This window comes from Silene latifolia, chromosome Y (assembly GCF_048544455.1).
Source record: "Silene latifolia isolate original U9 population chromosome Y, ASM4854445v1, whole genome shotgun sequence".
Classification (NCBI taxonomy): Eukaryota; Viridiplantae; Streptophyta; class Magnoliopsida; order Caryophyllales; family Caryophyllaceae; genus Silene; species Silene latifolia.
In genome coordinates this window covers 262,365,539-262,437,627 of record NC_133538.1, presented here as the reverse complement: position 1 = coordinate 262,437,627, position 72,089 = coordinate 262,365,539, and the positions used below count along the sequence as shown (strand labels likewise).

Here is a 72,089-nt window from a genome sequence, read left to right as displayed (position 1 = left end):
ATGTTGAGGTAAACTAAGTCAACACAACTACTTACCCAACGTAGAAGGGGTCATATTATGCCTACCGACGAAGAAGGGATTCATAGTTGTTTGCCCTTATAAAGACTAATCTCAATTTCCGTTTTAGAGGAAGATCCCATCAACTTAATTTAGATTCATTTTAAGTGAACTAATATCTAGCATGCGAGAATGAATAAGCAAATGTGATGGCTTTATGAAGTATGTGACATATGTATGTCCATGAAAACTAACATACAATCTATATGAGTCAATTTTCATGCATTTTAGTAGTAGGTGGTTTGGTTTTAGGCGAAATATGATGCATAAACTATCATGTGAATGAAAAGCAATATGAATGAAAACGTAAAACAATAAAAGTCCTAGTGTGGCCTATCCTATTAAAATGAACATTAAATACAAGTTTGGAATCCATCCTTGGACTCAAGAAGCTTGTCTTGATATTCCATCTTGATCCATGTAGCGGGAGTGAGCTCCAATCTCCATCTTTAGTCTTCTTTTGAAAAATACAATAAATAAAATTTACATAATAAACCTATTTATTACATTCTAATTTCAAAACCAAAACCTAAAGAAAAAAATAAAGGAGATTCGAGATCTCATAATTACATAAAAATTATGTTTCCTTCATTACGAAAACATAATTAACTAAGGCCACACTAAGTATTACAAATTACAACCGATTGCAAAAAAACGTAAATTAAACCATTCAATCGATTCATTCAACTAAAATAAAATGCATCAACTAAAATAAATTAAACATGCAAGACATAATTCTTTAATTATGTAGATTAATTTTCCAAACCACCTATTTAAAAACAAATTAAGTGACAATTCCTCAATTAATCACATTAATTTCAATCTTAATTCATATTAAACTTGTAATATGAATTTAATCCATCAATATTTTAAACTGCTTAAAAATAATTAGGTATCTCAAAATTGTGAACCGTTTCACAACAATTAATCATACATTGTAAAGGTAATGTATAATTAATATTGGCCAAAACAAACAAAAACAAAATCATTTTTTTTTATATGTCTTGGCTAAACCAAGGAAAAAAAAAAAACAAGCCCCTTTTTTTTTCGGCAAAAACAACAAGAACAAAAAAAAAACAGCCCGTTTCTCATATTGTTCACGGTTTTTATCTGTAAAAAACCGAAACAAGACAAAAAAAAAATTTTTTTTTTTAAACCTGTCCTCTGTGAACAGTAACGTGACGTGAACAGTAACAGGGAAAAAAAATTTTCTTTTCTCGGATGCTTTTCAAATCGGCATAAACAAAAACAGCCGCAAAAAACGTTAATCGGTTTTTCAGGAAAAACCGAAAGGAAAAAAAAAACAGATTTTTTTTTTTAATAATAATACTATTCATCCGTGAACAGTAACGTGACGGAAGGAAAAAAATCCCACGGCTAAAAAAAAATCCAGCCGATTATATATTTTTTTCGCAAACCCTAATTATTGTTTACAAACAATTTTATGAAAATCATCAAAATTAAAATTCGTGGCATATACTCTGGTACCACTTCTGGGATTTATCTGTATGCATCCCTTTAAATTTAAGGATTATAACGAATAATAAAGTGATGATTACGAGTCATAAAACTAAATTGCATAAACAATAGCATAAAGGATTAAGAAACAACCTTCGGTCCTAGCAAAGTCGGCCTAAGAACAATATCGCAATGATATTCGCCAATTAGTTGCACCCAAGACGATATGAGAAATGCCCTTAACTTGTTTCCTAGAATCGATCCACCAAAAAATAACTGATTAATTAGGTTTTTGTGTTTTTTAGATGAGAGAAAAAGAAAATGAGTTAGAATGAAATTCGGTTAGAAAAATCACCACTCATCCCTCTTAAACCGTGCATGAGGTAGATTAGGGTAGATTTTTCTTTCTAATTTATTCGGCCCAAATCCCGAAATAGCAAGGAGTATAATCTCCTTATTTTCGGTTATTCCAAAATGTAAAAATGTGTTAAATATAAATTGTCATCTAGTGAGGATCGAACCCATGACCTCTTGGTTTGAGTACCCTCACTATTACCACTATGACACATTCATCTTGTTAATATTAAATATAACCGATTACATTTAATTACGAATTAACAGATTAATTCGTCCAAGCTAACATTACATACATTTAATTAAATATAACTTATTATATTCAATTTACGAATTGACAATTAATTCGTCTCAACTAATATTATTTAATCTTCATTAAATAATTGTCTCATCAACACATTGACTAACTTTTTAGTCATATAAGGCATCAATGTGATTATATTTCTATAACCACATCTCTCAAACACATCCTATAGGTGTGACCTTTAGGGACCAGTTGATCACCGCCATCTGTATGATAATAACGTCAAACTTTCTAGCAAGCCAACCGTTATTAGGTAATCGTTAATCAAATGATTAAAATACAAAGTATACCCTTGTGAACCTGTAAGAGATTTATAAATGTTATCACACTAATTTGTGGAGGACACAAGCTCCAACAGCTCTGTGGCAGATGGCTAACCGGTGGAGGGCGCTTGGTGGTGACCTGGCTGCGAGGGAGTCTCGGCTTGTGCAGGTGCCTTTTGTTGGTTATTTTTGTGATGTATTTCATGGCTAGTGATACGTGCATTTTATATAGTCTTTTTAGCCTAATTTATGCACGTATTTCTACGCTTTTATCGTAGTTTATGCTACGAAATGCCCCGAATATGCTACTTTGGTTTGTTTTGTCTTATTTGCAGGAATGAACCAGAAAGTAGTGAAATCAAGCCTTTTACCGTCCGTTTAGCATGCATTTGGAGGAAGAGATAATTTGGAGAGGGAATTATAGCTGTCTTGGGATGCGTGAAGCTGTTTCGGGAGTTAAAAGGACAAGTCAAAATCAATCTAACGTGAATAATGAGCTGCTGAAGTCAAGACCCACTTGATCGAGTAGTTTTCCACTTGATCGAGTGGTTTTAGGTTTAATAAATAGTCGCTCGAGCAGTTTTATGGTCGATCGACCAGTACAATAATAGCATTTACTCGATCAAGCACTATTTAGGTTTAATTCGATCAAGCATACTCCATTCTCTTACTGTTTGCTTGATCGAGTGGTTTTTGGCTGAGTTTGCTCGATCGAGTGGTTTTATTCCACTCGATCGAGTGGATTTGTCTACGAGCTGGGCTTTTTAGGTTTAATTCCGTCAATTAGGTTAATAAATCCTATTTTTCTTATAAATAGGAAGTCAGTATGTCATTGTAAACTCTCTCTCCGACTCAGGGGCTTCTCCTCTCTAACTATTCTTGACACTCGCCATCAAGTATTTATGTTTCGTCATTATTTTCCGGATCAATATTTCAGTAATTCATTCCTTCTCTTTACTTTTATTTAATGTTTATTTCTCCTTTATTTCTTGTTCTCCCTTTAATCATGTCTAGCTAATTCCCTTAGTATGTTAGGATTAGGGAAGCCGTGGTAGCGATATGATAGGACCTACTTAATTAGATTAGTCTTGCGATAAGAATTGTATTAGGCAATATAATTGTTATTAGGTTGAATGAATGCATGCAGGAGACCATTTATCTAGTTAACCCCGACCTGGATCGAATGATTGGAAGGGAAGGCTTGCTTAATTACAATAGGTGATACCTAATTAGGGCGGAAGCTAAGTTAGGAGACCCTAGGGCGGTTTAAGGACCAAAAGGTGACGACTATAGCTCTTCTTATCAATAGTTTAATTGACTCAGTTGACCCGTTAGTGTAGCTGCCACGGTAGACCGACTCCTAGCATACTCCATTCTCTTACTGTTAATTTCCCTTATTCATTTCCCTCTCGCTTTAGCCTCTTTAGTTTATTCAAAACATTTCAAACCCCCATTAGTGACATTAGACAGATAAAATGAACAAGTAGATAGTAAACCGCCTCCCTGTGGAGATCGACCCTACTTACCGCTGACTTCTGTTAGTAGTAATCTAGGAATTTATTTTTGGTACGAAACGACAGTATCAAATTTTGGCGCCGTTGCCGGGGAGGCAAATAAATATTTACTTGTTTAATTTTTGTCTGTTCTTAGCCCAGGGGATTTTTCCCTTGAGGTCGTTCTAATCTTTCCTTTAGAGCTGTTTTGATAGGCCTTACAGGTACTACCTAGATAGTTCTAGGTGAAAGATCGTCAAAGGGAAGGCTTGAGTACCTTTGACCCATCACCAATGTCCTATTATATGGAGCAGTCGGTGATTTGCTGCGGGAGATGTGGTTCTGCTGAGCACAATGCAGCTATAATTGCGCTGCCACATCCACCCTATAAATGGCCACCGCAATAAGATCCTCCTGATATACAAGAAGAAGAAGTTGCGGAGCTGAAATCTTTATTGGAGACACTTGCATCTCAAATGCAATATTATGATCGAGTGAGGCAAGATTATGATAGACGCACTTATTCGCGACTTGATAAGCTCGAAACTGACATTGCTCAGTTAGCAGCTGATATGAAAAAAGAAGAGGTTGCGGAACTGAGGTCTTTAATGAAGACATTCGTATCCATGAGGCAAGAGAGTGATAGATGTATGGATGCTCAAATCACTGAGCTGGAGTCTGAAATTGTTCAGTTAGCAGCTGAGTCGAATAATTGGCAACCAGAAGAGGTATACCTTGCTGAGAGCGGTTTTTCCCCTGAGGAAACCGTGTTGGCCAATGCTGAGGATGACTTTTATGACTCGGACGACGAGTTTCTATCACATTTCACTGCCTTACACGAGGATTTCAGCCAGACAGAGGAATCACTCGATCGAGTGACTAATATTAGTCGATCGAGTGGATTCCCAGAAGAAAGTGCTTGATCGAGTGAAATTTCTACTCGATCGAGTGAGACGCAGGAGGAAAGTGGTCGATCGAGTATTAATTCTACTCGATCGAGTAGTCAACCATTGGGAGCATTGATGCGTCATTTGGGTTTGTTTTAGACGACAATTTTGACGATAATAATGGATACGGTGAGTCTCCCCTATTCAAAGCCGAGCTGGATGCGCTTGAGGCTGAGATTTACGGGATGAAATCCATTGAGGAGGTTAATGAAGAAGCAGCTGAGTCAGTAATTACTCCTAGCACGGAAGAGGTAATAAATTCTTTTATCTATGATTCCGTCATTGAGAGCGACCAACCTGAGGTAGTAAACGACTAATTTACTATTGTTTGTTTTAATAGTATTTTGCCTCATTTAATTCGTGCTTTTTCTTTTACAGCTATACCTCCTCGTATGTGGACGCGTATTTTAACGATTTTTCACCATCCTTATCGTTTTAATCTTCTCAAACTGAAACGGGACCCTAACATATTGACAATTGCTCCCGCACTCCTTTATTTTGTGGATAAATTTAGGAGCTCGCATAGGAAATTTGTTAGACTTAAATGTTTACATATTTTTATTTCCTATTTCTTTATTCCATTGTGGTGCTACTTACATTTCTGTGTAGCACATGCGCAGATGTATGATCTCATGCTGCGCGCTTTGAGCTGTTTTGATTGTGATTAATTAGAGAGCCTCTAAGAAAAGAAGGTCGAGCTGGGACCTGACTGAAGCTAGCGCTACCCGGGAGGCAACCCGGAATTTTTATTTTGCATTTTTATTTCATTTCAGTTGTAATAAATGGTTTTCATACCATATACTATCTCAGTATGCTTGTTTAGTTAGTTTGCGGGCTGTTTTTATTTGCGTTTTGCAGGAACACGCTGAGGATCACTCGATCGAGTACTTTTTGTACTCGATTGAGCACTTTTGCTGCTAAATCCACTCGATCGAGTGATTATTTTACTCGATCGAGCACCTGCAAAGAGAGAACTACTCGATCGACTGCTATTCTTCTCGATCGAGCAGTTTTAGACGCCCAGTTCACTCGACCGACCACTGTTCGACTGCTATCGAGTGTTATTGACTTAGATTAGCTTCCTGAGACGATATTTGGGCTGTTTAGTGACCTCCCATGTTCATGGTCGGTTTGGGGAGGTCCTTTTCTTCGCGCATTTTTGTAAGCTTTCCGTATTTACTCTCTTTCTCTTTTAGTTTGCATTTCCTTTCCATGTTTTGGTACAATGAGGACATTGTACGGTTTGGTTTGGGGACGTTATGCATCCATATTTGCGTCTGCATATTGTTTTTATTTGCATTTCTGTTATCACGTTTAATTTTTGTATGCATTGCTGTTTATTTTTCATATAAAATTTAAAATCTCATAAAAAATTGTTAAAATTAAAAAAATTTCACGTTTATTTTAGCATATAGGTTGAGTCGGAACGGTAGATTCCAGTGATGAAATTTCTCTATAACTTGTCTTTTTGCTTAAGCCTTGCATTAAACTGTTATCTTTTAGCTATGTCTTATTGCATATCCACGAGTTAATGTTAAATTCAGCTGAACATATAGACTCGACCTGAAATTTTGGCAACCTACTTATAATTTCTAAGGATTAGAGCCTTATAAACTGGTGTCATTTGTGACCAGTTTCATGTAGGATTGTGAGTAGTTACTCCTTGCATATCATGTTCATCAATTTGCACGTATATGAAATTCAATTGCTTTTGCCTTCATACATTCGGGTTAGTGGTTGGTGTCACATGCAGGGAGGTGCTTACAATTTCCCTTTCCTTTCATTTTTACCTATAAACTCCACATTAGCCAAATTTGCCTGTTGACCCTTAACTACATCCCAAATTTAGCCTGCCTTGTCAAGCTAGTTTAGTGTATGTTTTTGCGGTATATTTTTTTTCATTGTGCCAAGTTTGGCTTGTATTTGATGATTCAGAGTTGGTAATCTATGAAGAAAAGGAAGTTGACGATGAAAAAGACGTGAAAAAGAAAAGAAAAAAAAAATTGAAAAAAAGGAATTCGAAAAATGAAACAAGAATTTAGAAAAAGAATGTGAAGAAGAGAAACCGAGAAAAAATAGAAAGAAAAAAAAAATCAAAAAAAAAAGAAAGATGTTTGATAATGAGACGGTTTCACTCCTATGTTCTATCTTATATCAATTGAGGAGTAATTATGGTTCGGTTTGGTGAGATTTTATGCCAAATGAAGGGTATGTGCTTAATTTCATAACTGAGTTGGAAATGGATGTTGTCATATGGTTTTGTTTAGGTACTAGCGTGATCACCTATACCTCCACATTCCCATAAATGTTTTGCCTTTTCTTACCCATTGCCTCACTTTACCATATTTTTGTAAGCCCTCACTTGTGACAGACCTTGTTTGGTTGGAATGTATGTTTGGTAGCTAGAATTGTCTATCATATTAGTTGCATGCATGTTTATGTGGGTCGTAGTTTAGGTGAGCGACTATTTTTTTTCTTTCTCTCTTACATATATATGTTCACCCTTTGCTTCATGAGAGAAGAGTGACCCGTGAGAGTCCATTATTAAAGGTCTTGCAAGGTCGACGGTTCAACTATTTTATGAACATCCTATAACTCGTTTGCATTTGACTGCTTTGCTATAAGTGTTAGTTTCTTGCTTTAAATTGGCTTAAGTGGGCATTTGTAGCTAGCTCTGAGTTATCTTTTCCGTTCCATTAGTTTGCATTTAGTTTACTCGAGGACGAGTAAAGGTTTGGTTTGGGGAGATTTGATACGTGCAATTTATATAGTCTTTTTAGCCTAATTTATGCACGTATTTCTACGCTTTTATCGTAGTTTATGCTACGAAATGCCCCGAATATGCTACTTTGGTTTGTTTTGTCTTATTTGCAGAAATGAACCAGAAAGTAGTGAAATCAAGCCTTTTACCGTCCGTTTAGCATGCATTTGGAGGAAGAGATAATTTGGAGCGGGAATTATAGCTGTCTTGGGATGCGTGAAGCTGTTTCGGGAGCTAAAGGACAAGTCAAAATCAATCTAACGTGAATAATGAGCTGCTGAAGTCAAGACACACTTGATCGAGTAGTTTTCCACTCGATCGAGTGGTTTTAGGTTTAATAACTAGTCGCTCGAGCAGTTTTATGGTCGATCGACCAGTTCAATAATAGCATTTACTCGATCGAGCACTATTCTTGGTCGATCGAGCAATTTTTGGCTGAGTTTGCTCGATCGAGTGGTTTTATTCACCTCGATCGAGTGGATTGGTCTACGAGCTGGGCTTTTTAGGTTTAATTCCGTCAATTAGGTTAATAAATCCTATTTTTCTTATAAATAGGAAGTCAGTATGTCATTGTAAACTCTCTCTCTGGACTCCTGGGGCTTCTCCTCTCTAACTATTCTTGATATCTTATATCATTATTTTTTCTTCATTATTTTCCGGATCAATATTTCAGTAATTCATTCCTTCTCTTTACTTTTATTTAATGTTTATTTCTCCTTTATTTCTTGTTCTCCCTTTAATCATGTCTAGCTAATTCCCTTAGTATGTTAGGATTAGGGAAGCCGTGGTAGCGATATGATAGGACCTACTTGATTAGATTAGTCTTGCGATAAGAATTGTATTAGGCAATATAATTGTTATTAGGTTGAATGAATGCATGCAAGAGACCATTTATCTAGTTAACCCCGACCTGGATCGAAAGATTGGAAGGGAAGGCTTGCTTAATTACAATAGGTGATACCTAATTAGGGCGAAAGCTAAGTTAGGAGACCCTAGGGAGGTTTAAGGACCGAAAGGTGACGACCATAGCTCTTCTTATCAATAGTTTAATTGACTCAGTTGACCCGTTAGTGTAGATGCCACGGTAGACCGGCTCCTAGCATACTCCCTTCTCTTACTGTTAATTTCCCTTATTCATTTCCCTCTCGCTTTAGCCTCTTTAGTTTAATCAAAACATTTCAAACCCCCATTAGTGATATTAGACAGATAAAATGAACAAGTAGATAGTAAACCGCCTCCCTGTGGAGATCGACCCTACTTACCGCTGACTTCTGTTAGTAGTAATCTAGGAATTTATTTTTGGTACGAAACGACAGTATCAGCTAGATCTTAGCAATCTTTGTTGTTTTTTGCATAGTACAGCGAATTCGGTGGAGCTTGCTCGAGTCCCTGCTGAGTTGGATGAGGCGAGATCGACGATCCAGGCACAGGAGCTCGGACCCACCGCTCGGCAGTAGGAGTTGAGGCGCCACGAGGTAGAGTTGCGGAGCCGGGATGCTGAGATTGCTTCTCTCAGGGCTCAGTTGGCTGAGGCAGAGGAGCTTCGTGTCACGATGGAGCGGGAGACGCTAGAGAGTTCTCCTGAGACGACGCCAGAGCAGGAAGTGGTGTCTGCTTTGCCCGCGACTCTTAGCGGGACCGAGGCTGGCCCGCCGTGAGGCGTTGAGTAATTTGTAGTTGCTTGCCCCTATTTTGGACTTTGGTTTGTGTTTGTGTGTATTTTGCTTCAGGCGGTCTGTATAGATGTGTTTTTGGTTTGTAGTTTGTATGTGCTTGGCTTTTTTTTCTGTTGTCTTTCGAAGAAGCAAGGTCAACGGCTAATTCCCCATTTGCTTCGGCATTTGCTCCTGCATCATTAGTGTAGAAAACAAGCAACATGTAGCACATATGTATACACGTAAAGAAGCAAAATATTTGTTGAAAACAAAAAAATAACCCTGATGACTCGAAGTTAAAATTGAAATTGCTTGTTTGAAAAAAGAATTTTGAAAATTCCGCGACAAGAAGTCACGCTTTGGAATTGTTTTGAAATTTCGAGAAATTAACTCGTGTTTGAATTAAATCGCATCGAATTTTGCCAAAATTGATTTGCAACTCAAAAATTAAAACTTAAACAGCCATGGATGAATTTCAAAATTATTTTTGGGAGTTTGTTGATTTTGATTTTTGCGAGATCAAGACTCGAATTTGCAAGAGTGTTTTGAGAAAAATTGATGTCATGTATCAATTTTGCAGAAATGCGAATTTTTTTTGGAAATTTTTGCCTGACATAGAAACGATCCGTCGCGGATCGGGGCAACTAGCCCTTCCCTCGTAAAAGTAGAAGAGAAAAACCCGTATGTTTAAAACTGCGTCAGGAAAACCATGTCGGATTTCGTAAGATGTGAATCCAAGGAAATGTGAGTGTTTAAAAACACAAAAAATTCTGGGTAAGCCTAAAGAGGCACGAGCCATAAGTCGAGAAAAGCGAGGTGTCAGAAAGAAGCACAAATTGACAAGGACAAGTTAAGGTGTGGATTTTTGGAAGCAGCCCAAAGACGTGCGAGCTCCTGGGTGATGCAAGGCACCTCCCCCTTTTTCGGGAAAAGGCGCTGATTGTTTTGTATAAATAGGGAGCTTAATGCTTCATTGTTTCATCATCCGAAACACAAAACATCTCTTCGAAAACCTTCTCTGCTTCTTCCATATAATAATTCATGGATACTTTCGAAAAAAGGTTGCGGCATTGGTGTCGGGATTTATTGCCTCCCGAGAAGTATCAACTCCTTGTAATGGGAGTTGGTCAATTGTTGGTGCTTCGTCAAGTCAAGGTGCAATCCTCGTTCCTTGAAGCATGCTCTCGTTTTTGGGGTGCCTGAACACGAAACAGCCTTCAAGGAATTAAAAATTTACCTAGCCACTCCACCATTATTGGCCAAACCAAACAATAGAGAACCCCTGACAGTTCACCTGTCAGTCACTGAAATAGCAGTAAGTGGAGTCCTGGTCAAGGAAATTGAAGGCCAACAACAGCCTGTCTATTATGTAAGTAAAAGACTCCTGAATGCAGAAATAAGGTATGGATTACTTGAAAAATATGTACTTGCATTAATTGTATCCTGCACAAAAATCAGACCTTACTCTGAGAGTCACCCAATAATAGTCCGGACCAATTTACCTATCAAATCCGTCCTGAGAAAACCTGAGTTATCAGGCAGAATGGCAAAATGGTCAGTCCAACTTAGTACTTATGATGTCACCTTTGAACCTAGGACGACAATAAAATCCCAGGCCTTAGCAGACTTTGTGGCTGATTTCAGTCTCAACCTAGAACCGGACTTGATAAAAGAGGTCAATCGACTAGATACCTAAAAATCAGACCAAGATTGGATCCTGCACATTGATGGAGCAGCCAATATGAGAGGAACTAGCCTAAGGTTAGTACTAAAATCCCCACAAGGGGATATAATAGTTCAGGCTGTCTGTTGCGAATTTGAAGAAACAAACAATGAGGCTGAATATGAAGCTCTGATAGCTGGAGTCAAGGTATGTATAGATCTTGGCGTGCAAAATCTCAAGGTAAAAACTGACTCACTTTTAATTTCAAATCATGTCAAATGAACCTATGCTGCAAAGGATTCATAAATGATTTTATATTTTGAATATGTTAAAAACCTTTGCACAAAGATCAGTTCATTTGACATTGATCAAATTCCAAGGGACTTAAACACCCAGGTTGATGCCCTAGCCAGCCTAGGATCAAATTTCAGCCGTGCGGTATTTGACAAGATACCCATTGTTCACCTGCTTGAACCGGCTATTACCAAGCCCGATCAAACATGTCCCATCATTGAGAACACAAACTCCTGAACACATATTGTTTAAAAAGTCTCAGGCTGGACCTTACCTGCGATGCCTGGAACCACACAAGGCCAGACAAGTCATTGAGGAAATACATAATGGATACTATGGAAATCACAAAGGAGGCAGGAACCTGGCAAGCAAAGTTCTGAGGATAGGCCACTTCTGGCCAACCTTAAGGGCCGATTGCCTGGCATACAGCTCGAAATGTGAGGCATGTTAGCATCACTCTCCATTCATTCATCAACCGTCTGAACTACTACATTCCATCTCAGCCCCCTAGCCATTCGCGAAGTGGGGGATGGACATTGTAGGCAAATTACAACAAGCCCCTGGGCAAAAATCTTATATGTTGGCTATGACTGATTACGTTTCCAAGTGGATAGAAGCTAATTCATACAGGAAAGTTAAGGATAAGGACGTCATATCATTTATTAAGAGAAATATCATATGTTGTTATGGCATCCCCTCAGAAATAGTCTGTGACAATGGCACACAATTTGTGGTTAAGAGAACAATGGCCTTTTATGCACAATGGAACATCAACCTGGTGACCTCCACACTAGGCTATCTAAAAGCCAACGGCCAGGCCGAATCCAGCAACAAAGTGGTGATTAACTGCTTGAAAAAGAAACTAAAGCGAAGAAAAGGCAGATGGGGTGAAGAACTCCATCTAGTCTTCTGGGCTGACAGAACTACACCTAAAACATCAACTAGCCATACACCTTATTCCCTAGTCTATGGCTGTGAGGCAATAATTCCAGCAGAACTCCACGTGTTTACCTCCAGATGCAGCCTGAATACTATTGAGGAAAACCAGCCATTGATGTAAGATAGCCTGACCTTGGCTGAAGAGTTAAGAGATGCAGCCAAGATCAGAATAGCATTCTACCAACAGACAGTAGCCAGAAGCTACAACAAAAATGTTCATATCAGAGTATTCAGGGAAGGGGACCTAGTCCTACAAAAAGTCTTTCCAAATACAAAAGACAAGAATGCAGGCAAACTCGCCCCTGCATGGGAAGGTCCTTACCTAATCGATTCAATAGTAGGTTAGGGAGCTTACAAACTTCAGACCCTGGATGGAGAAATGATCCCTAGATCCTGGAATGTCTCTCAGTTAAATCTATTTCATGTATAAGTCCTTTTATTTTTGCCTGAACCAGGTAAGGCTATCAATTCTATCTCTTACCCGGCATGCTTCTATGTGTAACTGTCCTAAATAAAATGATCCATGTTTTTTTCCTATGTGATTTCTTGCTACTTGAAATTGCCTGATATGATCATAACCTGAACTTCCCAATTACTTCTTCAAGTCATTATATTGAATCCTGAAAAATTGTTTTACGCTTTTTTCTACAATTATCTAGCACAATATACTTGCTTGCTTATACAAATATTCAGGATTGAGGGCCACCCCACCCAACCTGAATAGCATCACATAAATGCCTCACAACTTGTGACAAATAGAGATCACTAAAATCTCAACATTTTGTCATATCTAAAATACAGAAAAACCTGAGCTTAGTACAAAAGACAGGTAAGATGGTGAAAAAAATCCGGACTACTTATCATAAGCCCTCTTGACAGGTTGAGGTCCATAAGCCCTCCTGACAGGCAAATTCCCCTCCTTCCTAAAAAGCCCTCTACACAGCCTGAGGGCCACAAGCCTCTAAGCAGGCTGAGGGCCATAAGCCCTCCTGACAAGCGTAATATTAACATGTACAAACTTCAAACCAGGTACATAAGAAGAAATTAAAAAGCTGCTTCAAGTTGCATACTCATTCACAGCACGTGAAGACAAAAAGCAAAGTTGTGTCCAGGGAACATCCCCCCCTGGATGGGCCAAAAACTTATCCTAAGCAAAATTATTAACCTGCCTTAGAGTTAGTGGCATAACAAATTCCTTCATGAGCGGTCTCTTCCTCATCATTATCCTCATCAGCTTCATCTCTGCCAGAATCGCTCTTGTCCTTAGTTAGAGGGGAGTAAACCTTATCATCAGCATGCAGTTTGTGAAGATCAGGGTAGGCAGCATTATGGTTAGACATCTCTTGCTCAGGGTTCCAGTATGGCCTGACTTTAGTAGGCTCCTTCATTGTATCAACCCGACCTTTGCCAAAGAAGTATAGGGCAGCATCCTTATACCTACTTTGCACCGTGTCCCTCTCAACAGCCAGCTCCTCATTTGCTTTTTGAAGATCTTGCATAACCTTGTTTTCAGCTTTAAGCTCATCTTGGACATCAGCAAGCTTTGCCTGGGCGGAATTCACTGCATTCTGAGCAGACCCTAGCTTGGACATTTCAACAACCAATTTTGCTTTGCCTACCTCGTTCTCCTTTTTCAAAGGCTCATTTTCCTCTTTTAGCGCCTCCAAGTCAGTCTTCGGAGCTTCAACAACCTTCTTAAAACACTGCACCTCCCAGTCCAAGACATTATTCTTTGCATTATAAGACTTTAATTCGCAAGCACCCCTCAACATGTCATTCACATTCTACACGAAATTATGAGTAGGTAAGAAAAAGCAGGGCTAAAAATTAATAAACAAAAAAAAAACCAGGAAAAATGAGATATATCCCCTGCAGCATAGTGACCAGGTTAGCAGCATAATCCCTGGAATGATACATAGCAGCCACAGCCTGGGCTGATGATTCCTTAGCTTGGTACCTGGAGTAAGGATCGTCAACCAAGAAAGAATAAGATTGAATCTGATCCTTGGCAAACTGAATGTCACCAAGCCCTGCCCTGACTTCCATAACCTCGCTTTCATCTTCACTAACAGCCCCAACCCTTTCAGGAACCTCTTCTTGCCTTTCCTTTTACTAGCCTGCCTGGATTCATCAGGATCGTCCACATCCTGCGGAGGGGACACCAGTTGAGCCTGATGAGTAGGAACCTGAATCTGAAGAGTATTGTCGCTCCCCGTAGCCTCACTGCTCCGAGAGTTCTCCCTAGTAATTTGGGAAATTCCTGCCTTCACTACCAACATGCTAAAACCAGCAATCCTTGCTGAACCTCTAGTAGCTACACGACGAAATCCTATATCAGCAATACTAACGTATGCTCAAGCATAAAAATCAACACAGGAGAAGGAAACTTACTTCCAGATGTCGAGGCCCCTGAAGCCTTAACACCCTTAGTAGCCTTGTAAGTACTCAGTTTAGCCTTCTTAAAACGAGGCACAGGTTCTTGGCCAAGGGAAGCAGGCCAAGTCCTCTCCTCCTCTAGTAGGGCCATGAAGGCAGCAATATGATCAGCTGACCCTTCAACATCAGGATCACAAGCCCAATCAATCACTAAGGCAAAATACAAGTAAGTTTCTATTAGAAATTTTGTATAAATCATTATGTTCTAAATTATAATCAGGGAAATACTTACCACCCTCCACGGCTGGATAGATGAGATAGTATAGGTCAGGGGTAATAGAGTTAGCCCTGACAAACATATAGGTTGTGGCCCAGCCGTTGTCATAGCCTGAATCAAAATTAGTTATCAAGTGAGTCATCTTCGCCCTGACGCGAAAATTGAAACGCCCAGTAGTATTGCTCTTAAGGTGATAGACATTTTTGAAATCCTCAACAGTGATTGTTGGGCCAAGAATTGTACTGCCTGACCAGACAATAGTCAGGCAAAGAAGCACTAAGTCTAGCCTGAACAAAAGGAAACCAATACAAAGCACACAATACCTGAGCAGGTGCCAGCCAGGAGGAAAAGACAGGTCAGTCCATCTACTAGGCCATGCCAGAAGGAATATTTCACCAGCCGTATAATGGGCACTACCAGAGTCAGGCAACAACTAAAGCACAACTAAAACCAAGAGAAACGGTTCCTACTTTCATGGAAGGCCTATTCAACATATTATACAAATAGTATGGAGCAATTGACTGAGCAAAAAGAACGGCAGGCAGATTATAGAGTCAACCAACTACCTCCGGTAAAATAGGGCACGAGGCCTATTTACTAGGAACGTCCAAAACAACCTTGAAAGAGCCATTATAAGCAAATTATAAATAAAAAGCAGCAGAAGAAGGAAGCATCATCTATTATTCACTCATTCTCACTCTCATTTTATCATTGTAAACTACTTAAGCATAATTGTTAAGCATTTATTCACTACCTCTAGCCTGACATACAAATTCCTTGTCACGAAACCCTAAAATATAGTAACAATCCCTCATGGCTTGGTGCCCGTGGTTTTTTCCCTTATTCCCAAGGTTTTTTAACGTATAAATCTATGCCTCTTACTTTGTTATTCATTCTCTAAGTTATCAGTCGTACGAGTCAGGCTTAATTATTTGAGTTAGATTGCCCTGCAATTAAATCCCTGGCAGAACTTTATCGTCGTGTGAAATCGTGCTAAAACAGTGATCACTAAGTTATGCTTGGCATACAAATGTTCAACATATTGAACTGTTAGGTTCATATACCTATTATTAGACTCCTCTAATAGTGAACTAATTAACTTGTTAATTATTTGTTCTTTAGATCTAGTGCATGCATAACCAAATGAAAGATTTATAAGTAAAACAATGTTCCTTACATTGTTGGTTGGTTCGAAATTAAGGGCACAAGTAAGGTCACCTTCCTTCACTTGTTCTTGAGCTTATAATGATGGATGATCCTCCTAAGACTCCAAGTTTAGAAGCCACTCCAATAAATTGCACCCAAGATGAATCCCAAAAATTCCTACTAATATTAACTAGATATATAGTAGAAATATTACCTTAATAATACTAATATTCTTATATTACTACTTCTAGTAATAGATTTAGTGTATTAGTATTTATTGAGAGCTTTGTTGCATTTGCATGTGAGGAATTACTAGAGAGAAATAAACTAAACTAGCAAAAACAAGAAGTAGTAAAATGCGCAACCAAATGCTCCTTTTATCTAGCCAAAACCGGTGGCTTTTGGACAAAAGAGGAATCTTTTGTCTTTTGTTTTTACTCTTTGTTTAGTTATAGGTAGAGTGTAGGATGTAGGTTTGTAAGATGTGTCATAGATATGTCTCTATCACACTAAGTTACAACAAGTGAACAAGACAAACTAGAGCATCTTTTTCTCTTGTCTTTGGCCGAAATATTGGTCCTTTTATGGACCATTTTTGCCTTTTGTCATTTGTCCCACAAATGCTTATAAGTCATATGTTTAACTATCTTACATATTTAATTATTAATGTAATCATTTAACACTTAAATATTACAATTAATAATATAATATACACTCCACTTTTTGAGTAGTATACTACCATTATATCAATATATAATGGGTTCCATAATTAATAGTTAGTTAAAATTACAACTTCTTGTAACTTTAAATAACTAATTACCTCTACCTCAAAACTTATATTAATACCTCAACTAATTTAGTAATATAACACTTAATTACTAAATTTAATCTTTATTTAATCACATTAAAATAAGACGCAAAATTGCACTCCCATAATTAAGGAATTAATTAATTGGTATCGCATACAATTAATTAAATATCTATTTGGGCCTCATCCTATAGGTGTGACCTAAAGGGATCAACTGACCACCACCGTCACACGACAGTAATGTCAAACTCTAGTTAGCCAATCATTACCGATTAATGACGGTCAGTCGACTGTATAAAGAATCATCCCTCACGTATTCTTAATTTGAGATTTTATTATGATATTTAAATCATGTGATCGCACTATTGTTGAGGACACATTTCCCAACAATCTCCCACTTGTCCTCGACAAGTGTGCGTCACCAATTCTCTTGTCCAATTACAATCTCCCACTCAATGCAAGGTGTCTTGCAGGTCGTACTTACATTTGATCATATCTTGAGTGGTTTTCTCGATCTGGAGATTAACTGTCTTACCGGAATTATCTATCAAAGATACCTTCCGAGCGTGGCCACGCATTTCCAGTTAACTACTCCTCGAGTGGCCTTGAGATTTTAAACAACCCTGACAAGGGGTGGACAATTCCTATCGCCCTATTCCCTTCGTTCAGCCGCAGTCCATCATAACCCAAAATATAGCCAGTTTGACCTCATTTACGAAATCGTAGAGTATAAATCAAAGCTAATCAGAAGTTGTGCCAACTTGGGCGAATAGTCTCTAGTCAAAAGAATTGACTCATAAGAATACTATTGTAGCTCTTGCCACGACCAGGCTTTATGAATTACCAGAACTCTATAAGCGGTCAATGCCCGACAGATTGTCCCATACAGTCTGTCTATGTGATCGACTAGTCATCCCACATGACTCTATGGCACTTGAACTTGCCATCAATCGCATCACGCTCTAGTCACTTGGAGACGTCACCTCATATAAGTAACTAGGGGCGAATATCATGTCAATCCAGTTCACTTTAAGGGTGTTCAATTTGTCTCTACAACCCATTTGGATACGACAAGGTAGCAGGTGAGTTTAATAAAACTCAAACGATAAATGTGATTATCACATATGAACAGTCAATACACTATTACTATTTCATATTTTATAATCTTCAGTGTTGTATAACATTAGTTAAAATGCAATGCAAGCTTGGCAAGTGGATATACCTGATATCCATATATTCCAACCTTTTAATTGCTATTTCCTTCCATTCAATGTCATCTCTTAATGACATCAATGTCATCTCTTAATGACATGAATTTCTCTAAGTATATGTCTAGACTTCATACTAGACCCGAGCTCTTTAACTTGAAAGAAGCTCACACTGTTATCGCATAACTTGTGATAAAGTCATTTGTAGAGGGATTCACCCTTAATCCCTACATTGACCATTTTATCACAACTTACTTAGATTCCTTTTGTAGAATTTGCAATGCGCGAAACTAAAACACATTTCTTAGTTTATTAATCCTTTGTCAATAACATTTGCTTAGGATTTCATCAAATCCTTTTAAGCTTGGAAACTAAAGTTGGTGCAACCCTTCAACACTTTATCTTAGTTTATCATCCAAACATGTGTACAAGTCATCAATTGTACTTTAAGGCTTTCACAAGCCCATCTTATGAATTAACTTATTATTGACTCATCATGCACCTAGCATATGGTACATCACAGCACGTGCGTCTGTTGGCATACATAATCGTTCTAATGGCGGAAACATTAGCAATCGATTTCATGTAATCAACAACTTAATGGGTTCAGTGAACGACTATGATTCCATCATAGTAATTCCACTTTCATCATCATGAATAAGCCATTCAACTTTGTTGATGTTAAACAGATACGATAGAACTTATCTTCATAAGACTCTCAGCTCTATGCCAATTTACTCTCACATAGATTCACAATCTAGAATACTTTGCATCCCTTTCCAAGTCTTCCAATTACTCTTGCCAGAAGAGAGCATTGGTACATAATACTCAATAAGTAATATGTCTTCAATGTATAAGACATGGAAATATAATTTTAGCTCCCACTTAATTTCATGTATATCATGATTCTTCAATCACGTGAATGAAACCATTCACTATAATCACATGAACGAAAAGTAAAATCCTATAATGCTTGCTTAAGATCATCTTGTGATCACTTAAGATAGCTATGCATAATATGTTAGGATTCTTAGATCTTCATCTAAGGTTTTTTGTTTTTAAACATTTCCTTCTCTAAATTCCCATTTTAGAAAAGCGAATTATATTTGCCATTCTTCATTAAAACGAAATGCGGCAATTCCTAACACAATTTATCTTGATCAACATCTTCATGTAAATCTTATGCATTTAAGTACTCAAAAGCTCTATTCATTTTAAGGAGACACTTTCTTTTAAGTAAATCTACTTTCGAGTAACAATTTTCGGATTGTAATGCTTCGGCTCGTATGTAACAAGGTCAAGATATAATCACTTTCACAAAGTAATATTTTTGTACAATAAGACATGTGCGATAAACTCCCACTGAACTATGCTCTCATACTATCTTTATAGATAATAGTTCAATACCAACTCCCACTCTATAATTCTATTACTTTCACAAAGTAACATTTCAACTATAAGAGATGTTTGTGACGATACATTCTACTCCCACTCTATCTCTCAGAAATACATCTAATTTCTTGAGAGATAGCTTTGTGAGGCACAAACATATATATTTAACGGAGTTTAGCTTTCAAAATGCCATCCTAACATGGCTGCTTGATAATATACGAGTCTTATCCATGTCATCTGTTTAATAGACTCTCTATTCTAGGTATCTCATGGTTGACCATCCAATTAGAATAATATGTCCATTTGGTATCGTGAACTCCCTACTTGATGAGTTCAAAAACTCATTACAACTTTAGAATTGATCTTAAATAAATAAGTTGTTACTTTAAGTAACAAAGACATAAGGAGAATCAGATTCATAGCTTATGGACATATAATGATCCCATCATCATAATCGTCTACTTGATCAATTTGAGTTGTTTATCTAATGTTTCTATACGCAAGTAATCAATGATGATGATTTTAGAACAAACAACATAATAAAACAAGTGATTTGGGTTGAAAACCAAATCACCAATATCCAAAATACAACCCGTGTTTAAAGGATACAAACCAATTTCCAAGTCACACAAGGAAATCAAAATAGTTCTAAAAACATGAAATTAATCATAAAATTAAAGACAAACCAAATTAAAAGCCAAGCTTCCATTGATCCATCACCATGGTCGGCTACTCTAGCTTTCCTCGTGATCCTCTAGACTTGCTTCTCCTTGCCTTTGTCCTTGCTAGGAGGGGGCCCTATTTACAATAAAAAGGGTAATCATCACAACTTGTATCACATACTAATTGAGATTGAAACATAAAAGATAGGGATAGTTATATACCTCTGGAATAACCTTTCCACTTTGATGTCGCCAAGATACTTGGAATGTTTCTCTTCCAATGCCCAACACCACAACAATAGTGGCACTCGTCCCCGGAGGGGGCACTGTACTTGGGCTTGGAGGAGCTTGCTTCATAAGTCTTAGCTATGTTCCTGTTGGGAGTTCGCTTCTTTCCCTTTTCCCACTTTTCTTGAAAGTTCCTTTGCTCTTATGATTGACATTGAGCACATCTTTGGTGGTGCTAACACTTAGCCCCATGTCCCTTTTGGCTTGCACAAGCATTTTGTGCAACTCATCAAGAGAAACTTTCTTATCTTGCATATTAAAATTCACCCAGAATTGAACATATGCTTTGATTTTGCTGAGGGAATGAAGAATTCGATCAATTACGAGTTCATTGGGAATTTCCACCTTATGAATTTTCAAGGTCTCAACATGCTCCATCAACTTGAGCACATGTGGGCTCACCTTTTGGCCCTCTTTGATGTTAAGATCAAAGAATGCGGAAGCCGCCTCATATTGAATGACCCTAGGAGTTCGTGAAAACATGTTCACAAGCTTCATGTAGATCTCATGAGCGGTGCTAATCTTTATAGCACTTCGTTGGAGTTCGGCCTCCATAGCAAAGATCAACACATTTTTGATCGCGGCCGACTCTCTTTGGTAAACCTCATAGGTTTGCCTAGCGGCGGGGGTGCACCTAGTAGTAATTTCGTTGGGTGGTGCCTCGGTAAGGTAACGAAGCTTGTCATCACCTTGCGCGGCCAAGCGAAGTTGCGCATCCCAATCGGCGAAATTAGACCCATTCTTTTCTAACTTACATCGATCCATGAAGGATCGGAGCCATGACACATTGGTAAGCGTGGCGGAACTAGTGGATGCGGACGTGATTGGAGTTGCCATTGCGATTGATAAAACAAATTTGACTACAAAATAGGAAATGAAGGAATTAATTTACATCTATCGTTTTAATAATACTCGTAAATTTAACTATAAGTATTGCATTTATATAGTGACCTCCACCCAACTACATAAATGATTCTGAGATCCAAATTCATATTAACTCGGGCACGGTAAGCCGATTCATCCCTTATTAATATAACTCGGTAGATTAACCTTTTAATCGATTCTACTTTTAGAACTCTCGGTCGATAAAAATTACTCTAATTCTCATCTTTAGCCCGGAACACATGCGACTACGGTCAACAATACTTCCGTTGAGCTCAATCCAAATTTCGATGTAATAACATTTTACTACCCCACTTCGCCAACGTAACAAGGTTTGTATTACGGTGAAGCCGGATTAACTCCCTCATGAAATTGGTACTTCATGGGTTTCTACTATTTGGTAAGGCTTTATCTCAATTATTATATGTGAGAGGTCTTGTCAATTTATTATCTATCACGTTTTAAGTGAACTAAAGCGGTGAACTACGATAATTATAATTGACACGGTCGATGACTCGATATGATATGCATGTGTTGTTATGACGATTTGGCAATGCATGCAACATATTAAAAGAAATGCAAAACAATAAATAAATAAAATTCCTAGTATGGCCTTCCTAAAATAGAAAATCAAATAATCTATTACATATTCGGAAACCAACTCCTTTGGTCCCTTGAATCTTCAATTGGCACGCCTTCCAAGACACCGTCTTTGTCGGTTCACCTTTCCGAATGGCACCGTCTTTGAAGAAGCTCCATAATTACAAATAATAATAAAAATACAAAACTATTCCTATTATACATTTGTAAAATGGAAAAACTACTGAAAATAAAATAAAGATGATTTGCGATCACATTAAATTACAACCGAATCAATATTCCCTTTCATTACGGGTAATATCGATTAAAACTAAGGCCATACTAAGATAAAATTACATAATTCAAAATTATATAAATAAAATACATTCAACAATTGAAATATGCAGCATTATAATATGTACCTATCATGCAAAATCATGTGCCAAATCGCCCTATTTAACTTATGTCGTACATATAACCCGATTTCATGGAAATGCGTGATAATAACCTTTTAAAATCACTAATTAACACTTAAATCACATCTAAGCTCAAGTTAATTATACTAACACATTTTAGGACTCAAAAATCAGTCATCACTAAATTTTTGACGATAATTCAACTTGATTTAATTTTATGCTCATTTTTGACCTTAAAATCATTATTTATGTGAAATAAATCCAAATTAAATTATAAAAGTTTCAAAATTTGAATTTTAAATTTTTGAATATTCTGGAATAAATCCATGACACTCATAATGTCAAAAATCATGGTTAAAATTTTCGAATTAATTTTGAGAAAATATAGTTGCTTTTATCGGTTTTATCTCATAAAATACATAAAGTATCCGAAAATTACTCTAATAATTTTTACAACTTTAGATCTGATTAGTGGGATATTAATGCAACTTAAAATAATTTTCTCAAGCCATGCAATACGTTTTAGCTAATTTTTGCTAAAATAGTCACTATTTATGCCATTTTTACTCAAAAATCCATAAATCATGCTAAAGAAGATATTTAAATCTAGAAATTTACATACTCTCTTTAAATCTTTCATATGACATCATATTAAAAGATCATGGCTTAATTCGAAATTTAACTAATTTTAACCATTTTACCTCCTTTAATCCATTTTTATCTCATAAAAAACATAAATAATGCAAAATTTATCAAATTAACTCGTCCTTTTACACACAACTTTTAAAATATGCATCTGAGGTCATATAAAATTTCCAAGGTCAGAAACGAAATTTAACTATTTTTAGCATTTTAATTCCCATTTTAGTCATAAAAATGTAATAAAATGACCAAAAATCTTTAAAATGAGCAATAAATTTCCATGAATCATAAAAATGACCTAAAAACATTTTAGGACCAGAATATATAACATGCATGGTAATTTCGTGGCTTATACTTACAAATCACAAATTTTTAAGTTTTATATGTTAACCTTTTAACTCGGAAAAACAATAACCGATTATGCATGCAACATCCTTATACTCTGATACCACTTGTTAGGTTCATATACCTATTATTAGACTCCTCTAATAGTGAACTAATTAACTTGTTAATTATTTGTTCTTTAGATCTAGTGCATGCATAACCAAATGAAAGATTTATAAGTAGAACAATGTTCCTTACATTGTTGGTTGGTTCGAAATTAAGGGCACAAGTAAGGTCACCTTCCTTCACTTGTTCTTGAGCTTATAATGATGGATGATCCTCCTAAAACTCCAAGTTTAGAAGCCACTCCAATAAATTGCACTCAAGATGAATCCCAAAAATTCCTACTAATATTAACTAGATATATAGTAGAAATATTACCTTAATAATACTAATATTCTTATATTACTACTTCTAGTAATAGATTTAGTGTATTAGTATTTATTGAGAGCTTTGTTGTATTTGCATGTGAGGAATTATTAGAGAGAAATAAACTAAACTAGCAAAAACAAGAAGTAGTAAAATGAGCAACCAAATGCTCCTTTTATCTAGCCAAAACCGGTGGCTTTTGAACAAAAGATTAATCTTTTGTCTTTTGTTTTTACTCTTTGTTTAGTTATAGGTAGAGTGTAGGATGTAGGTTTGTAAGATGTGTCATAGATATGTCTCTATCACACTAAGTTACAACAAGTGAACAAGAAAAACTAGAGCATCTTTTTCTCTTGTCTTTGGCCAAAATATTGGTCCTTTTATGGACCATTTTTGCCTTTTGTCATTTGTCCCACAAATGCTTATAAGTCATATGTTTAACTATATTACATATTTAATTATTAATGTAATCATTTAACACTTAAATATTACAATTAATAATATAGTATACACTCCACTTTTTGAGTAGTATACTACCATTATATCAATATATAATGGGTCCCATAATTACTAGTTAGTTAAAATTACAACTTCTTGTAACTTTAAATAACTAATTACCTCTACCTCAAAACTTATATTAATACCTCAACTAATTTAGTAATATAACACTTAATTACTAAATTTAATCTTTATTTAATCACATTAAAATAAGACGCAAAATTGCATTCCCATAATTAAAGAATTAATTAATTCGTATCGCATACAATTAATTAAATATCTATTTGGGCCTCATCCTATAGGTGTGACCTAAAGGGATCAACTGACCACCACCGTCACACGACAGTAATGTCAAACTCTAGTTAGCCAATCATTACCGATTAATGACGGTCAGTCGACTGTATAAAGAATCATCCCTCAAGTATTCTTATTTTGAGATTTAATTATGATATTTAAATCATGTGATCGCACTATTGTTGAGGACACATTTCCCAACATGAACAATTTTCCAAACCATAGGCATGAGATGGAAAGGAGAAACCTTGATATCTCTCATAATATCGATCATAAATGGAGTAAAAGGAAGCCTACAACATCCCTTGAACGCCCATTCAAAAATTCAAAACCAGACAGGACTGCACCAATTGGCCCTGAGTGGACCACTTTCTGGAACCCAAACCTCAGCCTCACTGGGAAGGAGACCTCTACCCTTCAATTAATGCTCAAAAGAAGGTTTGAGTTGATTGGCCACATGAAATGAAGCAGACAACGGATTCTTAGGGGCAAAGCTGACACCTTTATGCATAAGAGCCAAAATTTCTGCAGGAGGATAAACCTCAATGACTTCATCCTCAGGAATAACATCCGGAATAACAAACTACTATTTCAGGTTGCTCAGCCTCAACGGTTTTTGGTACAACAGTTCTCCTTAATCCACCAGCCATTTTTTTGATTAATTTGAGGTATTTTGAGAAACGAAGTTTAGAAGTCAGAGAAAGAGGGAGAGAAGTATGGAAATTTGAAGAAATGAAAGTATGGAAAGAATAATTGAAGGCTCAAATCAATTTATAAGCAGCAATCAGACTAACGGATAACACAAGTGGATGAGTTCAATCATGACTCTCCTAGGGTTTAATGAACCTACCTCATTTAATGGATAATAACTGTTAGGAAGTTGAATAGAACACAAACTCTAAAAAAACTCTTTTCCAGCAAGTTTCTCATTTTTTGCCTGGCCCGATTTTTTATCTCCTCATTCCTGGCCAGAACCAGCAAAAGTAAGGAGATAAGGGGCAATTGTTGAGCCAAGATTTATCCTGCCTAGTCAGACAAATGTCAGGCGAAAACCATCAGACCAAGCCAGACATGGGCAACCCAGACTCAAATACCTATCCCTGATATTGACACCAACCAGGAGAGAAGAGCAGGTCAGGGATCCGCATCCTGCCCGCCTAGAAGGAATACTTGTCTAGCGTGATCAGATACCGTTTATAGACATCAAGCGACGGTCAGGGTACAATTACACGGTACCTACTTTCATGGAAGAATCATTCTACCAGCCCATAAAAGAGGAAGATGTAGTCAACCAAGCAAGACGTGCGAAGAAGCAGTTGCAAGGTCAATACCCACTTCCGGATTAATAGGGCACAAGTCCTATTAACCAGGATCGGCCATATTGAACGTTGGAGATCATTGAAGCCTACTATAAATAGCAAAAGGAAAGAAGAAATGAGGGCATCATTCAATTACTTACTCATTCTCACTCTATTGTACACATTTTACTCAATTAAGCATACGTACTCTCTTACTACAAATAGCCTGACACACTTATATCCTGCCAACCTATATCAGTTATAATAAAATCCCCCCTGGTTTGGTGCCCGTGGTTTTTCTCTTATTCCGAGGGTTTTCCACGTATAATTATTTGGGTCTTTTTCTATTGTTTACTCTTTACTTATTTATTACACTAGTCAGTCATTATTTACTGAGTTAAATCACCCTGCAAAATACTCCCCTGACAAAACAATACACCTGTGTAAAATCTTGCTAAAACACCAATATTTCGAACGTGGCTAGGAGAAGGGCTCTTGCTGTAACACCCTCATAAACCAAGGTGCCTTACCAAGGACCACCCTAGCATATAACGGTGCTACCATCTCGGTTGCCTAAGGTAAGTATATCAATAGTTACCATCCAAGAACAATTATTAAAGTATAAAGTTAACTTATTACATTGTCTCAAAACTGCAAACCAAAGTATAAAGGATGTAAATTAAAGTACAACAAAACAAAATATCTAAAACTCATGACAGTGGAAGTTAAGACTCTAAGTGATGACAACCCATCCTCGTTCCTGCAGGTAATATGAAATTATCACCTGTCACAATCTGATCACCATCCCCGTATGGATCACCACAGTTTTAGAAAACATAAACGGGGTCAGTTCACTGAATAATCAAGATAACAAAAGCACAAAGACAACTGACACGCCTAAAATGTCGCTACATAAGACGGCCAAATTAACAATTTATAAGCCACACTTGATACTAATTTAAACTAATTCTAAGACAAGTAAAAGTAGTAAGAAGGGGATCGTACCCAAGAGAAGGGGGGTTTGCAATTGGTTTTCAATTATATTATAAGAACAATTGTGAAGTAATCAACAAACAAGCATGTAAATGAAAAAGAAGGAGGGGGGGGGGGGGGGGATTGGTTTGGTTTTCAAAAGTAACAAAAGCAAAACAACATTCCAATAAGAGTGAGTAGCAAGTAATCAATTAGACAAGTTTTAAGATGAAAATTTATCAAGTTTAAGGAAGACTTAACCCAACTCAATAAAGTGAGACACTTTGGTTTATAAAACAACTCAATCAATCCTTTTAACTAATGTTATTGCCCTATTAGTGAGATTAATTCTCCAAATTCCCTTAATTAGAAGCCAATCACAAGGAAATCACACTTAGCAATTGACCCAACTTATTAGTTCCCCTAGTAGAGATCACACACATAAGGTAGATAACAATAAGATGTAGCAATGGAATCTAATAGGTGCAATTACTCACAATGAAATCACAATTAATGAGCAATTACAAATTAATCTCTCAAATGTTAATTAAACCAAGAATAAATCACATTCATTAGTCTAATAACAAGTTGTTGCAACATGGGATTACAAGGAAATAACACTTAATAAACCCAACAACATCAAATTAAGGAACTTGGCAAGATTAATTAACAAGGAAATCACACTTAATTACTATAATGAAACAAGATTTCCTAAATTCAATACAATAAACACAAGAGATTAATAACAATAACACAAATTAAGGAAAGATTAGAGCGTCTTACAACCAAAGATTACACCTTTGAGTTGGATTAAGAAGAGGAGATTAGTTCTCCATAATAGATCTCAAACCCAAATTAGATGATAATTCTTCAATTACAACTTGATTAACAAAATAAAGCATATGATAAAGCATAAGATGATGAATTCCTGATGGTATTCACCTATATATAGTCCTAGGTTAAGGAGGAATTAATGGGCTTAAGTTGGATGAAGCCCGTAATCAAAACGCGTAATACCCAGGTAGGGCGCACGATGCGCCCAATGGCATAGAGAGGGGCGCACGGTGCGTCCAGTGTGCTGGATTTCCGCTTTAACTTTTTCCTATGCTTCTTCTCTTGGATGGTTCTTTCCTTGTTCTCTTGTAGCTTGCTTCCATGCTTCACTTGTGACTTAGAACCACCCCTAGCTTCCTCTAAAACATGATCAAACCTCCATAACAAGTCTACACTGGGAATTGGTTAACAAAGATATAAGTCGAGCAAAACCGCTTCCTAGTGTCGCTTATTATGCATAAAACACGGTAAATAGATGGTAAATATATAAGCTTATCAACCACGCCACACTTGAGCCTTTGCTCGTCCCGAGCAAACTATCAACAACTCAATCATCAATGAAAAGACTCACACGAAAAGCATGGGGAAGCTCACATGGATACGCCCTCTTCTCTCGCACCTCTACCTTCTTATATCACCCTCATCATTTCACTTCATGGCCACTAGTACATCCCAACATTTTCCTCAATAAGACAAGTGACCCAAATCCTCCATAAAGAGTCGCTCCTCTCTCACGCGCCCTCCTTATACCTTCCCTCTTCTAATAATGTTCCTAAATCCACCAATACCATCTTCACAATTCACTCACAACTCATCACCATCTCCTTATTACTCCCCCTTATCACTACACTTGGTTCAAAACAAGGTTACCATATTCATCTAAGCATCTTCTAACTCAACAAGTAGGCAACCTCAATTCCTCCTCATCACAACAATTCAAAACAACAAGTGATCACACAACTCATCACCCACAACAATGCATAAGCCAAGCCTAAGAAATCGCACTCCAAACAACAACTATGCCGAGCACTAGTATCAAAGTAAGCTTCCACACCCCCCTCCTAGTCTTGGCAAACCACTAGCCTACCCTTCCGGCCTTCCTTACACTTACACTTATGTCACCAACACATGTAGGAAATAGTAAAACTATGTGACAAAACTTTAGAGTTCCAATCATTTTTCATTTTGCCTAAACCGCCCGCCCTTGCGGGTTTTCGGTTTAGCATTTTCCTCACTCTATCTCACGTGGCTCACACTCATTTTTTCATTTTTCCCGGAGTGTCCTTTTGGGTTTTCACTCCGACCTCGGCCACTTTCCCATTTTTGCCTAGGATGCCCTTTCGGGTTTTCATCCTAGTCGGGTTGTTCTTTTTCTTTTCTTTCTTTTCTCTTTTTTTTTTCCTTTTTCCATTCTTTTTTTCGTTTTTTTTTTCAAAATGAAATACAATGCATGATGTGAAATGAAATATATTACAATATGTTACAATTTCCCAACTCGTGCCCACCCCACACATTGTCCTCAAAGTGGAAGTGAGCACACAATCATATCTCACGAATGTGAACTTGAGGCACCCCCACTCCCCGGGTGCCCTCCTTCTCTTCTTCCTTGTCTTCGGGATGAGAACCGTGCTATGGTGGCATTATTCGCATCCACGCAAGCTTGATCATAGCCATGATAAATGTTATGAAAGCCTTGAATGTGAAAATTGTTTAGAGCCACCAACATGTCATAGTTAGCATTTTGGACAAAGCGTTGCTCTTCCATATCCTCTTCATAATATTGGTGGCGTTCCTCTTGAATATTCCACCTGTCATTGGCCTCCTCCCTCAGTTGGTTGACATTTTGATGAATGGTGTTCAATTGAGAATCAACCCGCATTCTCCATTGGTGAAAATTGAAAGGCATTTCCGGTTGAAAGGAAAAAAATTGAGGTGGTAGGTGTTGTTGTTGATCTTGTTGTACATCGGGCATTGGTTGGTTAAAGGAAGGGCCACCAACATGGGGAAGTTCCACCCCACCTTGTTGTTAGCCACCCTCTCACACTTCCTCTTCTTGGACAAGATAAGCTCGGTCAATCCATAGGTTTGCAAACTCATCATCCGGGAGCATGTAGAAATCGGCGGCGCTTTCCCACCCCAAAGGAGAGTCATGGGGATAGGGAAGGTACATGTGGCTCTTGGCCTTAGAGCCTCCACCCATTTTCCATATGACTCGGATGGGGTGTTCTTCGACAACCTCTAGCATGCCAATGCCCTTAAAGCATCGGTGATCCATCAAACTATTCCCCACAAGAGCCAAAGTGCCCTCCTCAAGGGGGACCTTAAATGCACACATTAACTTCTCAATCATCCCACTAATGTAGATGGTGTCCGTGGGATGACTTTGAAGTTCCAAACATCCATCAATGAACAAGCCGGCCTAATCTGGAATCCCACTCCTTTCCGGAGTCATTGCCCATAAACAAAACAAATTCTTTTCGTTCCTTTTTGTGGGTTCGGTTTGCACAAGGTAGTTCGTGTTTATGTGCCGACTCACGGTCCGAAGGATGGGGTGTGGAAGGTTGGTGTTTTTACTATTTTTGTCTCTTACATCGCAGGTGATAGCGAGCTAAAAAGCACTCACTCTGGCTAGGTCAATGGGTAGGATTTCGGGGAGTTTAGTAATGTGAAGGGCTTATCATAATTGGTCAAAGGTCATGGTGTGAAGTGTCTTACAAGCCCGAAATTTGATTCCCGGAACTTTATCTCTTGCCAATGTGACCTTTTCTAAGGAGGCAAGGAATTCAAGTGTGGTGCTCCTCCTTGTGACAATTTTCTCATCAATGCATGTATCTAAATCCACCTTCTCCAATAAAAGTCTAGTCATTTGCATCATACCCAAATTTTCAAGAGTATATGAACTTAGAAACATAGTGAGCACAACCGAGGACTTAGCATCAAGTTTTTTGAAATTGGTAAAGGTCGTGCCCGATAATGCCTCCCGACCTACGTACTCTTGGGTTGGTTGAGAAGAAGCGGCTCCTTCCCCTTTGATGAAGAAGCCACGGTTTCCTTGGTCTTTCCCATAGGAACTCAAAATTTCCAGAAAGCACAACTTTTGGAAAAGAATTTTGGGTTGGGACTTTCAACAAACACTTGGCAGGCACTACTTGAGTGTAGTGTTTACAAACTATTAGCTAAGGAAAAATCACCCCACAAGTTTAGAAAATGGCTAAGGACAAATAACAACAACAATTGAAAGCAAAAATAACAAAACTTATACAAGAATTCCGATTTTTTCGAACTAATAATGGACAAGGATAAGAATAAGGTGTTATACCTCCCTTTTGATCCTTGTAGTTTTTGTTTGATGCGGATATTGATGCAAGAATGCCCAAATAAGTCCCTTAACTCAATAGCTGTCCAAAATTCTTCACGAAATTGACAATTTTCGAAACCCTAGGTTGGATTTCGAGTGACCAACATACAAGATTCAGCAGCTTGCTCACCAAAATTGTCGTGCAATTGAACTTGTGGATGATTCTTGATGGTTTTGCACTTGATTTTGTTGAATTTGATTAAGATTTGAGGAAGTTAGGAAGATTGGATTTGGGGTTTGAGTTGGGAAAGCTTAACAATTGAAGAATTGGGGATGAATTGGGATTCATTAGTTTAGAATACAACTACAAACCCCATCAATTGTGACACTAGCATAAATTGAGAAAGATAGACTTAGAACCTAAAGCACACCGTCCCATGGATCGACCTCGACTTACCGCTAACTAGTTATTTGTTGAGAATTATAAATGTGTTTGATTGGGAGACCCGACGACAATCTAACCATCAGTGATAACAGGTGGATTCGAGCTGTCAGGTCTAACGTACTCTGCGGCCAAGAGAAGAGCTACCGAAAGTAAAGGAGACCATCCATAAACTTCATGAAGAGTAAGCCAAAGTGACTTGCCTGTGGTTACGTTCGATGAAACTAACGCAGGGAATGAGACAGAGCAGCATCATGACGCTCTTACTATAACATTGTCCATTGGGAACTGCACCATGCGAAAGGTGCTGGTGGACACCGGGAGCTCCGTGAACCTCATCATATTTGAAACTCTAAAAGTAATGGGCTTCGACATGGAACACCTGGTAAAGAAATTTGTGCCACTAGTGGGATTCAGTGGTGAGACAGCATATTCAGTAGGCGAGATAACCATTCTAACTTAGATTGAAGGATTCAACAACTTGGTGAGGTACCTAGTCATCGAGGGTCCAACCACTTACAACGTAATATTGGTAAGACCATGGCTACATCAAATGAAGGCGATCCCTTCAACATACCATCAGTGTCTCAAATTCCCAACTCCCTGGGGTGTAGTCAAAGTAAACGGAGATCGCAAGGAATCCAGAAGCTGCTATAAACAAGCCCTCAAAGCCACAACTAAACTTCCTTCATAGCAATTACAGGACCGGGGAATCTCGGAGGGATACAAGAAGCCACCCTCAGAGGAGTTGGATCAGGTCCACCTGAATGAGGCACACGCGGATAGAGCAGTATTGATTGGAGCAACCTATACCGAAGAGTTGCGAGATTAGCTAATTCGGTTTCTTAGGAAGAACATGGACCGTTTTGCTTAGTCCCACAATGATATGGTCGGCATAGACCCATCTATTATCTCACACAAGTTAAGCGTGAATCCAGGCTGCACCAAGTACAGCAGAAGAGCAGAAAATTCACGACAGAACGGAATGAGGTTATTAACAGGGAAGTAAACAGCCTCCTGGCGGCAGGAAAATTCAGAGAAGTCAGCTATCCTGACTTGCTCTATAATGTTGTATTAGTGCCTAAGAAGAATGGAAAATGGAGGGTATGTGTGGATTTTACAAATCTAAATAAAGCTTGTCCCAAGGATCCTTTTCCACTACCACATATTGATGCAATGGTGGATGCCACGGCTGGGCACGAAGTGCTTACCTTTCTAGACGCCTGGAGTGGCTACAATCAGATCATGATGCATCCGCAAGATCAAGAGAGGACAACATTTATGTCAGAACGAGTCATATATAACTAGAATGTCATGCCCTTTGGCCTGAAAAACGCTGGCTATACCTATCAGCACCTTGTAAACAAGATGTTTAAACAGCAGATAGGAAAGACGATGGAAATGTACATAGATGATATGGTGGTGAAATCTAAGAGAGCTAATATGCATATGGAGCACTTGGCTGATACCTTCAAAACGTTGAGGGAGTATAAGATGAAGCTAAATCCATCCAAGTGCTCATTTGGAGTGTCGTCCGGAAAGTTCCTAGGATGCATGGTAACTCAGAGAGGGATTGAAGCCAGCAGAGAGCAGATCAAGGAAGTCCTCCAGCTGGAGTCACCATAGAGGCCGAAAGGTAGCAACCTTGAGTAGATTCATCTCACGGGCCTCGGATAGATGCAAGCTATTCTATGATATACTAAGAAATAGCCAGAAGTTCGAGTGGACAAAGGAGCATGAGAAAGCATTCAAAGAACTTAAGTGCTACCTGAGCACGCCACCACTTTTGGCAAAACCAGAACTGGGAGAGCCATTGTTCTTATACTTGTCAGTTACAGAAGCAGCAGTAAGTGCGGTTCTGGTCAAAGAGCAAGCGGGGATGCAGCATCCAGTATACTACATCAGTAAGTCTCTGCTTCCTACCGAGACCAGGTACACATCTTTCGAGAAATTAGTCTTAGCTCTGGTCACTGCTTCGTATAAATTGCGCCCATAATTTGAATCTCACGCCATCCACGTAGTGACTAATTATCCACTGAAAACTATCATGAGGAAGCCTAAACTATCTGGAAGAATGACAAAATGGTCAGTACACTTGAGTGGCTATGATTTACAATTTGAACCTAGGATGGCAATAAAGTTCCAGGCGCTGGCAGATTTTGTTTCAGTCTTCTATCCCGCTTGTAATACTCCGTATTTATAAGTCTTTGGGTACTCTATCGAGTAGGCCTTACTCTGTCGAGTAAGGGTGAGTTGCATTTTAAAATAGTTTCGGACCTGTTGGGTACTCGATCGAGTAACGTGGGTACTCGATTGAGTAAGGGGGGCACTCGATCGAGTAGCCGGTTTTACGGGGACTTTTCTCAGGTTTTGTTAATTATGCGATTAAGGTATATAAGCTTTGTCGTCATTGTTCTAAATCACTTTTGCCAAATCTAAATTACTGTTTAAGAGAGAAAGCAAGCAAGTTCTTCATTCTAATCGCATAATTAGCAATCCCCGGAGTTTGGAAGGTCAGTTCGCGTCGTTGGTTATACCGTTGAGTTCCTTGCGTCGAGGGTAAAATCTATGTACCCTTTTTATTGTCTTTCCTTTGATTTGGTTAGACCCTAGTTTAGAGATTTGGGGGTTTATGTGTAGTATGTGATTTGGTAGCCTCTATATGTTGTATGATAGGAGGAGGGTTCATAGAGGAAGCTTTTTGACTCAAAGATGAGAGACCGTCGATTGTGTGCTTACCGGGTAGGATTTCCTCCTCGCATTAGTCCCATAATGGGATGATTGTTGATGTGTTGAGATTGATTGTTTGTTATAGTAATTGTATTGTGACGGCTGTGATTGTGATTGTACATTGTTGATAGATTCAGACGGTTGTTGATATTGTGATTGTGACTGGTTGCCTATGGTTCTCGAGATGCGTTCTCGGCTGAGTGGAGTCACTTGCGGGAGTGGCTTCACGCCCTGGTTTCGCCCTTCGTGGAACCCGCCACGGAAGGGGATGTGCACATTAATGAACATGGGTTTATCGCTCGGTATGAAGAGCGGGGATTTGGTGGGTGCATTTCTGCGGTCCCCCACTCGGTGGCTGGTCCAAAGGACGATCGGTGATTGAGATTGTTGGGATTGGTGTGATTGTATGTGTGACAGTGTGAGCTGTCTGTTTATCGGATTGTTGATATGTATATAAATTGTGTGATTAGTACTGACCCCGTTTAAATGTTTTAAAAACTGTGGTGATCCATTCGGGGGTGGTGAGCAGTTGCTTGGCAGGTATATCTTGGATACTCGTGGGATCTAGCTGGGGATGGAGTCATCACATATCAGAGTCTTTAGTCTTCCGCTGTGTTTGTTAGGACAGTTCCTTTCTCGTTGGTTTATAGTTTTAGAGCATTGTATTTTGCTTACGATTGGTTGTGTTATGTAATCACTTAACTTGTTTAATAAAGTATGTTTCTTCATTGTCTTATGATTATCATGCCTCGGGTAACCGAGATGGTAGCATCTTTATACCTGAGTGGTCCTGGTAAGGCACTTGGAGTATGGGGGTGTTACAAATGGTATCAGAGCGACGATCTTGAAACCTGTAACCAATAAATCCAAAGAATATAGGGAGTCAATTAAAATGAACCCGGGGTAAAGGTTGTAGGAGCTAATGCAAAGACTTGGGAGACGTCCTAAAGTCGCGAACTCGCCCTACAATTTTGAACCGGTCACCTTGGGATACGAGTCGGGATCGCTATGTGTTTGCCTTGTGTATTGTGTATCTATATAGTAATGTATGGTATGAACCAGTGGATGTTTGATTGTGGAGAATGGGGAATGTGTAGACAAAGATGGTGACGATGTGATTTTGTATATGGTTTGTTGAAAGCATGTTGCATGATAGTTGGTTTACATGTTGGTTGGAATCGTTGGAAAAGTATATGAGAATGATGAATGATATGGTAGAAAAAGAAAGTAGTTCGTATATGATGATGCGTGATGAATAATGATGTTGCAGGACGAATGGTTTATAGTGATTCAATCCTAATAACATGTGGTTAGGGGGGGTGTGATAAGATTTGTTTTCGTAGTTTTGTTTGTGTAAAGCTATATATTAAGTTCGTATAATTGTCTACTATCGTATCATATGCGCTTGTTAGATGAAGTATATGATTGAACTAGATGAATTGATTGGAAAAGATGAAGTGGCAATTTCGTAAGGATATGAATTTCTTGATTATGGAAGTGTTTATGTGATGAAGTGGATTTGTAATGTTGTTGTGTTATAAAAAGTTATGAAAGTTTAAAACATGCGGGTAATACATGATTGAAAGTTGGATGTTATATGAGCATGATAGATGGTAATGTTTGGCTTTTGGTAAGTAGTAACATGAAGAATAGAGGTTCAATGATATGTGTTTTCTATAACGAATTGGATGAAAAGCATGATGGTTGTTTATAACGTGGCACTTGATAACACGAAGTAGATTATTTTGTTGATTGTATGAGGAGTCGCGCAGATTTGAATGCGTAGTTGTAATCATAATGTTGAAATAATAATGAATGCATAGTACGTTGGGGTATGTGAGATAACATGCGGGTAGTGTTCACGAGTCTGCATGACTCGATCGAGTGGGTTTGATTCGATCGAGTGGGTATTTGTCGTTATTGTGACCAGAATCGTGTTTTTGGGCACTCGATCGAGTACCTCGGGCACTCGATCGAGTATGGGGTCACTCGATCGAGTAGCCGGACTACTCGGTCGAGTAAGTCAGAGATCAGAAGGTCTGTTTGGGTTCTGGAGTCGGGGCACTCAATCGAGCATGATTGGGCACTCGATCGAGTAGCCTCAACTCGATCGACTCGATCGAGTGGGGTCTGTGCAGGTCATATGCGTGTTTCGGGTCATATGTTTATCTTTTGACATTCGTTGCATATTATGTTTAATTCAAAGGTGTTGTATTACTTCTTTATGCATTGTTTTACGTATGTGTTGGTCCTGAAGCGTAAGTTACCCAATCTTATGATGTAAAGAGTGGCACTTATGATGAGTATGAGTTCGGTGGGGAGGACATGAGTTATATGTGATTATGATAGACGGTGGAAAAAAGAAAAGGAAGATTGGTATAGTTTATTGAGGCATGGCGCACGTTTTACGAGACGGGATGAGTGGTATGATTGTGTGTTGAGTAATGTAAAAGTAAGTGAATATGGGCAAGGGATGATGTGAGTATAATGAACGTGAGAATAAAAGATTGAAAGTAAGGATGTGGATAGTGGCAGCTTGAGATGTGTAAAGAATTATGGAGGGAAATGGTTAGGAGTCGTGTGGGTTATGGATATATGTAGTGAAAGTTCGTTTAAAGGGGTTGAGAAGAGTAATATATAGTGAACTTTGTGGAGACATGTCACGAGGTGTATTTGTAGATAGTGAGTGAGTTTGGGAGGTTTGGTTTATTAAAAGATGAAACTACTGTGTGATTTCCTTGGGTAATTAACGGTATTAAATGAATTCTGATTTCTAGAGATGTAAAAAGGGAGATGCAATTGTTGGAACATTAAACGTTGATTCTATGGATAGATTAGTGGGAAGTATTAGTGATAGCATAATAAGAGAAGATCCATGGTAAGAAAGAGTGAGATGATGTCGGTAGAAAATAATGGAATTTGAGTTTTGGAGCAACGAAGGGGTAACTGGATTTCTAAAGAGTTAGCTAGAAGGAATAAGGAGTTGGACTATTAATTGGTATTATTGAGCGTAAAGAGGAAAGAAGGATAAAAGTAAGCTGAGGAAAATGTTCACCGGAGTTATGTGATATAAAGGTAAGGAATCATCGAAATGTGTGATAGTATCACGAGGATGTTAGCTAAAGGTTATATAGGAGTTTCAGGACAACATGATTGATAATGAGTTTCGAGGAATTAAGGGAGTAAGAAGTTGGTGGAGTATTGGCACTATACGAGATATTTGGTGGAGAGTTGGATGACAATACAAATAAGATGGTATTGGGAATAATGTTGAGATAATTTTGTGGATGGGTTTGATGTTTGTTATTTGGAATGTTAACCAAAAATAGGAGAAAAACCATGTTATGTTGATATGAGTGTAAGAGGTTGATATACGAGCAGTGGTGGCATTGTGGTGTTGTCACTAGTGGTTAAGAGTGATGGTGTATTAGAAAGGTAGCAATTCTAAAGAGGTTGATTTGGTAGGGACCTGATTGTTGTGTATGATTGGGAGAGGGTATAAGATGTGGTTAGATGAGGCGGATGCTAATAGTTGAATAGTAAAGGTATGGTTATATTTGGCAGGAAGTGATGGTTGTGCGAATGGGGGAATATGTTATGAGGGGCATATGAGTTAAACTCGGGCGACAGGTAACCTTTATCGAGTGGTAACTTACGTGGTCAGGATTGACTAGTTGGTTGTGATTACGAGTCTATGTTATGTGTAAATGTTAGTGTGAGGTTCTAACCTCACAAGAAGTGGTATGGTGTGATAATTATAAAGTTGTTTTATGAATGTTCGGTAATATATATGTTGGACACGGTAATTTAATTGAATGATATCCAAAAAGGTAATAATTTGATTGATTTTATGTGTATTGATAACACATGTGTATTCCGTGAAATGGTAGAAATGATGTTCATGAGATGCTTATCTGTTTATCCATATAATATGTTGCGTGGTGATTTAATAAAGTCGATTTGAGTAAGTTTTTCTTGTCTGAGAAGTTATACTGAGTCAGTATTTATGGGAATTGTATGCAGTTGTGATGTCTATCGGTGTGGTTGTGGTGCCTCGTGTGGTGATCCGGGCACGGTACATAATGCTGTGATGCGGGTATTTTCGCACTACGGTGTGGCTGTTGGTGGCGGTGTTGTGATGCCGTCACCGGTTGTGGTGGAGTAGGCGGGATGACTATGATTCGAGTTTCGAAAGTACATACCAGTTATACATAGATTGTTGTTTTGTTTGATGTTGCTCCTGCGAGTTTCGATTTTGCAGATAGACAACTTGTCTCGTTGATTGATGTTTTCTTTACCAGGTTAAGTTGGGAATGAGGTAGAATATGATATGAAATAGAGTTGTATACGTTTTCGTTGTTGTCATGTTATAGTGATATTCTATTGATGGGACACGGTTGTGAGAGGTTGTTACAGTAATTTTGATCTTGTTTTCAGATGAGACATCGGTAGACATGGTAATGGAAAATGATTCGTGGAACATGTGTTGTAATGATCTGAAAGCGGCAGGTAGTTCATAATCTTTTGTTGAGACAGTGAGTGTAGGGTGTTTGGGGAATTAGTGTCATGTTAAGTTGTGTATGAGTTTTACGGTAATGAAAGAAAGAACTTGAGGATCTAGTGTGCGTATACATAACGAGTACGGATCGTGAGTTATGCTTCTGGGAGATAAGTGCCTTACATGGAGAGGTATGTTGTTTGGCAGTAATAATGAAGAGTGGGTATGGTGATTTGCTACGAGTTTATGGTATAGGTTAGGTGCTATGCCGAATGAGTTGAGGAATGAGAAATGTTTATGTATGGGAGCCTTGGATATAAGAATGGTGAGTGTTTGGTTTATAGACGGTTATCTTTGACTTGTGGTGGTACAGAGGGTAATGAGATATAGATATGGTTTGGGTATTAGTGAGTTACGAGGACGTAACATTTGTCTTAAGAGGAGTAGGATGCGATAAAACAGATTTTGATGGTTGTACATATGATAATATATTCGGAAGTTGAGTCTTGATGTAGAATATAAGATCGATTCGTGTTGTGGGTGATTTTATTAAAGGTCATGACCGTGCTTGTAGTAGCGTGATGTTTAGGAGTGTGAGAATATTTCACTAGTGTTGTGATTGGATGATGAGGTTACGAGGGTGAGTAAACTTCGAGGACGAAGTTCCTTTTAAGGGTGGTAGAATGTAACATTCCGTTTGATGTCTATGAGTGTCTTGGTATTGGATTTGATAGTTGATGATATTATGGAGCTAGCAGCATTAGAGGATGGTAGTTGGTTATGCATGGAGTTGGTGTCGTGAGAGATATATATGTGGTAGATACGATATAGTGAGTCATGTTGTGGAAGTAAACACAGTTGGTGGAGTGGGTGTCAAGAGTTCATGTTCTATGTTCGGTCGAGTTCTTGAGTCCTTAGCTAAGTTGTTGTGTCATGGTCGAGTCGATGGTTGTTTTTATGTATGGGTTGAACTTCTGGGACGAAGTTCTTTTAAGGAGGGAAGACTGTAATACTCCGTATTTATAAGTCTTTGGGTACTCTATCGAGTAGGCCTTACTCTGTCGAGTAAGGGTGAGTTGCGTTTTAAAATAGTTCCGACCTGTTGGGTACTCGATCGAGTAACGTGGGTACTCGATCGAGTAAGGGGGCACTCGATCGAGTACCTTAGCTACTCGATCGAGTAGCCTGTTTTACGGGGAGTTTTCTCGGGTTTTGTTAATTATGCGATTAAGGTATATAAGCTTTGTCGTCATTGTTCTAAATCACTTTTGCAAAACCTAAATTACTGTTTAAGAGAGAAAGCAAGCAAGTTCTTCATTCTAATCGCATAATTAGCAATCCCTGAGATTGGAAGGTCGATTCGCGTCGTTGGTTATACCGTTGAGTTCCTTGCGTCGAGGGTAAGATCTATGTACCCTTTTTATTGTCTTTCCTTTGATTTGGTTAAACCCTAATTTAGAGATTTAGGGGTTTATGTGTAGTATGTGATTTGGTAGCCTCTATATGTTGTATGATAGGAGGAGGGTTCATAGAGGAAGCTTTTTGACTCAGCAGTAGAGACCGTCTGATTGTGTGCTTACCAGGTAGGATTTCCTACTCAGTATTAGTCCCATAATGGGATGATTGTTGATGTGTTGAGATTGATTGTTTGTTATAGTAATTGTATTGTGACGACTGTGATTGTGATTGTACATTGTTGATAGATTCAGACGGTTGTTGATATTGTGATTGTGACTGGTTGCCTATGGTTCTCGAGATGCGTTCTCTGCTGAGTGAAGTCACTTGCGGGAGTGGCTTCACGCCCTGGTTTCGCCCTTCGTGGAACCCGCCACGGAAGGGGATGTGCACATTAATGAACATGGGTTTATCGCTCGGTATGAAGAGCGGGGATTTGGTGGGTACGGCTGCGGTCCCCCACTGGCAGTGTGGGGTCCAAAGGGATGTCGGTGATTGAGATTGTTGGGATTGGTGTGATTGTATGTGTGACAAAGTGAGCTGTCTGTTTATCGGATTGTTGATATGTATATAAATTGTGTGATTAGTACTCGACCCCGTTTAAATGTTTTAAAAACTCGTGGTGATCCATTCGGGGTGGTGAGCAGCTTGCTTTAAGCGGTATATCTTGGATACGCGTGGGATCTAGTCGGGATGGAGTCATCACATATCGTAGTCTTTAGTCTTCCGCCGTGTTTGTTAGGACAGTTCCTTTCTCGTTGGTTTATAGTTTGAGAGCAACAGATTTTGCTTACAGTTGGTTTTGTTATGCAATCACTTAACTTGTTTAATAAAGTATGTTTCTTCATTGTCTTATGATTATCATGCCTCGGGTAACCGAGATGGTAGCATCTTTATACCTGAGTGGTCCTGGTAAGGCACTTGGAGTATGGGGTGTTACACCGCTACCCGTGTGGAGGCAGAAAAAGGGATGTTGACATTATTAGGGGACCAGGAAAGCGGAGTTTGGACTCTATACATAGATGGAGCCTCTAATGCTCGGGGATATGGGGTAGGTTTTGTCCTTAGGTCCCCAAAAGCGATATGATGGTACAAGCGGTTAGGTGTGAATTCAAGGCAACTAATAACGAAGCTGAGTACGAGGCACTTATACTAGGGATGCAAATGGCACAGGGGATCAAAGTTAGGAACCTAAGGTTGTATAGTGATTCGTTGCTTGTGGTGAATCATGTGAACAATGAGTACGTGGCGCATGACTCAAAGATGATAGCCTTCCTGAAGATAGCTACGGAGCAAAAATTGAAATTCAGATCCTTTAAAATTATTCAGGTACCAAGGGTTCAGAACGTGGAAGCAGACGCTTTAGCCATGCTGGGAGCCACCTTCCAGCCTGCGGAACTCTCCAACATACCAATTACTCATGTACTAACTCCAACTATACAGAAGGAGATAGAGCAAGGTCATCCATGGGAAGCAGCGTACATGCAACACGTAAATAGGGAAGGAGTCCTGGTCTCAGATGGAAATCACCCGAGGGTTCCAAATCGGAGAACACCTTATGTGGAATGGCTAAGGGACGGAAAACTCCCGGAAGACAAGAAAAAAGCACAAAGTTTCAGAATAAGGGCCTCCAGATTCGTGCTAGTAGATAACATTCTCTTTAGAAAATCTTTGGCAGGACCTTATCTCAGATGTCTTAATAAAGGGGAAGCTGATACAGTGCTGCAGGATGTACATAGTGGAGAGTGTGGAAATCACTCTGGGGGCGGAGCCTATCTAATAAAATCTTAAAACAAGGATATTTTTGGCCCACTATGAGGGCAGACGCTGTGAATCACGCCAAGCGTTGTGATTCGTATCAAAAGGCGGCTCCAGCAATTCATCAACCAGCAGAACCATGCATCCAATCATCTCTCTATGGCCATTTATGATGTGGGGGATGGACATAGTAGGGAAGCTGCCCAGGGCTCCAGGCAACAGAGTATACATGCTTGTCATGACTGACTATTTTTTAAAATGGATTGAAGTTGAAGCTATGACAGAGGTAAAGGAGACTCAGGTGATCTCTTTTATAAAGCGTAACATCATTAGCAGGTTTGGGATACCATCTGAAATCATATGCGACAACGGATCCCAGTTCAAATATGATAACACTGAAGGGTTTTGTTCACGTTAGAATATAACGCGAAGGAAGTCGGCTACCTGCTACCCACAAACCAACGGCCAAGCAGAATCCAGCAATAAAATCATTGTGGAGAACCTCCAGAAGCGGCTGGAGGAGCTAGGAGCTAAGTGGGCAGACGAGTTGCCACTGGTACTCTGGTCTGACAGGACAACACCAAAGGTGGCAACGAGCCAGACACCGTATCGCCTAGTATTTGGGGGAGAAGCAGTGATTCCGTCAGAAGTTCTGGTACCCACGCACACGGACGGCTGCCAGACAGCAGAGCAAAACCAAATTGAAATGGCTAGGAGCCTGGACACCATTGACGAGTTAAAGGAAAGTGCTTACAAACGTATGGCGTCATGCAAGCAATCTGTAGCCAGAACTAATAACAAGAACGTCAAAGTAAGGACCCTTGTGGTAGGGGACCTGGTACTCAGAAGGGTATTTGAAAATACTAAACATCAAAAGGCAGGCAAGTTCGCTTACAAGTGAGAAGGATCATATCAGGTTGAAAGCATTGTCAAGAATGGGGCATACAGGTTGATGACCATACAAGGTCAGATCCTGAACAAAGCCTGGAACATCCGTCATCTGAAACAGTACTTTGTCTGAAAAAGTGCTAAAACTTTAGTGTACAGAGGACCTTTCAACAGTCTATGAAGCAAAAAAAAAAAAAAAAAAAAAAAAAAGAGGGGGTGGGGGTAGTATGTGCTTTAAGTGTTGGTTTGTTTTTTAATTTTCTTAAATTTTAGTTTTTTTATTTTACAAAGCAAATTGAGTCATTTTTAAACCGAGTAGTCCAGGCTGTGGCTTCCTGGATCCTGCTGTTGCCTTCGAACCCCATGAGATAGCACCAGGTAATTTGTACTACTTTGGAATTTTGCGCTTCTAGGAAGGAAGGCTTTGAATACTAATGTTGGTTGCTTGTCAGCCAACGGAAACTCTAAGGGTCCAGCCCCTGCCATGTGGGCTACGAGACGTTTACTAAATCAGCCACTTAGAGGGCATACGGTAGGATGGAGGTAGCAAGGCACGACGATACTAAGACCACCTTTACCTCACCGTTAATCCCACTAAATCCGTAGCTACGACGTAGGGCCATATACATAGGTGTATGCATAAAACTACAAACGCTGGAGCCACAAGGAACGCAACATTCCTTGTTAACCGGAAAAGGAAAATGAGAGGTACGCTTTAACTAGCTCTCTTATTGATAAGATATTTTATGTCATGGGTAAAATATGTTATCAAACACCTGCCAACAGGGGCAGAGGTTGTGCACCTGGAGCCAGGTCAGCCTCCTGGAAAAATCAAAGTGAAAACAAACCTCAGACACCGAAAGCATAACATAAAGATATAACAAAAAGGGCCTAAGAGCTAGGCCCAAAAGTAATTCAAAATAAGGACACCTACTAGCTATAGCAGGTGCCATAGTAGTTTCAAGCCTGCACACCGGCAGGCGCAAGCAAACGCAAGAAAAACAAAAAAAGAGTTCAAAAGTATAATTACAAAACTTGCACCACACAGGACCAAGTCCCCAGAAAGTATGATTAAAATTTTTTTAAGAGAGGTCAGTCCTCTCAACAACAGCACTCTAACCATTGCCTTGCTCCCTCTGCTACTCTAACACAGGTACTTGGACAGCTTGAGAAGCCATAACAGCATCACCACCAGCCTCCTCTGCCAGGATCTCCTCTACAGCATTGGCCTCAGTAATAGTTCCGAAGATGTTTATGGCGAGGAACTCAGTTTCAGGATTGGTAACCTCAGCATCAGTAGGAAATAGGGCACTCAAATCCATACCATTGGGGAAAGCACGGGCAAACTCCGCTTGCTCCTCCTCCAGGTTCCATTAGGTGTGCCTCCCTTCGGTGTAGGCCCGGATGCAGTCAAGCCTCCCCTAAAAGGCGGTGTAGGCTCCCACGTTCCTGGCCAGTTCATCCATCTCCTCAGCACGAGCCTCGGCCTTGGATAGCTCGGTGGTCAGAATGCAATTAGCTTCTTGCGTCCTGGCAAACTGATCCTTGGCTACCTCATTTTCCCTCTTGGCTGCATAGAGTTGCTCCCTCAGTTTAGCACAGGTGGCCATAAGTTCCTTGTTCTTCCCCACGGATGCCAGATATTCAACCTTGGCTCTCTGCAATATCTTGTGAAGATAAAGGGATGATTGCAGAGCCTGGGGCACATAGGGAAACCGTCAATCAGAAAGAAAATGTGATATAATGGACAGTAGATGGGGGCAACAGAAAGCAGACTTACGAGGAAACAATGCTCAGCAGCCAGATCAATCCTCTTCTGAGGGTTTGTCTCGTCAAACATACGTGTGCAGGTTGGTGCCAGGAGCCGCTCCAACGAGGGCCAGTAGCTGACACGTTCAGCATCCCCAAAGCCAACAGGAAGGCGGATTAACTGGTCATCAGCACGGGTAGGGGAACCAGGAGCGCGTGATAGGGGAGTAACCTCAATGGGTTCTGGAACAGGTTTGGGAGCAGATCTCCTTTTGGACGAAGTAGGTGAGGGAGTGGACTCATCTGTCCTTTTCCTTGCATGGCGCATCAAGATCTCGAAGGCAGAAGGGTGGGTACTTCCTACAAACACGCCAAAACACAAATATGGGTATTCAAAGTGGATGGTTGCAGGACCAAGCAAGAGTCAGAAGGAAGCACTTACCAGAATACATGGTTTCTTTAGCAGTGAAACTATCTAGACCAGAGAGTAGAGCAGGAAATGACCTTTGTCCTTCAGGGATGGAGAAGAGCTTGGTAACAGAAATGTCCTCGTCCTCAGATTTCTCAGGGTTCTTGAGTTCTGCAACAAACCATATAGTAAGAAAAGTGAGTAGCACAGGGAATCACAGAAAGAGACATGCAAGAATACTTACTCTTGGCCCGGATCTAGTGTTTATGGAGATAGTCAGCGTGTAAAGGAAGGGATTCAAGCTTGCTGTAAAAGAATCCTCATACCAACCATTGTCTTTGCCTTTGGCCGCAGACTGAAGAAAGTTTTCAGTCTTCTCCATGGCCCTAAAGGTATATTGGACATTCCCAAGTGACCGACACTCAAACCCGTGGGTCAGATCTGGTAGCCCATTCTTAACATCCAAGCTTTTATTGAGAGCAACAGTGGATAGAAGGATCCTCCATCCATATGGGGAAACTTGGACCATTGGAAGGGAGTTTAGACGAATGAACTCTTGAATCATTAAGGGGAAAGGAAACCTGAGACCAAGGATGAAGGGGTACGTGTACAGGCAGATCCACCCCTCACGGAAGGCGTCAGCTTTCTGACCGGGTCTAGGGATGTGGGTCATCACATTATCGCCCAGACCCAAGAGAGCTTTGATTCTGGGGATGTCATTTTGGGTCAAGTGGGAGTCGCAGGAATGCTGTTTTTTGAGGACCCCCTTGGAAGGAAAAACATCATTCCCAACAAGGTCGATGGTGGCGGACGAAGATATGGTGAAACGGGTTTTTGCCATGGGAAAAATGAAGAAAAGAAGAGAATGGAAGTACCTAGAAGATGGAAGAAGATGGCAGCAATGACGACGAAAGGAAAGTGGGGAGACGAATTTTGGGAATCGAGGTTTTGAGGGTTTTAAGAAGATGGAAATGATTGATGAGAGAGAAAAAAGGGGCGGGTGAGATTAAATAGGAAAAAGTTGGTGGGAGTTTAAAATGTGAAGGAGTATGCGAGAAGTCATTCAACGATACACTGCAATTTCCAGCTCAAACATCTAGGGTTAGACTTTCGCGAAAAATTGGGGGCAAACTGTTAGTCCTAATTTCTGGATATGGGCTGAGCCAGGGAAGCAGGTGAGGAGGCTGAGCACTCAGAAGGCAGAATGGGAGCAGCGCGCATTAGGGAAGAAGATGCAGACTTGGACACCCGCTTATTCACGGATGGGATAAGGAAATCTTATCTATTGCCATATTCGAAATAAGAAAAGTCCGACCTTGTCTACAACTAAGAATACTTGACGAAGAAGCAAAGAACCCTAGAAGGAGGAGCTTCCATAACATAGCATAATCACCCATACTGTACACTCCGTCGAATTATAGTGAAAATATTGGTGGGATTCCGTCTGCCCCCGCGATTGTTTCCCATACTGGGCTTTCCGCGTAACCAAAATTATTTCTTTCATTCATTTATTTCCACGTACAAACTAACATACATACAAAAATACAATAAACCACCAATCACAATATTGACTTAACGCTAAGACGCTTTAACCCTAAATTGGTAGAAATTTACCAAAACATTAAACCCGTGGCGTGTGAAGGGCTTCCTTATGTATCAGTTTCCCACAATTCTTCTTAATCTCAGGAGTGAGTGATGCGTGTCTTTCATATGATGTTTTACATCCTCTTTTCCACGCATTTCACAGCTCATTTGTGTAGTTTAAGCTACCATTTCCCCTATTTCGGTCTATTTTCGTGTTTTTGTACATTATTGCAGAAATGTGAAGAATTCAATGGAAATTGAGCTAAATCCATCCCCGAGTGTCTTGCATTGCATTTGACGTGAAGCATTCGCTTAAGGAACGAGCTTGGTGCGCATTCCAAGGCCCAAAAGACAAATCCACGAGATTATAGAAGTTAAGTGTCAGCTACTTCAGTCGATCAACCACTGCCTTCAGTCGATCGACCAACTTGCGGGTTCCAGAGGCTACTGTACACTGCTACTCAGTCGATCGACCGCCACTCTTAGTCAATCGACCATATTGCTGCTTCAGACGAGAATTAAAAGATCAAGGAACTTAAAGCCCATTGTGTTTAGGTTTTAATAATAAGTGTTACGTATATTTCTTATATAACATAACCTAGTTTACAGGGAGATTCATTAAGAAATTTACCTAGTTTTCTACTAGTTCTTTAGCCAGTTTTCCAACATTCAACAGTTAGGGTTTTTAATACAATTTCGTACAATTACTTTTGCATTCGGTTTCTGGATCTCTTGCAGCAATTCCAATCGGTATTCTTCTGCTAATAATTCAGTTTGCTTTATTATCGCTTTGTAGGATAGAATTGCTAGTTAGTTTCCCAAAACCGATTAATCGTTTATGTTAATTGTTTGTTCTATTATTTCAAGCATGAATTCTTCTGTCTATTTTATTGGTTTTCTTGTTGTTATCACCCTTAATATGAGTAGCTAAATAGTTTGTTCTAGGATGTAGGGGAATTATAGTATAGGCGGCAATAAAATGAATACGGCCTGATCGCGTGTCAGTCGATCGACTGCCATACCTGGTCGATCGACTGACCACGTGAGGTTTACCCTCGTTTTAATTGATTTAAATGTTGTGTTTGACGAATCGAATGCATGCGGCTAGTTGAATGCTTAATATATGACTGACCCATTAGATCGAGAGATAGGGACAGTTGTTAGATCACCAATTAAAATGACTAAACTATGCTGAGATCGAAAGATAGGTAAAGTTTAGACCGTTAGTCACTTTTCAGGATGAAAGTTATATTAGTGATATTAGGGGCCTATAGCGAGATCGAAAGATGCTATTTGTTAAGAGTGGACCGAGAGGACCTCTTTATTTCCCGCCTCATGTGTTTGATTTAGACCTGTTTAATATGCTGCCGCCGAAACTATAGTGAACCGACCATCCTAGTACCCCTTCTTTTATCTGTTTTAACCGTTTATTTAGTTTATTGTCTTTTATTGCTATTGGTATAGACCAAATCAAATCAACCCCCACTTTCGTTACCTTAGACTAAATTAGACAATTAGAAATTACATTCGCCTCCTTGTGGTTCGACCCTGTTACCACTAGCCTAGGTTAGTTTTAATAGGAAATTATAAATATTATTTTTGGTGCTCACAACGACGGGTATCAAATTTTGGCGCCGTTGCCGGGGAGGCAATTGTTCTAATTTTTAGTTGTTTTTATTCAGTCTTTCTTTAGTTTAAGGGACTTCCGTTCTTTAAACTTTTCTTATATTCTTTTTGTAGTTTCTTCTTATGCGCAGGTCACAGGGTGGTGAACTAGTACCATTCAATCCTGAGATCGAGAAATCCTTGCGCGAGTTGAGACGATCACAAAGGGTATTACCGACAGAGGAAGAGCTGAGTACTCTGTCAAGTTACTACGAGAACGCTCTGTTCGAAGAAGATCCACCTACATCTCCTGCCTCTACTTCTTCAGCTGAGACAGTCACTTCTCCAGAAATTCCAGTCATGGCTAAATGAACAATTTAGGATCTAGACGAGCTACATTCGGGAGATTCATTTTGAAGTTTGACAAACTTTTCATGAAGCATTCTAATCTCCCTTTTGTAGGCATCCAAGTTGACCTTAAGACACTCATTCTCTTTGGATAGATTGGTGACTAGTTCGTTTGACATTTCTTTGGCACTATCAGTGGCAATAGTCTGAGACACTATTGTTTTAAGTTTTTCTATCTCATCAACTAAGTCATCAATTACGCCTTTAGATATGGATTGTTCATTTAGAAGTTTATCTCGTTCCTTGGTTATCATGGACATTTGTAAAATAATAGTAGTATTGACATTCTCAAGATCAGAAGCATCATTGGGGTTCGACCAAAGACACTCTAGTTCATTTGACAACTCTTTGTTCAATTTGTTTACTCTTTTCACCTCATTATATGCCTCAGAGGTAACAGTCACACTGTCCGTTGCCTTAAGTTCATTTTTAAGGCGAAAGTTTTCTTGAGCAATTTCTTCTATTTCATCTTGCATGAGATCCAACTTGTTAGTTTGTGAACGACACTTATCAAAGAGTTTATAAAGAAGCTTACATACTTTTTCTTTGGAGTAAGTCCTAGCATTGGCTTTTAGAAGTTTTACCTCATTGTTGGAATCCGAGTCGGAATCATCGGGGTGAGCCATAAGACATCTAAGATGCTCAGATTTAGAGGGTTTGGAGACTTTGTCCTTGAGACGATTTGTAAGACACATTTTAGCCTCTAGTTCCTCCTCGATGATCTCATCGTCCATGGAGTCGGACATTCCCCATATGGCGGACATGACCCTTTTCTGGTACTCCTTTTTAGCCTTATTTCGCTTATCCTTAGACTTAATCTCATCCCACTTAGGACATTCTTTAATTTGGTGTGATTTGTCACCAGACATAAAGCATCCTATAGTGGTAGTGGGTCTTTTCTTTGGAAAGCATTTTTTCGTGAAATTATTGTTGAACCTTTTGTGTCCATGGTCATTCACCATTCCAACTAAGTTCCTAGAGAACAAAGCGAACTCATCTTCCTCTTCATTATCATCATCAATTTAAGAGGATGTTAGAGCAAGACTCTTTCCCCTTGAAGATTCACTAGAGTGCTTATCGAGATTGAACTCGTGAGCCATGAGTGATCCCATTAGCTTATGAAGAGAAAGAATGGATAAATATTTGGCTTCCTCTATGGCGGTTACCTTAGGTTGCCATTTAGTGGTAAGACTACGAATAATTTTTCGAATAATTTCCTCGGACACGAAATTTCTCCCTAGACTTTTTAGTTCGTTGATAATACACGAAAAGCGAGATAAAAAGCTATTTATTGACTCGTCCTTTGCCATATGAAACATCTCATATTGTTGCATGAGAAGATCGATATGGTGCTTTCTAACTTGAGACGTCCCTTCATAGGCAAGAACAAGGGATTCCCAAATTTGTTTGGCCGTAGGACAACCAGAAATCCGACTAACTTCGGCCTCGCCTACACACCGTTGAAGAATCGACATCGCTTTCGAGTTTTTCTCGGCCAATTTGAAATCATTTTCATCGTAATCTTTTTCGGCCTTGACTTTAGAAAAACCCGTAAGAATGTCGGTTTCCTAAATAGCAAGAGGTCCGTCCTCAATGATTTTCCAACATTGATAATCAATACTTTTGATGTAGTGCTCCATTTTGAGCTTCCACCATCCAAAATTCTCACCGGTAAAGACCGGGATCTTGGAGTATTTTGAGGAATCCATTTCCCAAGATTCAAACTCTAAGGTGATTAAACTCGATCAAGAGCATGAGGCTATGATACCAATTGAAGAGTTTAGGATTCTAAGTACCTAAGAGAGGGAGGGGGTGAATTAGGTACTATTTTAAAATTTCAACTTAATCTTTATTGAATTAAAGCAAGTTGGTTGATGATATGAAGAACAAGTGGATACATCAAATAAATTGATTCATTAAGAGTGTATCACGTTGTTAATAATGATTGTTGTAAGGCAACGATCGATCTGACTGTTGCTTGTTTGTCTTAGCACATGAGATAAGGCTAGTGACCAAAAGCAACAGTATCAGGAACCGTTGTTAAATAAAAACGTGAGTGAAGAACAAGTAAGAAAAATGCAGCGGAAATAAAAGTAACGAGAGATCAACATGATGTTTTTGAAATGGTTCGGCCAACACTCTAAGGGCCTACGTCCAATCTTCTTTTATTAATAAGTTAAGTGATCTACACCAACTACTTAAGCACATACAATAAAAGGACCAACGACCTACTTCGGTTACGACACGAGTTCTAAGACTACTCCGTCTAGAAACTCAAGACTCTAACTAGAATGTTTACTAGATCAAGTTTCTTCAAACTGATTCTATGAAAGAATTGATAAGGAAAACTTATTGATCAAACAGTTCTAGGTAAGAGAATGCAATACTTAAGGCAACGGTAGTGAAGACTGTTGTCACTTGAAGACTTATAAATATTTTTCCAAGGAAGTAAAAAGCTTTGAGTTCTTAAAAACAATTTTGCAAAACACTTTGAAACTCTCAGGAAAGTCTTGAGAAATGAAGGTGAAGAGTGCTCCTTTTATAGGGAAGCAAACTAGGGTTTAGAGGTCAAGACATATGATAGAAAACAAATATCTTTGACTTAGCCAAGTTTGCATAAAAGGGGGCATTCTTCCAAAGGTTGAAGAAGAAAAGAAGCTTTGTTATTATCTTTAAAAGGCATTTGAAAATCAGTCAAGGCATGGTTGACAACCAAGTGAAGACATTTTTAGAGAAACAATTTTGGAAAGAAACAAGTCCTTTTTTCCAAAACCCATGATAAAATATATTGCCATTTTGAAATAAAACCTTTTGAAAGATGCCATTGGAATATTCTTTTCTTAAAAAAAACCTTTCATAAAATTCAAATATCAGAAATGAGTATTTCAAAAATAGAAGTTTGTATTTGGAAATATGAATATTTTTGAAATTGAAGACTTCCTTCAAGTGACATGAGCTAAAGCAACAATCTTGCTGCATGTTGCCTTAGTAAGCAGACCGTTGTTGAACAGCAGTCTTGCTTACTGTTGCCTTAGTACTATACTCTTTTACCCTTATATAAGTGACTCTTATTACAACACAATTCTTGCGTAGCTTCATAAACACGTTTCGACCATAAGCATTTGATAATCTCTTGATTAGGAGGTTAGACTTAATCCTGAAATGGAACATCTTAAATCATGGTTAAAGTAGGCATGTGATCATCAACAAAAGTGTTCTAACTACAAGTCATCAACATCCGACATACCAGTGGTTAAGGAGTTTGGTGACGTTTTTCCAGATGAGATACCGGGGTTACCTCCTAAGAGGGACATCGACTTCAGCGTTGAACTCAAACCGGGGTTGAGTCCAATATCTAAAGCACCGTACCGGATGGGGCCTAAAGTGTTGCAGGAGTTGAAGAAGCAGCTGGATGAGTTACTAGACAAGGGGTACATTCGACCTAGTGTATCCCCTTGGGGTGCACCGGTTTTGTTTGTGAAAAATAAAGATGGGAGTATAAGGTTATGCATCGACTATAGGGAGTTGAACCATGTTATAGTGAAGAATAAGTACCCTTTACCGAGGATAGATGATCTTTTTGACCAGTTGAGTGGAGCTGGTGTCTTTTCGAAGATTGATCTAAGGTCAGGGTACCATCAGTTGAGGATTCAGGATGAAGACATACCAAAGATAACTTTTCGATCGCGGTATGGTCACTATGAATATGCGGTGATGCCGTTTGGGTTAACTAATGCGCCAGCGGTATTTATGGATCTGATGAACCGGGTTTTCAGCCAGTACTTAGATCGATTCGTGGTAGTGTTTATAGATGACATCTTATTCTATAGCAAGACTAAGGAAGAGCATGAGGAGTACTTACGATTGGTGTTGCAAACTCTACGCGATAATCAGTTGTATGTCAAGTTATCTAAGTGTGAGTTCTGGTTAGAGAGGGTGCTTTTTTTGGGCCATGTGATATCGAAAGAGGGTGTGTTAGTGGATCCTAACAAGATTGAGGCAGTGGCAAACTGGGAAGCACCAAAGAATATTGCTGAGATCCGGAGTTTCTTGGGTTTAGCTGGCTACTACATGAGGTTTGTGAAAGACTTTTCTAAGATCGCCTGGCCTATGACAGCTTTGATGAGGAAAGAGACCAGATTTAGTTGGGATGAGAGTTATGAAACGGCGTTCCAAACATTAAAGGAGCATTTGACTACTACAGCTCCTGTCTTGGCTTTACCCGAGGGGAATGAGAACTTTGAGGTTTATATCGATGCTTCAAAGAATGGGTTAGGTTGTGTGTTGATGCAGAATGGGAAAGTTATCGCTTATGCTTTGAGGTAGCTGAAACCGTATGAGAACTATCCTACTCACGACTTGGAACTAGGTGCAGTAGTTTTTGCTCTAAAGATTTGGAGGCACTATCTATATAGGGCGACCTTTAAAGTGTTTTCTGATCACAAGAGTTTGAAGTACATCTATACTCAGAAGGAGTTGAATATGCGACAGAGGAGGTGGATGGAGCTCATTGGTGACTATGACATGAATATTATATAGCATGAAGGAAAGGCAAATCTTGTGGCAGATGCGTAAGTAGGAAGAGTGTGCATTCCTTATGCACAACTATGTCACTAATAAGGTTGAAAGATGAAGTGACCAAGATGGGGATATATGTGATCCATAAGGGGGGTGTTAAGGGAGATTTAACAGTTAAACCAGAGCCTTATGATTATATTCGGTGGAAGCAGGCTCTTGATTCTAAGATTCAGGAGTGGAGGGGTGGAGTAGAGAATGGGACAGTGTCTCAGTTCTCTATTCATTCTGATAGTTGTGTTCGGTTTGATGGGAGATGGTGTGTACCTAAGGATGAGGAGCTAATGAACATAATCATGACGAAGGCTCACTGCACTCCGTATTCAGTGCATCCATGTGGTGACAAGCTTTATAAGGATCTTAAGCAGACATTTTGGTGGCCTGGGATGAAGAGGGAGACAGCTGAATTTGTGGCTCGATGTTTGACTTGCCAGAGTGTCAATAGGGAGCAGCGAAGACCGCAAGGTAAGATTCAGTTTCTTGAGGTACATGAGTGGAAGTGGGAATCTATCTCCATGGATTTTATTGTGGGTTTAGAGAGAACTCGGCAAAGTAATAATATAATTTGGGAAATCGTTGATTGATTGACCAAGTTAGCTCATTTATTCCCATGAAAGATACGTGGAGTAAGGTTCAGTTGGCGAATGGCTACAAGAAGAATGTGGTGAGATTGCATGGAGTGCCGAAGGATATTGTGTCAGATCGAGATGCGAGATTCATTTCTTAGTTTTGGCAAGAGTTTTAGGAATTGATGGGAACTAGATTGAAGATGAGTACCGCATTTCATCCTGCGACAGATGGGCACACGGAGAGAACAATCAAGACTTTGGAGGACATGTTAAGGGCTTGCGTGATGGAATTTGGTGGTAGTTGGGATGGCTCCATTCGAGGCGTTGTGTGGGAGGAGGTGTAGGAGTCTGATTTGTTGGGATGACAGCGCAGAGGCAGTGGTTTTAGGACCACAGATAGTGCAAGATATGGTTGAGCAAGTGAGGTTGATTCGAAAAAAGATGAAAGCGGCCCAGGATCGACAAAAGAGTTATGCGGATTTGCATCGTCGGGACATTGAGTTCCAAGTTGGGATAAGGTTCTTTTGAAGGTGTCACCTATGCGTAGGGTGATGCAATTTGGTAAGAAAGGGAAGTTAAGTCAGAAGTTCATTGGCCTTATGAGATTTTGGATCGTGTTGGCGAGGTTGCTTATCGGTTAGCTTTGCCACCAACTTTGGATCGAGTACAAAATGTGTTTTATGTGTCTCAACTCTGGAGGTACGTGAGTGATCCTTCTCATGTGATAGAGGTTGAGAACATTGAGTTGGATAAATCCTTGTCTAATCTTGAAGTGCCAAAGGAGATTCTAGATCACAAGGTTCACAAGACTAGAAATAGGGAGACTATTTTGCTAAAGGTGTTGTGGTCCAATCACAACGTCGAGGAAGCAACTTGGGAGGCGGAAGAAGCGATGAAGGAGCGTTATCCGTTTCTTTTTTATCAGATATGTGTGGTTAATGGGACGTAACCATGTTTCTTTAAGGGGGGTAGGAGATGATCGCATAAGCTTTTGGTGCGATTTTTGGTCAGTTTTGGTCAAGTTTAGTGTATGTTTTGGGTTGTTAAGTTGTGTTTTAAGTTTTGTCTTGAGTTGTAGTTGTGTCGTTACATTATAGTTGAGTATAGTGAGTTTTGTTTTCAGTATGGGTTTGAATTTCAGGGACGAAGTTCAGTTTTAAGGAGAGAGACTGTAATACCTTAGATATTTGAGCTGTTGGGTACTCTATCAAATAGGAATTACTCTGTCGAGTAAGTCATTTACGGATTCTGGAGTACATTCAATTTTGAATGTACTCGATCGAGTGAGGCCAACTCGATCGAGTACGTTAGTTACTTGATCGAGTAGTTCGGGTTTTACGGACTTTTCGGCCGGGTTTGATAGTAAACGTGGAGAGGTATTTAAAGTTTGATCGACAAGTTTTTATCACTTTTACCTTTATTTTTATAAACTTTTCACAAGAAAACTCTACGACGCTCAGTTCTCTCCTCTTTTGCTATCAAATCAAGGCTAGGATTGTCGGTGATCGTCATCGTTTGGCTAAGATGTAAGACCCCCATACTCCAAGTGCCTTACCAGGACCACCTAAAGCATGGGAATGCTACCATCTCGGTTAACCGAGGTAATGTATATCAAATAGACAATAAAGAAACGTACTTTATTAAGTAAATTTTATAGCGATACATGTCCAATACCAAAACTGTTAAAGAAAATACAACTGTTTCCCAAAGATGTCAAACCAACTAAAGTAAATAAATGTTTAACGACACAGCGGAAGACTTCTAGACATCTCGTGATGACTCAACCCAGCTATCCATGCACGTCCATCTCATACCTATTCAATAACTGCTCACTACCCCCGAATGGATCACCACAGTTTTCAAAACATTTAAACGGGGTCAGTTACTGATTACACAAAAACAATATAACAGAAACAATACAACAATCACCCAATCTCCATCATAACTCCACACACCTGACTACACACTAAAGTGTGACTAAAGTGTGTAGTCCTGCCAGAATACCCATTTCAACAAGTATTCCACACCGCCAGCGGGGGACCGCAGCTGTTCCCACCTAAGCCCCGCTCATCTCATCCGAGCGATAACCCATGTTCCTTAATGTGCACATGCTCTCTGTGGCGGGTTCCATAGAGGGCGAATCAAGGGCGTGAAGCCACTCCCGCAAGTGACTCCACTTAGCCGAGGACGCACCTCGAGTACCACAAACAAATAATCACAACCAACTGCATTATACAACAACAATCACCAATTACCAATTCCAATACGATATGAACCAACAACAAGAAACAACCATCAACAAAATCATGTAACCAATAACCGATTAGGGAAACCTACCTGGAATAAGGAATCACGAGACCGTCATAAGCAGCTAATCAGTAATGCTCCTCTACGAAACCTCCTCTTATAATCACATATCCGTACAATTACCATCTAATAACCATAACATTCCCAAAACCCCCAATTCTACCCAATTAGGGTTTTAAGCAAAATCAACAAAACAATATAAAAACTATACAAGGATCTTACCTTTGACACGACGAACTCAACGGCGTACAGAACACGACGATCCGACAACCTTCGCCTTTGGGATTTGATAACAACGTGAAGAATAAAGCAACGTAACTCTTTTCTCTCTTTGAAAGGTTTTTAGAAAAGTAAAAGTGATTAAGAAAGATGACGGAAACCCTTAAATACTAATTACGCGTTATTAACAAAACCTGGCTAAAACAACCTGTAAGACCAACTTACTCGATCGAGTGAGTGACTTACTCGATCGAGTGCCCCTTACTCGATCGAGTGTCACACATACTCGATCGAGTACCCATCAGGTTGACTACTGTTTCGTATAAAAATATACTTACTCAACAGAGTAAGCCCCACTCGATAGAGTACCCAAGACATAGAAAACCGTAGTATTAAATAAGATTTCTATGTTGTTTTTATGTCAGTTTGTTAATTTTTGTTAAACCCTAATTGGGTGATTTGGGAGTTTTGGGAGTAATTGTTGTGGTAGATTATAATTGTATGATTATTTTTATAGGACGTGGTTTCGTAGAAGGCTTTTTGATCTACTGCTTTTGTTGATTGGTGATTCCATTTCAGTTAGGGTTTTCCCTACTCGGTTACTGTATAATTGATTTAAGTGCTGTCGTGGTTGAATCATATGATTATCTCTATGGTTAATTGTAATTCTTGGTATTGGCATGATTATCCGTATTGTGGTTTCTGGGTGTAATTGTCTGTGATTCACGAGGTGCGTGATGTGGTCTGCGATGTCGTCGGGTCACATCCAATCAAAACACATTTATAATACTCAACAAACAACTAGTTAGCGGTAAGTCGAGGTCGATCCATGGGACGGTGTTCTTTGGGTTTTAAGTCTATCTATCTCAATATATGCTAGTGTCACAATTTGGTTGGGTTTGTAGTTGTGTCTATTCTAATGCAAACAATAAGGTAAAACAAGCAATAAAAGGAAGGATGTAAGCAAATGATTAAAAGTGCTAGGATATCATGGGGTCATAGGGGATTCATGGTTTTAATCATACAAACATGTTTACAGTTATATGCAAGCAATTAGTGTTGTGGAGAAACCGAGTTGGTTTATGTCTTACGGTTCATAGGAAGAGTTGGGTCCCGGAGCCGAATAGATTAGATTGTACAACACCTACAAGTCGACTTACTTTCCTCCTATTCAATTTCTATGCATGGTCTAACAAGACTAGAGTTGGTTTATATCTTACAAGTCAAGTTGAGTAAATAAGAGATGGTTGTAAATGCAAGTATTCATAGGCTTAGCATTTCATCAAACATAACATGTGCATAAAGTTGACATCACAACAAGCAAGCAAAATAAACTATGAAAGCATATTAATTTAAGCATGAATCATTCCCCATGTTTGTTTCCCTTAATTACCCATTAATCCTAGCTAAAGAAACTACTCACTCATTATCATGGAAAACATGTCATTAATGGTGTCAATCATCACAACAAGTATAAACATGATAATAGAATGAAGAAATGAACAATAAAGATTAAAGAGTAAAGGAATTATACCAAACTTGAGATGATCCAAATAATAAAGCAAAGAATAATAGAAGAAACTTGATTGATTGATGAAGGGTTGTCAATCCTCCAATAATAACCCAATAATCATCAATTACCCAAAAGTAACAAACTTGAATAATAAACTTGAACAATAATTAAGGAGAGATTAATGTGTAATTTGTGGAAAGATTAAAGAGTAATCTATTCTAATCTACTCCTAATCTAATCTAAAGAAGGATTTTCTACTCTAAAAACTTGATAAAAGGATCCCCCCTTGATTATTACAAATGGGGTATTTATAGTGGAAATTAGGTGGATGCATTAGGGTTAACTAAGGGCTAAACTAGTAATTACACTTTTTAGATTGAGCAGGGAGAAGCCGATATTTTTCGAAGGAAGGGCTTCTTTCTTTGAAGCTTGAAGAAGACGAAATTGTGCTGTGAAGGAATCCGGGCGGATTGTTGTCGGGACGGGCGGATTGTAGAAAGGGAAGACGGGCGGATTTGGAAGAAGACGCACGTCTTCTGTTGCTTGGGGACGGCCGGATTCTAGAGAATCCGCATGGGTTGGAGGGCTATCTCGTCTTCTCTTCTATTCTTCCCTTTCCTTCATTTCCACTTTATTCTTGTGGGATTGGCCTTTAGTTCTCGCTTACTCTTCATACTAGTCCATCAAATATCGTCAAATTGCTTCCGAATACGCACGAAAGACGGGAATTTCCGCCTTATTATCTTCTTTCCTACAAAACATATGAAATGCGATTGAAAAGCAAATAGGAAGGTTTTGACGGATAAAATGGCCATAGAATGTTATAATAGTATGCAAAATAGGCTCAATTAGGGGACTAAATGCGCGCAAATAATGATCACATCAAATATCCCCAAACCGAACCTTTACTCGTCCCGAGTAAAGAGGTGACTAAAACTAGGACCATTATTTAAACTAACCTAATAACATAGCCGATATGAGACAATTAGCGGGTCTCACTCCGCCCCTTCAACTCACAACAAGACAACCGTGAGGTAGGATGCCTTCTTGCAAGGCAAGGTGGGTCTTGCCAAAATGGCGACACATCCAAACATTAAGCACACAAAAACGAATAATGGATGTATCTACAAAAGGAATAGCCACTTCCTCATCAAGTGGCGGAGGCAACCAAAAGAGAACAAATTTAAGAGCATATAATCCTTCACAAATACTAGTTCAACAAATTACTAAGGCTAAGAGGATGGCACTAAATCACCTCCAAATGGTGTTAAGCTAGACTACTTTCGTCCTCAATTTCCAAAAGCTTTCATCAAGAGCGATCGGATGGTGGTGGAATGATAATCCCTATGATGCTAGTAGCATATGACATGACAAGTCTCGAATTCTCTACAAAAGTAAAGGTCATGGATCGTCCCAAGCTCGACAAAGTGGTTTGACAAAAGGCTTTTTGGGAATGAAATTCTCAAATCTTTATAAACAAGGGTGGAAATTACTAGTATTCAAAATTTGACCTCATTCAACTTTCACATTTCAAAAATTTAAAATGGGGTTTGTCCCTTCCGGGCTAGTGTCCTTTGCTTTCGCCAATCACTTATTAGGCAACCGGTTAACCTCTAGACAATAGTTTTTCGGGGTGATAGTCACTCTGTCTCTGGGTGGTTGAATTCACAACCGTGTGGGGGCCCAATTCAATGGATCCCTCTCCAAAGCACATCGAAGTGGTACGCCTCCATGCAAACAACTAAATTTCTCAACATTTCATAACATTTGAGGTTTCCTTAGCAATAAACTACTTCCGCATGACAAAATTTTCGAAATGAGCACTTCAAACTCATAGATAGAAAAGTATTTTTGGGTTGCCTTACCACAAGGTCAATCAAGGTCACCTAAACAAGTTAACCAAGTCCACATCGCAACACGGGGTTGGATAGGTGACTCACATGCAAACCCTTGACTAGGCTTTGGGTCATGAGTCAAAAGACACTAGTATGACACAATCTAGGGTGTTTTAAAACCATTCTAGTAGGCAAAGTCTTAAGTTGAAAAAGTATTTGTAATGGCTTAGTTGCTCTTATCAAAGTTCTCAATTAGGCATTTTTCAAAAAAATTTATCTAAATGCAACTATATGCCATGATGCAACTAACATATATACATCCTAATGCAAATGATTCTACCAACTAAAATGACATATAAACTAAATGCAAGTCCTAAGTTCACATTGTTATACCGCATCAATCAAAAACAAAGCCACATAGTCATTAACATAAAGAGGAAAAAGGAGATTGGAAAGATCATACCATGCGGTCTTCATGATCCTCATATCTCGGATGTGGCATAGTCGATCAATGTGAAAAAGGATAGAACAAACACAATATATACAACAACATATACAAGACTACACTATAAAGGAAATGAACTTGTTTTTGGATTTTTCAATTTTTCAAATTTTTATGGTTTTTGTTTTTATGAAATTAAAAGACATATTTTTGGGATTTTTCAAAAATTTTCAATTTTTATGCATTTTGGAATATAAATTCCCGTCCCCTACTTTATTTTGGACACTGTCCTCAATGTACATGTAGGAGTAGGCATAAAAAGGAAATTCATGTTTTTGGATTTTTGATTTTTTTGAAATGAAGTACAAATGCAATGATATGATATGAATGAATGCATGCTCTAACTAAATGCAATTCTATATGACATATATAACAAATGAATGCAATCTAAACTATAATATGTGATGCATGATTTCTAGTAGACTATGGTCACCTATGATCAAACCTCCCCAAACCGATTTAAACACTATTTCTAGTGTAGAAAAGAATAGGATTGGTCATTAGTAACTATGCATGAATTCTAGTCTATATGCAACTATCTACATGGATCATGTGAGATATATTACAATGCAAACTATACTATATGAACTAGCTAATGCAAATGAAATATGATATAAATGCATACGAAAACTACACTAAATGCAATGTATGTACAAAAGAGAGAGGGAGAAATGGGTATCATACAAATGGAGGTGGGGAGGTAGGCCTCTTTCACTCGTCATCCCCATCTTGATCATACCCATAACAATGAGAGCTCCCGGCTTGGTCATACCCGCTTGCTTGACCCCAATACCCTCCTTGGTCAAATTCTACCCCTTGACCCGAGTACCCTCCACCTTGGCTAGAATGCCCTCCGTCGTCGCGACCCCAAGCTTGGTTCCCTTGATTAGGGAACAAGAGTTCCGGTTGTGCCCAAGAGGGCAAAGGGCCATTAGGGTCAACATACCCTTGTTGAGCCATGATATAGTATTGGGGGTAAAGGGCAAATAGTTTTCGACCCTTCCTTCATGTACCCCGAGGTCCACTTTATTCATGAGTTTCATCAAATCATTAATAACCGGGGTATTGGGGATTTCCGGCCTAAACTTGGTATATGGGGTAGGGTATGGTGGGATAGGTACATAGGAGGGTGGGCGAATAGGCATTCCCGGTGCTCCACGAGGTATTTGGCGGTGCGGCTCTTCCCTTTGAGGGGGATTATCAAGAATTTGGATATCAAGGAGGTAGCTTGGTGGAGGCGAGTATGGGCTCAATCTTGGGTCAATGCCCGGTATCTTCCAACCTTCAAGGATCATTGAAGTGCATCCTTTGGTGTGCCACTCTACACTCCCATCTCGAGTGTAGTTACACCATCGGTGATGGTTGAAGATGGTGTGCTCATCAATCAAAGTCCTCCCCTCAAGAGAAGTATTGGTCCCTCGGGCATTGTACCCGGGACAAAGGTGGTGGGCCAAAATAGTAATTAGACCTCCCATCACGAAGGTCTTGAGTTGAGTGGTTCCTTGAGCAAAATCATTGAACCTAGTAAGTATCTCAATGCAAGTGGCGTATTGAAGTTATAACGCCTCACCGCTCGAACATTCAAATAGGATTCAAGAAAGGTTAAGTCGATGAGAGTACACCTATCTTGTTCTTACCTCCCGTTGATGATACCGGCCACAAAGCGCTCGGTGAATCGAATCACCGGATGTTGGATGGCGAAGGTATAGCAATGCTTTGGATGGGAAAAATCCCTCCCGGAGATAGCCTTCCAAAGAAGGTGCACTTCGAAATTATCGGGTTTTTCGGTATAGTTGGTGGGCACTACAAGACCGAAAACGTAGGCGAACTCCTCAAGTGAAAGATGATGGTCTAGGTTGCACAACCTAAACTCCATACCCACATCGGTTTGGGTATTCGTTACAATGCGAAGGCTACTCAAGAATTCAAGGGTGAGACTAAGATATGTCTCCTCATGGGCATGGAAAAGTTTCCCAATGCCAAGACCATTAAAGAACATCTCGGTAGGGTACCTTATCTTAAGGATTTCCAACACCCTAGTATCTACGAATTGAGTGGGTTCGTAGTTCTTACTTAGTAATTTGACAAAATTCATGCGGTGGTCATCGGATTCAAATAGCACCTCTTGGAAGTAGTCAAGTTGTTCAATTCCTCCCCTCATTAGGGGTTGGGAGGTTCTTGGTAGCACTACCTCTCGTGGCATTGAAGAGGTCGATCCCTTGCGCTTCTTTCCGGTGGATTCAACCAATTTCTTGGCCTTTCCCTTGAGGTTCATCAATGGTGCCATTTTGATGTGGGTGGAAGTGAATGTTTTTGAGGAGGGGTGTGATTTTGAGGATGGAGATGAGTGTTTTAGGGTTTGATAAGGTGAAGAAATGAGGGAGAAAGGGGGTGATTATATAGAAGAAAGGGGGAATCCGAGCGGATAAGGGTGGGTCATATCCGGTCTATCCGAAAAAACAGGACAATCCGAGCGGATTCTTTTCGGGACGGGCGTCTCGAGAGAATAGAAGACGGGCGTCTTGGCCTGAATCCGGGCGGATTCTGATGCAGGGATTTTTCCCAGCCGAGAGCAGGAAGAAGACGGGCGTCTTGGGACTAAGGACGGGCGTCTTGGTCGGGACGGGCGTCTTGGATTATATCCGCCCGTTTTCTGGTGCAGCGCAAAATCTTGTTTTTAGGTGACATACGGGACGGGCGTCCCGCAAAGAATATGGACAGCTTCTTCCAGGACGGGCGTTTTGTGAAGAATCCGCCCGTCTTCTGCTACAGCGCTAACCATTTTTAACGTGGGTCCTGGACGGGCGTCTTCCTCTAAATCCAGGCGTCTTCAGCTCCCTTTTCTTCTTTTTCTTTTCTTTTCCTTGCAATAACATACCCCTTCACCGGTTTGCTGTTCCTCCTTATCTTTTTCTGAAATTCGCTCATTAAGAATGTAAGATGACTCTCTCTCACCACTCTAATGCAAGAAATTAAATGCAAATGCAATAATGTACAATATTATACTGTTGGACCATATAGCTAATATGTTTATGTTTTGATGATGTCAAAGTGTTTTATATTTTATATACTCATTGCGTGTAATCGTTTGTTAAGTATCTTAGAACTAACCTATTACGAGCAACAAAGAGGATTGTGACAATTGCATGAGAAAGTTCAAGCTTCGTTCAAGATCAAACAAATTCAAGATTCATTCAAGTATCATGTGAAGACAAAGTTCGTCTAAAGATTTATCAAGCTTGGATGATGACGTAGCCTATACTCGAAGATCTCCTTGAAGATTAGAATAGTATAGGTGATTATCTCATAATGGTAATCAAGAATGAGGTTCTTGATTAGTAAAGTTATAGCTTTGCAGCTATAACTTTATTAGTTAAAGAGCTCAATGTTATAGCTCTTCTACTATAACATTGAAGTGCCGAGTTTTTATACACGACTAATAAACTTTTAGAAATTTGTTTTATTATTGTTTAAAGTTTATCTTAAATGTTTTAATGAAAGTATTTATTTTATAAAGCCCGGTTTAGTGAGGAGTCCGGTTTTATGGTAAGCGTTAGTTGGTGGTTATGATGGATCAACTTATGAGTTGGACTTTACTACTAATTAGGGTTTCCATATAGCCTCTCCTTAAAACCTAAATTCTAATTATATATTAAGATTAGGGTTTGCATGATTCACGAGCATATGAGCCGTGATATGCCATGTTACCTAAGAGATATTAGGTAAAGATTTTATTCTATAATAAGATCTTTACATATCTTATATATCTTCTTAATATATTTATTTGTGATAAAAGATATTCTTGGTTTAGGAAATCTGATCATAATCTTAGAATTTATAGTAAAGATTATATTTAGAAAGATTATATTCTATCTTTTAGAATATTCTTTATTATCTTTTAAGGCTTTTAAGAAAGAGATAATAAGAAGATATAATTTGTAATTATATTTTATTATTTCGGCTATTAGGGTTCATATAGAAACCGTGTAGCCTACCTCTTCCTTGCCTATAAATACTTTGCTATTTACAACATCTAATAGAGAGACCTCAAGCAAAAAAAATTGTTTTCATATTTAAAAAGCAAACCGTGTGTTTTAAGCAGAAAAACCGATTTGCAATTTTGAAAGGTCGTGTGTCATATAACTCGCATACTTGTTCTTCGTTTATCGTTATAAGATAATAGTGCTTAGATTGGTTTCTTAACTTGTTCATTAACGTGAACCTTTGTTAGAATCATTAGTGCTTTCTTATTAGCGTAAGTTAGTCACTCGAGTATTTAACGGTACTCATTGAGTTACAGCTAGATTTAGTTGTACGAGTTGGGTTAGTAAATTTGTAATCCGTTGAAAGGTACTAAATTTATTAATCGAGAATAGTGGACGTAGGTTTCGACTTATGAAACTGAACCACTTCAAAAATCCGTGTGTCTCTTCTTCTTTCGTTTGTTTCGTTTATTTTGCTTACTATCGTTAGTTGATTAGTTAAAGTTTAACCAATAAACTTTAAATAATCAATTACATACGCACATTCGAAAAAGCTTTCAAAAGTTTTAAATCCTCAATTCACCCCCCCCCCTCCTTGAGTATTTTGGATCAATAGACTCTTCAATTGGTATCAGAGCCTCGTGCTCTTGATTGCCTAACCGCAAAGAGGCTGATCTATTTTGTTTTTCATTTATCTTATCGTTTTATATTCCGCTGCCTATCACGTGATAAATGGATTCCAAATATCTCAAGTGTCCCGTCTTTGATGGGAAGAATTACGGATTGTGGAAAAACATGATGACTCACTATGTGAAAGGACACGATTATGAGTGCTGGAGGATTATTCAAAACGGACCACACAAAATTCTTGTGGCATCCGAGGAAGGCACTATCTATGAAAAGAAAGAAGAGGACTATGTCGAGGCCGACTACAAGAAGGCCGAGAAAAACTCCTAAGCAATAAGTCTTCTGCAGAACGGAATGACTTCCACTGAGTTTGATCGGTTCTCTTCATGCTCCACGGCCAAGGAGATATGGGATGGGCTCGAATTAGCTTATGAAGGTACTTCCATTATTAGGAAGCACCGAATTGATTTGCTTATGCAAAAATATGAGCTATTCATCATGGGGCCTAATGAGTCTCTAGATAATATGTCCGCAAGGTTTTCAAGCATCATAAATGAACTGAAAAACCTAGGTAGGAAATTCTGTACCGAGGACATTGCAAGAAAGGTTCTTAGAAGCCTTACTAAGAAGTGGCGTGCTAAGGTCACTGCAATGGAGGAATCACGAGATCTTGAAACCCTTTCCTATCAAGAACTCATTGGTGCTCTCATGGCCCATGAAATTACTCTTAACAAAGACGATGCTTAACCAAGTCGCAATAAGAGTATGGCCTTAAAGAGTGAAGAAGTGGACTCTGACCTAGAGGATGAAACTGTCTTGTTTGCACGACGTTTTAAAAATAAGATTTTTCGAAATAAACAAACAAAATCATCCTTTAACAACAAGTCTTTTAACAAAAAGGTTAATGACTCAAAATCATCCTTCGCAAATAGAGGTTGCTTCAAGTGTGGAGAATCGGGTCACATGATCAAAGATTGCCCAACATGGGAGAAGATAAAGTACAAGACGAAGCGTGAGAAGACAAAGAGAGAATGCAAGCAAGTTATGATGGCTTCGTGTTGGAGAGACCTTGACTCAGAAGATGACGAGGAATCTGAAGACGACGAAGTAGCAAACCTTTGTCTCAGCAGTGTTAGTCTTGACCTAATCTCCGACAGTGACGATGAAAGCACAAATTCTCACTCAAACTATTACTTTATTGGAGAATCAGACGAGGATGACGATGAAGAGGTAAGTTATCTTGAGCTTAAAAAACGTGTTAGGAAAATGTCTAAAAGTGCTTTAATTGAATTTTTTGAACAATCTCTTGATGAGTGTCACGAACAGGATTTGGAATTGAAAGATCTAAAGGAACAGATTCTCGAAATCGCAGAAGAGAATCATACTCTCAAGACTAAAGCTAAGAAGTTGAAATCTAAAGTTGTAGCTGAGAAAGCTACAACATCAGATTCTACTATGGCTGAAAAGAAGGAATTAGAATCCAAAGTTATAGCTAATGAAGTTATAACTTCCGACCTAAAGCTTAATATCAAGCACCTTCAAGCCAAAGTTATAGCTAATGAAGCTATAACTTTAGAACTTAGAAAAGTCAAAGAACTCTTGGAAACGAAGGTCACTTCAAATGAAGAAGTGATCTTGAACCAAAAGAAAGAGATAGATTCCCATTCAAAAGAATTGAAAGAATATAAAACCGATATGATCAATGTTAAGAAACACCACACCGATGTTGTGTTCATTCTTAACAACCGATTCCAAGACTTTCGTGACAACTTTAAAAAGGACAATGATGTAGATCACACGAAATGTCAAGAGGAAATTAAAACCCTAAAAGACATACTTCTACACGCTAGAAAGGTCCATGACAAGTGGGAAGGTAGCACAAAAGTCTTAAACTTTCTAACCGAACAATCTGATAATAATATGAAGATGGGGTTAGGACATGAGTGCTACAACCGTAGAGATCACTCTAAATGCAAATCAACACCTTCGGATTTTGATTTTAGAAAAAGGAAGTATGCTGATCTTCCTGAATACTTGATTTGCAATTACTGTGGTCATATGGGTCATATCCAAATCAATTGTGTCAAAAAGGCTCGTGATTTACGAAAAAATACCGAACATGCCAAAACCGTTGACACAATTGTTGAGGATAAGGAAATACCCACTAACGAACCTAACGAAGAAAGGAACAATAAATTTCGTTGGTTCTATGACATGGTCTTTGACTACTCTAAGAAACCTAGCACTTCACAAAACCCTTGTCGATCTCAACCTAGTAAACCTAGTCACAAAGGAAATAGTCATGAAAGACCTAGAGAAACTCCAAGACCTAGAGAAACTCCTAGACCTAAAGAAATTACAAAACCTAGAGAAAACCCTAACCCTAGAACTCCTCCCAAGCAAAATAAACCAAGGGTTAGAAAAACGGTTATTAGACGAGTCTGGATTCGAAAGGATTTAGTATTTAGAGTAACTAATCATAAGGGACCCAACTTAGCTTGGGTACCTAAAAACTGTATCTAATCCTTTATGCAGGAAGAGGTGAAAGAAAACAATCAATGGTATCTTGACAGTGGATGCTCAAGACATATGACCGGAGATAAGAATCTGTTTCTTTCACTTAAGCCCTTCAATGGAGGAAAAGTAACGTTCGGGGACAACAAAAAGGGAAAAGTTATTGGCGTTGGCAAAATTGGAATCTCTAAGTCTCACGCAATCAGTGACGTTTACCTCGTGGATGGTCTAAAACACAATTTGCTAAGCATATCTCAACTATGCGACAAAGGTAACAAAGTAGTTTTTCATTCTGATAGTTGTCGCATTATTATTGAAGGAACTAGCAACGTTATTCTTGAAGGCCACCAAAAAAGGAATGTTTATATTCGGAATTTAAATGTTGTGCCTACTAACTCCTTTTCGTGTATGAAAGTTACACTTGATGATCCCTGTTTATGGCATAAATGTTTCGGTCACATTAGCTCACTAACCTTGAATAAACTCAAGAAGTGGGACTTGGTTGAGGGGTAGCCTAAGATCGAGTTCGACCAAGAAAAGATGTGTGACACATGTGCAAGATGTAAACAAGTAAGATCATCGTTTAAACCTAAAAGAGTAGTGAGTAGAAATCAAGCCTTGGAACTAGTGCACATGGATTTATGTGGACCTATGAAGGTAAGGAGTAGAGGAGGATCCAGGTACGTCTTTGTTCTTGTAGATGACTGCCTAAGGTATGTATGGCCTATCTTTCTTCATTCAAAAGACGAAACTCTTGATGAATTTGATTGTCTTATTAAACGTGTTCAAAACAAATATAAGACTAATCTTGTATCTATTCGTACGGATCATGGCACCGAATTTGACAACCAAACCTTTATAGAATACTGTAGAGTTAATGGTGTAGGGCATAACTTTTCTGCACCAAGAACTCCTCAACAAAACGGTGTCGTTGAACGTATGAATAAAACCTTAGAAGATATGGAACGAACAATGCTCTTGTGTAGTGGTCTACCTCGTAACTTTTGGGCTGAAGCCACAAGTACTTCTTGCTACATCCATAATCGTGCTATGATCCGACCTATCCTCAAGAAAACCCCCTACGAACTCCTTAGAGGTCGAAAACCTAATATCTCCCATCTTCGCTGTTTTGGGAGTAAATGTTTTGTATATAATAACGATAAGAACCGTTTAAGTAAATTCGACCCTAGGAGTGACGAGGCGATCTTTATAGGATATTCAGATCATAGCAAGGCTTACAAAGTCTTCAATAAGAGAACTCTCTGTATTGAAGAAAGTGTCCATGTTATCTTTGATGAAGATAGCGTGTTCGATAAGCCTTTACAGGATGAGGAAGAAGACTTGGATGAACCCGACTTTCGTCTCTCAATAGACGATCCCCGGGATTTGGAATTAGAGGATAATGAGATTGAGGGAATAAACGATGAACTTGATCGTTCCTCAAAAGATAAAAAGGAGAAAAACAAAGTTAAAGTTGATGATACTATAACATTGACTCAAGACAAGAACTCCCAAACCAATGTTATAGATGATGTTACTGTAACATTGAATTCAAACCAAGGTGTTGAGTCCGAGGTTATAATCGGCTCAAATACAACACCCGAATTGGATTCAGGGGAACTCTCTCTAATTCCAAACCAAATGATGTCGGGACAAGCTCAAATAACGATGAAGAACCAAGCACTTCAACGAAGTGGAAATACAAGAATTCACACCCCATGGATAATATTCTTGGAAATATTAAGAAGGGTGTTCAAACAAGACGTTCCTTAAACAACTTATGTTCCTTCTACTCTTTTCTATCCATGATCGAACCAAAGAATATCAATGAAGCTCTCGCTGAATCAGATTGGATTATAGCTATGCAAGAAGAGCTTCAACAGTTCGAAAGAAACAAGGTTTGGCATTTAGTTCCTAGACCAAAAGATCGTACAGTCATTGGAACTCGGTGGGTCTTCAGGAACAAATTAGATGATGCCGGAGTCATTTTCAGAAACAAAGCAAGATTGGTGGTTCAAGGATATAATCAACAAGAAGGAATAGATTATGACGAGACTTTCACACCTGTTGCTCGTCTTGAAGCTATTAGACTTCTGATAGCATTCGCCGCACACAAGGGAATGAAGCTCTTCCAGATGGACGTCAAGACGGCATTCTTGAATGGATACTTACAAGAGGAAGTCTTCGTTGAACAACCTCCTGGTTTTAAGAATATCAAATTTGAGGATCACGTTTTCAAATTAGATAAAGCCCTATACGGATTAAAGCAAGCACCTAGGGCTTGGTACGACAGATTATCCAAGTTTCTACTTGACAGTGGATTCAGTAGAGGATCCGTCGACAAACCTCTATTTCTGAAAACTGAGGATTCTAACCTTTTGGTTGTTCAAATATATGTTGATGATATCATCTTTGGATCGACCAACCGAAGCCTATGCAAATATTTCTCTGAGTTGATGACTTCCGAGTTCGAGATGAGTATGATGGGAGAATTGAAATTCTTCCTAGGTTTGCAAATACAACAAACAGATGAAGGCATTAAGATCCATCAACAGAAATATATCAAAGAGTTGATTCGGAAATTCGGGATGGAAAATTCACACGCCATGCCTACTCCAATGGTCGAAAAAAAAGAAATTGACATTCGATGAAAACGGTAAATCAGTTGATGAAACTACTTATCGTGGGATGATTGGGTCACTTTTATATTTGACCGCAAGTAGACCTTATATTATGTTTAGCGTATGCGTTTGTGCGAGATATCAATCATCTCCCAAAGAATCGCATATGACGGCCGTAAAACAGATTTTACGTTATTTAATTGGAACGGCCAACTTATACCTATGGTATCCAATGGAGTGCAATTTTGATCTAGTCGGTTATTCTGATGCCGACTACACAGGATGTTCTCTAGACAAAAAAAGCACGTCGGGTGTCGCCACATTTGTCGGACCGTGTATCATCACGTGGGGTTCGAAGAAACAAAATTTGGTTGCTCTCTCAACTGCTGAAACCGAATATATTGCTGCAGGACTGGTATATACTCAACTTTTATGGCTTAAGCAACAATTACGTGATTATGGTGTTGACGTAGGATGTATTCCTATTTTATGTGATAATACTAATGCGATAATTATTTCTAAAAATCCCGCACAACATTCACGTACCAAACATATTGAAATAAGACACCATTTTATTAGAGACCATGTTGAGAAGGGGAATATAAAACTTGAATTTTGTAGTACTGAAAAACAATGGGCAGACATTTTGACAAAATCATTAGCTAGAGAACAATTTGAGACTTTACGGTTGGAAATTGGTTTAATCAGTGGTACCTAAGCTTCTATATTTGTTCAATCTTTTTATGACTGACTAGCTAAGTTAAGATTGTATGACTGTGTCCGTATATTGCGTTGCATGAGTAATTTCGTTATAGAAATATTTGTATCATAAGATTCTATTTGTTATTTAGAATTTAATTGATATACAAAATTATTCTTATCACAATAAATAAAACACACCATATTTTTTTTTATCTTTCCAAAACACAAAAATCTCTCAAATAAAGCTCACAAGTACACGGCTCAAATTTCCTATTTTAAACCAACTTCCTAATTCATGTCTTATCACCATAAATTTCCATACTTATCACTTTCCTATTCCTAATTAAAGACACTTACCATATTTCACCTCCACTTGTTAACCCTAAAACCTACACCTATATCTACCCTTGCGTGTTACCCGTCCACCCATCCCCCACTTGCCTACTTTTATTCTTCCAAATTTTTACCATCATTACACCTCTTATCCTTTACTCAAACAATCAGCATCATCCCCTTTTTCAACAAATCACCATCATCATGCATCCATCTCATGCAAAAAACACCCGATCCTCAACCCGTCACCACCAAAACCGTCCCTTTCCTAACCAAACATCACCTCTACCACCACATGATCCTCATTCCATGAATCATTCTTCACCACAACCAAACTCAAACTCGCCCCTGTTTCGTAGTCGGGACGAATCGGTTTCCGAAGGCAAAAGACGCCGTCTTTTCAAGGGTAAAAATAAAGTTGTTGTTGATGATAGTGAAGCTATTGTGGAGGAACCCGAGGTGATAGTTCGGAATGGTGTTGCTCGTACTCTGCTTAGGGATGCTTCGAAAGCCGCGACAAACGAAGGGTTGAATCGTGTTCGGCTTACTCATGATGAAAGCATCTTAGTTAATCGAGTTTTGAGGTATTCCATTCATGGTGGTCGGTACTATCCGAAATCTTGGTTGGTTAGTGTACCCGCTCTTGCTTTCTTTGTTAATTTTCTTGATTTTCAAGGGTGGAGTCACATTAGTCAGTTTTCGGGTCCTATTTACCCGGTTGAGGTGGTACAATTCTTTGCTAGTGTGTCAATCAAGAAAGGTGTCTTGCATGCGGTTGTTAATGGAGTCGATGTTACAGTCTCTGTTTCGGATTTTTGCTCTGCTTTTTCGGTTCCCGATGAAGGAATCGAATTAAATCCGAGTCTTGAGTGGTCTAATGTTGTGAGTGAGAAGGAGTTGTTAGTAAAGAAGTATTTTGAGGAGATGACGGAGGGTGTCAATATCGTGGTTCGACCTCTCTCGGCTAAGATCAAGTTCCTCTTAAATTTTTTGTGGAACACAGTGGTGCCGAGGAGAGGAGGCCGTGATAAGGTGTCAAGTTATGAAGCAATAATGGTTTATTCTTGGTTGGAAGGTCAGAAGGTGAATTTGGGTAGTGTCATTTTGCATCGTATCATTCAGACTAGTCTTACGGTCACTAAGGATAAGTTGAGCACTACAATCGATTTGCCGTATGGTATGTGGATATCCCGTTTGTTGGAAATTAAGAGAGTGGTAGGGCCTGACAGTTACGGTGTTAGTGCTCGGGATTGTATGTGTGAAAAATTGATCAAGCTCATGGGTCTTGTTATTGATGGACCCGAGTTGATTCTTGCAAAGGATGTTGAGAAAGCCTCGGTGGATTCGGGTTTAGGAGCTATGGAGTCGAAGTTGGAGGGATTTATGAGTGGTTTAATGGAGAAATTCGAGGAGCATTCGACTAGTTTGGCTACGGCATTGTCACGGGTTGGA

At 39.1% G+C, this 72,089-nt stretch overlaps 2 protein-coding genes across 2 annotated transcripts; both read left to right on the top strand.

Annotated features, from left to right (window-relative positions):
- Window positions 1-41,022: 41,022 nt before the first annotated feature.
- On the top strand, window positions 41,023-41,727 carry LOC141630560 (uncharacterized). Its single transcript, XM_074443354.1, has one exon. It carries the CDS (start codon window positions 41,023-41,025, stop codon window positions 41,725-41,727), a length of 705 nt encoding a protein of 234 aa, XP_074299455.1.
- A 139-nt stretch (window positions 41,728-41,866) lies between these two features.
- Window positions 41,867-42,595, top strand: LOC141630558 (uncharacterized). The gene is made up of 2 exons (XM_074443352.1): window positions 41,867-41,995; window positions 42,113-42,595. The coding sequence occupies exons 1-2, from the start codon at window positions 41,867-41,869 to the stop codon at window positions 42,593-42,595; spliced, it is 612 nt and encodes a 203-aa protein (XP_074299453.1).
- Window positions 42,596-72,089: the final 29,494 nt, after the last annotated feature.

What these genes read in the sequence shown, in the direction of transcription:
- LOC141630558 (XM_074443352.1), top strand. Translation starts at nt 41,867, where the DNA reads ATGTGGGGGATGGACATAGTAGGGAAGCTGCCCAGGGCTCCAGGCAAC. An exon ending in CAGAGGTAAAGGAGACTCAG is followed by an intron (nt 41,996 to 42,112) that starts GTGATCTCTTTT and finishes TGTTCACGTTAG; the next exon opens with AATATAACGCGAAGGAAGTC.
- LOC141630560 (XM_074443354.1), top strand. Translation starts at nt 41,023, where the DNA reads ATGGTACAAGCGGTTAGGTGTGAATTCAAGGCAACTAATAACGAAGCT.